This window comes from Capricornis sumatraensis, chromosome 9 (assembly GCF_032405125.1).
Source record: "Capricornis sumatraensis isolate serow.1 chromosome 9, serow.2, whole genome shotgun sequence".
Lineage (NCBI taxonomy): Eukaryota > Metazoa > Chordata > Mammalia > Artiodactyla > Bovidae > Capricornis > Capricornis sumatraensis.
Genome location: NC_091077.1, coordinates 21,179,450 through 21,249,275, shown reverse-complemented (window position 1 = coordinate 21,249,275; position 69,826 = coordinate 21,179,450). Strand labels below are relative to the sequence as shown.

General features: G+C 51.5%; 2 protein-coding genes across 3 annotated transcripts in view; both read left to right on the top strand.

Annotated features, from left to right (window-relative positions):
• SPPL2B (signal peptide peptidase like 2B) overlaps positions 1-4,552 on the top strand; it is a 10,266-nt gene extending 5,714 nt beyond the window's left edge. The window contains exons 9-14 of the mRNA XM_068980326.1: positions 1-54; positions 190-252; positions 333-432; positions 829-906; positions 2,088-2,248; positions 2,988-4,552. The exon at positions 1-54 is cut by the window's left edge and continues 21 nt beyond it. Of these exons, the coding sequence (XP_068836427.1) occupies positions 1-54; positions 190-252; positions 333-432; positions 829-906; positions 2,088-2,248; positions 2,988-3,230 (699 nt within the window). The 3' untranslated portion in view covers positions 3,231-4,552. The remainder of the gene's footprint in view (positions 55-189; positions 253-332; positions 433-828; positions 907-2,087; positions 2,249-2,987) is intronic.
• A 30,625-nt stretch (positions 4,553-35,177) lies between these two features.
• Positions 35,178-67,168, top strand: TMPRSS9 (transmembrane serine protease 9). Of its 2 annotated transcripts, XM_068981188.1 has the most exons (18): positions 35,178-35,319; positions 40,332-40,459; positions 42,446-42,513; positions 42,622-42,797; positions 43,643-43,684; positions 48,762-48,875; positions 50,599-50,770; positions 55,104-55,378; positions 56,936-57,072; positions 57,806-58,124; positions 59,068-59,239; positions 59,706-59,977; positions 60,533-60,669; positions 62,823-63,216; positions 65,189-65,360; positions 66,018-66,283; positions 66,420-66,556; positions 67,007-67,168. In XM_068981188.1, exons 1-18 carry the CDS (start codon positions 35,178-35,180, stop codon positions 67,166-67,168), a joined length of 3,285 nt encoding a protein of 1,094 aa, XP_068837289.1. The 2 variants fall into 2 exon arrangements, with proteins under 2 accessions (XP_068837289.1, XP_068837292.1); XM_068981191.1 differs by lacking the exon at positions 42,446-42,513 and having other exon boundaries at positions 40,332-40,458; positions 42,655-42,797.
• The last annotated feature ends 2,658 nt before the right edge of the window (positions 67,169-69,826 follow it).

The following is a 69,826-nucleotide window of genomic DNA, read 5'->3' as shown; positions in this document are numbered from 1 at the left end:
GTGCTGTTCATCTATGACGTCTTCTTCGTGTTCATCACGCCCTTCCTGACCAAGGTGGGCCCTGCCGCAGCCCATGCCCCACCCTTGCCTGCCCACACCCCACGGCCCTGCCCCAGCCTGCCCACGCCCTGCCCCCTGGTCGGGCTGCTGCATTCAGCCCTTCCTGACATGGCACCCCCCTTCTCTTAGAGCGGGAACAGCATTATGGTGGAGGTGGCAACCGGGCCTTCGGACTCAGCCACCCACGAGAAGGTAGGAGTGTCCTGCGGCGAGGTGCTGAGTGTGCAGGGAGCAGGGCTGGCGGGTGCTGGAGACACTGCCCCTCTCTGCAGCTGCCCATGGTGCTGAAGGTACCCAGACTCAACGCCTCACCGCTGGCTCTGTGTGACCGCCCCTTCTCCCTCCTGGGCTTCGGGGACATCCTGGTCCCAGGTACTGGGGCTGGGCTTGGGTGGCCTGGGGGTGCTGGACCAGAGGGGCTGGTGGGTCAGTGAGCAGAGGTGGAGCTTGCCCAGATGGGCCAGGATGGCAGGGAGGTGACTCCGTGGAGGCATGGTCCCAGTTGCACAGACCTGCCCTCCTCTCCAGCTGCTCTATCCCCAAGGTTCCCCCGCCTCAGGTGGCTCTTCAGCAGGTGGGCGACGAGCTGGGGTTTGCACTGGCCTGAGGTCTCAGTCAGCTGCCAGGAGTCCAGGGCGGCACCAGGCCAGCGCTCTCCTGAGCTGGGGAGGAGCGCTTGGTGCCCCATCCCTCCGTGGGAACACTGTTGCCCAGCTGGGGCGCCGCCAGGCCTCTGCCCACAGCTTCCGCCCACGCTGGTCTCTGCAGGGCTGCTCGTGGCCTACTGCCACCGCTTCGACATCCAGGTGCAGTCCTCCAGGGTCTACTTCGTGGCCTGCACCATCGGTAAGCCCATTGCCCGGTCTTCCCCCCGCGTCACAGCCTCCTCACTTTACACTGTGGCTGCTGTTTCTCTTTTCTTTTTCATCTTTTTTTTTTCCTTTTGTCTTCAGTTTGTTTCGTTTCCAAATTTATTGACACCAATAGGATGCTTCCTCATTTTCTGTCGAGCCTGGTGGTTTCTAAGATGGTCCAGACCACTTCTCTTGTCCCACTGGGTCAGCTCTTCAAGATGAGCTGGGGTGCAGAGAGCACAGGCCCTGCCGCAGCCACCAGGGAGCCTTCCAGGCCGGCGTAGTTTTGAGCCACTGCTGTCCGCCCTCCCCTGGGTTCCTGAGGTTGAGACCTGTCCTCCATGCCGGCCCCCAGGGTCAAAGTCCCCGGGATCAACCTGTCCACATGCACCCACAAGGTCCTTCCCTTTGAACCACAGTATGTCAGATTGTCCTGCAGTTCCTGTCATTGAGATCCCTAGTTTGTTCAGATGGATTACTTCAGGATACGTGGAGAGTCCACAGTCGATAATCTGGACTCTCCCAGGACAATCCTATTGCTCAGTAACATGGAGGTGTGAGGGGCAGGGCAAGCGGCCCCGAGTGGAGGCCTGTGCTGGAGATGGGGCTCTTGGCCTGGAAGAGATGGTCCAGTGAGCCATCTTTCTTGTAACTCTTGACCTGGAAGTAATTGCACTTGTGCAGTTGCAAGGTCAGTACAGCGCCGCATCCTCTGCTGGGCTCAGGCCGACCCTCGCTAACCTCTCATCGCATTTGCCTGTTGTATGTCCATCTTCGCGCGATCCCTGCATGGCTGCATTCACACAGCCCTAAATAACACTGTCTATTCTGGATGACGGCACCAAGTGTAGACGCCATCTGACCCTTCAGGCTTTCATGTGATCACTCAGGAAAGATTTCCTAGTTCTGTACTGATGTTACTTTGGTTCAGATTATTCTTGATTAGAGGTTTATAAAACCGAGATATTGGGACACCTCTGCAGCTCCTTCTCAGCCACCGCAAGGATTCTAGGCCCTTCCATGGCCGCCCCCCTAGTCTGGGGGCTGACCCCTGCGTGGGCTCTTGCCTGCCCCAGCAGGGCGGTGGGGCATGTCCTGGAAGGTGGGGAAGATCGACTCCTGGTGCATCACAGTCACCATACGGTGACATGCTGCCTGTCTCTGTCCCTGCAGCCTACGGCATCGGGCTCCTGGTGACGTTCATGGCGCTGGCCCTCATGCAGCGTGGCCAGCCCGCCCTCCTCTACCTCGTGCCTTGCACGCTCATCACCAGCTGTGCCCTGGCGCTCTGGCGCAGGGAGCTGGGCGTGTTCTGGACGGGCAGCGGCTTTGCGGTGAATACCAGTTTGCTATGACTGTCTGCGAGCAGTAATAGCCTAATAAGCCCTAACTAGAGTTAAAGTTGAGTAAGACCTCCTAGCGTTACACCTAAACCCCGCAGCGCCCCGCTCCGCTCAGGGTGCTGTGTTTCCTCCCCTCCTGCCACCGCCGGAGGTGGGGAGGGATGCGGGGAGGGGTACCTGTGCGGGTGTCGCTGGGAAGCCGGTTTCCACTTGGGCTTCTCGCTGCTTTGGGGTGGGCGAGGCGCAGGCTGGACCCTGTTCTTGTCTGAATCCATAGAGGAGTGGGACCGAGGCCGCGCCCTGTGCAGGACTGGTCAACCGTTGTAGTTCTGGAACTCTGGGATGGATTGCTGTCCCCTTGGGAAACCACCTCCATCCCCAGGGCCTGTCTCCAGGGCCTCCCAGCTCCCCCTTCAGTCCACCTACAATTGGACCCTCCCCCAGGCTCTCGGGAAGGCCTCTGGGGCTCAGTGCCCACCATCCTCAGAGTTCTCTCCCTAGGGCTTTGCCTGGCCCAGAGCGGGTGGGTGGGTTCTGGAAAGTTCCCGAGGTCGAACAAGCCAGAGCAGTCAGGTCGCGGCCTCCCAGGGTCCCTGTGGTGGTGGCGGTGGTGGTGGCGGTGGTGCAGTTACTAGCGCAGCCCCTCTCCAGGTCCGAGCCCACCCTCGGGGGCTCCCCTGCCCTCCCCTCCACCCCACGGCCCCGCCAACCCGAGGCCTCTCCTTCGCAGAAGGACCTACCTCAGTCGCCCTGGGCACCCGCCCCCACCGACGGCCCGCAGCAGCCTCATGCGGACCCCGACGCCGCCCCTGCCCCCGTCCCAGGCCGGCAAACTCCTGGCGAAGACGCGGTCCCAACCCCTCTGCCGGTGGAGCAGACTCCAGAACAGTCTGCGCCCGAGGAGAAGCTCGGGGCAGATGCGCCCCCCCAGGAACCCGAACGCCTCGCTGCCCCACCCGGCCCCTCGGCCTAGGGGAGGGCGCAGACTCGGCGCCGCGCCCCGGACTGGACCCGCGCGGCCCCCAACTTGGTGCTCTGGTCTGGCCGATGCGCACGTCCTCCTCCAGCCCTCCGGCCGCACCCTGGCCCCCAGCCCTGCTCCAAGCTCGCGTAGCCGCGAAGGCCCCGGCCGGTAGAGGCCACCCCCGCGCGCGGTCCGCTTCCTGCGCGGTGGTGTCCTGGGGAGGGCAGAGCGGCACCTCCGCCGGTGGCCTCGGACACGCCCAGTTTGGTGCTTACCCTGCTGCTGCTTCCCCGGGGGCGGGGGCGGGGCGGGAGAGAGAGAGGGAGGGCCTCTTGTCCGCAGGGCCTCTGGGGCTTGGACTGGAGCTGTCACCGGTTCGGTGGGGTTGGGGCCCCGCGGTGAGCGCCCAGCGCCTGTGCTCCAGCTCCTCCATATTTTAATAAATGGCCACGACTTTTTGAGATCTTGGTAGTGTTGCCTCTTGGGGTGCGAGCCCCTCGGAGTGCTCCTCCGGAGCACGGGGGTGGCTGGCGCCAGGCCGGTGGCTCCATTTTGCCTTTCCGCTTGGAGGAACTCGGTCCCCACCTTCGCCGCGGTCATCTGCACGCTCAGCACCCCATCAGTGCACGCACCTGGGCTTCCAGCTACCGCGGGCGGGCGAAGAGCTTCCGGAATGTGGGAGGGGGGGCTCTGGAACTGGCTTACGTCTTCTACCTCACAGACAGGGTTCTCTGAACCTCAGGACAGAGATGCCGCCGCCCCCATGTCAGGCTGGCAGGGAGCCACCGCCCGGACAGGCCCCGGGGGCTGTGACCGCCAGGGCCCCGGCCTACTCCTCCACGTCCACGACGAGAGGCGAGGCCCAGACCCTTGGACCCCACGCCGGCTCCGCGTCCCTCCCGTCCCGCCGCTCTGCTGCAGACCGGCGGGGGCCAAACCATGATCCATTCCAAACGATACCAGCGCCAGACTCATGTCTCAGCCACGCCTCCGAGGAAGAAACCATGTTTGTTTATGAAAACAAAACATAAAACCCAGAAGACGTCTTCCACCTGTTTCTGTGTTTCCTAAAAAGAACAGGTGACCCCGCGGTTGGGTGGGGGTGGCGCAGCTGGACCTGACCGGCCCCACCCCTCGGGAGCCCCTGGCCTTGTACGCGGGACGGGGAGGCAGCCAAGGGACGGAGGGGAGGGGAGGGAGGGTCCGAGGGGACCCCGTCCTTCCCCGGAGGACCACGCCTTCCTGTAAGCCATTTTGTATGTCGTCAATGTTCGAACGCGGGTGGAATTTCTCTTTTTCTGTTTTTGTTTCTGAAGTTTGACAAATGTCAAGGAATTCAAAGCGGGATATTAGTTCCTGAAGTTTCCGTTTGCAGTTTCTGCCTTGCTTCTGTTTGAATCTTGTAATTAAACACAGCTTTTGATATTTACGCCAGGGCCTTTGACTTTTCTGTGGTTCAGTGGGTTGGGAGTAAATGGGCGGGGTGGGGCGGGGCGGGGGTGGGGGTAGGGAAGCTGTGAGGGGAAGCCTGTGGTGTGCCGGGCCCAGGAGGCTTTGGTCCTGCAGTAATTCCTGTGTGGAGGGACAGGTCCTGAGCAAACCCGCAGCCTATGTGGGTAGTGCCATCCAAGCCAGGTTTCAGCTTTGCCGCTGGATAGCCACTTGTTCTGATGAGCGGGGGCCCTCATGTGGGGAGGGGCGAGTAGTAGGGTCTGTTGCCTGCGTTTGATGCTGTCAGCTTGCCGTGCTGATCTAAGAAGCAGGGACGGAATCACCCATGGCAGGAACCTCAGACTACTGAGTAAAGAACCAGGAGATCATTGTTGGAGCCTTTTAGAGCCACATAGTCTCTGTCACGACCGGCAAAGTCATCAACCCAGCGATGTAACCAGAAACATCAGACAACAGTTAAGCAGACAGGTGTGATTGTGGCCAAAAAGTTGGTGGACACCAAAGCGTGTGTTCCTGTCATTTTTACAGGTCATGACATACTCATTCACAATCAAAGGAGAGGGTGGGATGAATTGCGAGAGCAGCATTGAAACATATACATTACCATATGTAAAACAGCTAGTGGGAATTTGCTGTATGATGCTGGGAGCTCAGCCTGGTGCTCTGTGACCACCTAAACGGGTGGGATAGGGTAGGAGGTGGGAGAGGACATCTATATACCTATGGCTGATTCACATTTGATGTATGGCAGAAACTAACACAACATTGTAAATCATCCTCCAATTACAAATAGAAGGTTGTTCAGTCATTAAGTTATATCTGATTCTGCGACTGCATGGACTGCAGCACGCCAGGCTTCCCTGTCCTTCATCATCTCCCAGACTTTGCTCAAACTCACGTCCATTGAGTTGGTGATGCCATCCAATCATCTCATCCTCTGTCCTCCTCTTCTCCTGCCCTCAATCTTTCCCAGCATCAGGGTCTTTTCCAATGAGTGGACTCTTCACATCAGGGGTCCCAAATATTGGAGCTTCAGCTTCAAACCTTCGAATGAATATTCAGGGTTGATTTCCATTAGGATTGACTGATTTGTTCTCTTTGCAGTCCAAGGGACTCTCAAGAGTCTTCTCCAGCACCGCAATTTCAAAGCATCAATAAAATAAAATATAAGTAAATAATAATGCAAATCCTTTGCTTAGCAAGAAGCTGGGCAAAGACAGGCAGCAGCCCCAGCCATTAGACCCCTGCCTGTCCATGGGAACACTGGGCTTCCCTTGTGGCTCAGCTGGTAAAGAATCCATCTGCAATAATGCAGGAGACCTGGGTTCAATCCCTGGGTTGGGAAAATCCCCTGGAGAAGGGAAAGGCTACCCTCTCCAGTATTCTGGCCTGGAGAATTCCATGGGGTCGCAAGAGTCAGACACAACTGAGCGACTTCTACTTCACTCACTGCCCGTGGGAGCACTGGAGTATGTCAGCTGATGCCAGACACTCCTTCAGGCTGCAGGCCAAGCTCCTCCAGGCTCCCACCAAGCTGTACCTCTCACCACATTGACAGCAGCATCTAGTGTTTGAGCTGCGAAGCAGACCTGAGCATAGCAATTCTCTCCCACTAAGCAGACCAGATCTTATGCGTTTCTCATCCATCCACCTGCTCATTCATTTACTGGTTCACTGCAAGTCCGCTTTGTGCCAAGCTCTCTGCTCAGACCTGGGACATGTCTGTCTATGAAGGCAGTGGATCTGAGAGTCAGCAAGGGAGTGGCCCCCAGCTCTATCTTGTGGGGGGCAGGTGGCAGGGAAAGCTTCCTGAGGAGGTGACCATCCAGCCTGAGAGACACCGGACAGTCTGTGTGGGGCTCTGATGGGGAGGTGACAGGAGGCTGGACTCTGGCCTGGAGAGGGGTGGGAGTTTCCAACCAGGTGGGCAAGGTATATCACCTGCAGGTGAGGGGACTAAAGTTATAGAAAGCACTGAGGCTGGAGGGAGTGGAGCCAGGGTCAGGGGCTCCTCCTATAGAGGAGCTCCAAGGGGAATGCAAGCGGCAAACAGCTCCCTGGCCAGCCAGTTGTAGCCTAAGGGATTAGGGAATATGGTTGGTAACTGTGCCCACGAACCAGCATGCTAAAGCAAGCTGTCAGGAACGCAGGGACCTTGGACCAAGTATGTAGGAGCTCTCCATACTATGTTCAGAATCGCAAAACTCTGGAAACCATTTTACAATGTTAAAGTTCATTAAATAAACTACCCTGGATATTCACATACACACCCCTCCCCTCAGCTTTCTGCTCCCCTCCGCTGCCCTCTGTCCCAGGTCACCTGCCCAAATGGGCTCACCTGCCCAGGCCACACCCTCTACCTGGACCGCACTGGCCTCCCCAGCGCCCAGAAAATCCGAGGGGCCAGAACCGGGCGCCCCACGTGGCTCCCGGGGCTCCCGGGGCACGGGCTGCCCACTCCCTCCCTCCCCCGGCCCAGCTCCTTCCTGGGGTCCAACTGGGCTCCTGACCAGGTGCGCAGGACCGCCCACACCCAGCTGTCCTTTCGGAGCCTCGGGGAGCTGGGAGCGGCGCGGGTGGGTCTCAGGTGAACAGGGGAGGGGTGCTGCGTCGGGGGCGGTGATGCGGGGAGGGGTACCTCGGGGGGGCGGTGATGTAGGAGGAGGGCGGGCAGCCCACGAGTTGCCCGGGTCGGGGGAAGGCGGTGCTCTCACCTGGTGCCGCCCTCAGCCCCGCCCCATCCCCGAGGCCCGGTTGACTGTGGAGGGAGCCGGGTCGCGCTCTGCAGCCTCGGGCAGAGAGCGGTGAGTCTGGGGTCTCCCGATATGAGGTGGCCGCCATCTCCACACGCCTGGGTTCAGGCTGTGTAGACGGAGCAGGGGCGGTGCGGATGTGGTCCGGGTTGTTGGACGCGTCGGGCTGTGTAGACGTCCTCGGGGAGTGTGAATGAGGCCTTGCTCCGTAGACCCGGCCGGGGGCCCTGTGTTTTTCCCCATCCTGAGGGCTTCCTGTCCCCAGTGGCCGCTCTTCGGCCTTCCCATCATTAGCTCGACTGAACCCGCACGGGGCAAGGGGTGGATGGGGCGGCGGAAAGCGGGGCTGGGGAGCTGAGAGCGGGTTTCCAGGGCTTTGGGGAGGGCTCCTCTGCTCTCCTCCCTGTGGCTTCTTTCACCAGTCCCTTGCTAGGGCGTGAGAAACCGACCAGGATTTGGGGTAGGGTGCTCAGAAGGTTTCGAATGAGGTCGTAGTCAGCTACCTGCGGCACCTGTGGTACGTGAGCCGATTGTACGTAATTGCGTGGTCTCAAGCGTGGGGTTGCCTGTGGCTGTGTAGGGTGGTGGTATTGCCTGTACGTTGTGTGTCTGTGTGACCGCGGGTGTGCGTGGCCGTGTGTGTGATTGCACTGTGAGATCCTGTATGATTTTGTGGGTGATTGTGTGTGTGGACCCCCTTCCCAGTTTGCTTGTCTGGGAAGTGGGGACGGAGTCCCTGGGACCCCCCCAGGACGCCACATGTAGCCCTCCTGTCCCACCAAATAGCCAGTCAGGTGTTCTGATTCACTGTGATCTGATCAGGTAAAGAGTTTGCCTGCAATACGGGAGACCTAGGTTCGATACCTGGGTTGGGAAGATCCCCTGGAGAAGGAAATGGCAACCTGCTCCAGTATTCTTGCCTGGAAAATCCCATGGACGGATGAACCTGGCGGGCTACAGTTCATGGGGTCGCAAAGTCAGACATGACTGAACGACTTCACTCTCCCGTCTCTCAACTGTTGCTACTGATGCGCCTGCAGTGAGGGACTGCAGGGGTGGACCCCACAAGCCACCAGAGAGGAAATGTTTATGTGTTCAAGGCAGGATTCTCAAAGTTCAGAGTGTAAAGTGTGGAACTGGAAGAGCCTCAGAGGGAGGCGAGCTGGGTTGCCTTTGATTAAGTCTGGGCACCCCATTCAGCACAGGATTCGTGGAGAAAGGTCTGCTCCTGGTACCACAGACGTGAGGGGAGCCCACGGTCACACACAGGGGAGTGTGTCCTTCCTGAAGGGGATGTGAAGGTCTGGGCATCTGCTTCCATCCGTGTAGTCCAGGAAAGAGAGAGAAACCAGCAGCAGGGAGGTGGGAAGCGCCTGTGGGTCTGTGGCTGGCCCCAGGGGAGCTGAGGCCTGGATCCAGTCACTTCCCCATCTCTCTTTCTGCCCTGGGGCACGGTTTAGAGCTCTCGGACCCTGTCCCCATGGCTCACCTGCTCTACCTGACTGCAGGGTCCTGGGGAGCCATGCCCATTTCGTGATGGAGACCCATAGACAGGGTGGGGGACATTGCTGAATTCCGAGAACTCTGTGTGTAGGCAGGGTGTGGGGGACGGAGACAGAGATACCTAGAGAGACACAGAGATGCAGAGATAGAGACAGATACAAAGAGGTAGAGAAAGAGGGAGAGAATGACAGAGACAGATAGGAGCTGTCTCTTCAAGCCACAGTGTCCTCATCTGTAAAGTGGGAATAATCCTTCTGGCCCCCTCCCCATGGGGGTGCTGGGAGGCTGAATTAATTGACTTGAGGCTGTGAGCCCCACACAGATCTTAGGCATGGCCTTTCTGCTCCTGGCTGCTTCTCTTTGGTCATAAGCACATTCCCACGGATGTAACAGTGGGACCAGGGAAACAGCTGTTCCCCATTATCTGAATATGCGTGGCTCTCGAGTAAAGCAGAGGATACCATGTTCCAGGTGGCTGGCTCATGTCTACATCGGGCTTTGCTGTTTTCCTCACTTCACCTCTATTAACTAAGAAAGGTGATTTCAGAACCCTGTTCATTGGAAAGATGGCACAGAGTGTCCTGGTACACCCTTCACCCAGTGCCTCCTCGTGTTCAAACCTTGCATTGCCATAGCGTAGTGATCAACACTGAGAAACCTGACATTAGGGGCCATCCTTGAGCTTCCCAGGTGGCGCCAGTGGTAAAATACCTGTCTGCCAAACCAGCAGGTGTGAAAGACATGGGTTCGAGCCCGTGGAGGATAGCATGGCAGTCCATTCCAGTATTCTGGCCTGGAGAATCCCATGGACAGAGGAGCCTGGCTGGCTATATAGTCCATAGGGTTGCAGAGTCAGACACGACTGAAGAGACTTATTATGCATGCCTTGGTGGACCAGGGGGTGAGACTCTGCACTCCCTCTGCAGGGTGCTTGGGTTTGATCCCTGGTTGGGGAGCTAAGATCCTACATGCTGTGCAGTGTGCCCAAAAGGGGGGGAAAAAAAAAAGAAAGAAATTGACGTTAACATGAACATAAACACTCTCAATCAATTTTGCCTAGATTTCCCTGTTTTTTGCACTAATGACCTTTTTCTGTTCTGGTATTTAATCTGAGATTTCCCACTGCACTGAGAACCTGTACTTGTTCTAACTGTACAAGTCACAAGTGATTGGAAGTTTCTTTTTTTCATGTACATGTCTGTATCTGTTTCCCTGGGTATCGCCCATGTTTATCAGCTTCTTGCCTCAACTGCCTCCCTCCACCCACAGGCTCTCTGACTCCTTTCCTCTGTGCACATTAAAAAGCTACAAAAACATGAGATATCATCACTGCAAATAGTTCTCTCACAAACACCTCTTCCTAGGAAAACCTAACAAAAAGTCCACAGACAAAAAGGAAAAAAAAAAAAGACCAAGCTTATTAAATTTCCTAAAGGCTTGCTGAGTGATTGATATCATGAGGTTGGGGCAGTGGGGGAGGGGCAGTGCCCTGGCTGGACGTGAGCCTGATGAGTGGAGCCGGGTGGGGAGAAACAGGAGAGGTCGAAATGCAGATGAGAGAAGCCTGTTGTATAGATCAGCGCTGGCTGCCGTGGAGGCAAAGAGGGAAGACCAATGGGATGGAAGACTGTCTTGGATGAGTGAAAAAAGTTATACAGAGAGGTGGGCAAGGAGTTGAGAGTAAAGAGGGAAAGAAATGTAGGAGCCCGGGAGCAAAGCTGGGGTAAGGTTTGGGTTTTTGCTGAAGTTGGTTTTTTTTTTTTTTTTTTTTAATTTTAATTTTTTGGCTACACCACAAGACATGTGGGATTTTAGTTCCCTGACCAGGGATTGAACCTACACCTCCTGCATTAGAAGGGCAGAGTCCTAACCACTGGACCACCAGGGAAATCCCAAGGCTTTGCTAAGTGGATAGTTGACTCTGCTTGGAAAAAAGTGACCCCAAGCCCCTTATTTCCTCTTAGAGAGGCTGAATTATGGTTTGAACCGACGAGATATAATTGGCTGTTAAAGACAAGCAAGGAGGGACTTCCCTGGTGATCCAGCAGTTAAGACTTTGTGCTCCCAATGCAGGGTGCCCGGGATCCATCCCTGGTCAAGGAACTAGGTCTCACAGGCCAAACTAAAGATCCCGCATACTTTAACTAAGACCTGGTGCAGCCAAATTTAAAAACACTCACAAGATGAAGATTCACGCAGAATGGTGTGGAACACCAAGAATACAATGTGTGCTTCCTGAGAAGGAAAACAAAGCCAGGCAGAAAAGTCCTGGGGCCTGGAGTCTTCTATATCAGTTCTCAGTTGCTGTGTAACAAATTCTCCCCGAAGTTCACACACGAAGGCAAATGTTTATTACTCCAACTTCTCTGGGCAAGAATTAGGGAGTGCTTTGTCTGGGGATTCTGGCTGAGAGTCCCTCATAAGGTTGCTATCTCTGCAGGCCTGACGGGGACAGGGGTGGGCACTTACTTCCAGGAGGCCCCTCACATGACCCCTCCCCAGCAGGACCTCCCATGGTGCTGCTTGAGCCTCCTTACTACATGGTGGCCAACTCCCCCAGGACAGGCAGGGGAGAGCCTCAGTGCCTTTTATGACCTACTCAGAGGTCTCAGGCCATTGCTTTTGGCATTTTTATTCACTAGGCATGAGTCAAGTGTACTCCACACTCTAAGGGAAGAGAATTTTGTTCAGTCACTGGGTCATGTCCGACTCTTTGCAACCCCATGGACTGCAGCACGCCAGGCTTCCCTGTCCTTCACTGTCTCCCAGAGTTTGCTCAAATTCATGTCCATTGAGTCGATAATGGCATCCAACCATCTCATCCTGTGTTGCTCCATTTCCTCCTGCCTTCTGTCTTTTCCAGCATCAAGGTCTTTTATAATGAATCAGCTCTTCACATCAGGTGGTCCAAGTATTGGAGCTTCAGCATCAGTCCTTCCAATGAATCTTCAGGGAAGAGATATAGGCTCCACTAAAGAGAAGAGTGGCAAGAAATCTGTGGACCTCCTTTAGAACCGCCCCCCATGACCTTGGGCACGTGTCCCGGCTCCTGTGCCTCTGTGTCCTCTGCAGAGTACACTGGTCTTGTAGGGCGGTTGTGATCATAGGTTAGGTAACATGTATAAATATCATTTAGTGCAATGCCTGCCACATAGACTTCCCAGGTGGGCTTCCCAGGTACAGCCAGTGGTAAAGAACACACCTGCCAATGCAGGAGACACAGGGATCAACCCCTGGCTTGGGAAGATCCCCTGGAGTAGGAAATGGCAACCCATTCCAGTATTCTCGCCTGGGAGAGAGGAGCATAGCGGGCTGCAGTCCATGGGGCTGCAAAGTTGGACACAGCTGAGCGATTGAACACATACATCTATCTGCCATACCCGCTTGTTGACTTACTGAAGGCATTTCCCCGGTGCACTTCCATTCTCTTGAGAAATGATGTATCACCTGGAGCGATCAAACTAGAACTCCCTGGTGCTCGGGGTCAAGGTGGAGAGTAGGATAACTTGCTTTCTTCCTACATATTGGGCTGTGCTTGTTCTTGTCCTGGCTCCCTTTCCAGTGCTCAGCCACTTCTTCCAAAGGGACTCCAGGTTCCACACCTTGGCAGATACCACCTTACCTTCTACTGTCGCTGGTGCAGTTTGGCACCCTTTGGGAGAAAACCCACCCAGCAGGGGATGCAGAGGGGAAGTGGAGGTAATGGCCTTGAGGGTGTAGACAAGCTCATCGGATAGAAGGCACAGACCGCGCAAAGTCCCTGGGGCAAGGCGTGTCTGGGTGTTTGAGGAACAGCCAAGGGGCTGATGTGGCTGGAACAGGAGGAGGGAGCTCAGGACACACAGCAAAGAGTGGGTGGGGCCGGGTCATGAGGGGTTTATGCCCTGAGTGAGAGCCAGTGGAAGTCTAGGACGAGGCCCGGGTCAGGTTTCAGCAGCCAGCCCTAGGACAAGATCTGGGAGGTCTCTGCTTAGCCCAGGGTAGAGGTGGTGCAGGTGGTGAAGAGTCTGCCTGCCAAAGCAGGAGACATAAGAGGCCTGGGTTCAATCCCTGGGTTAGGAAGAGTCCCTGGAGGAGGAAATGGCAACTCTCTGCAGTATTTTTGCCCAGAGAACCCCATGAACCAAGAAGTCTGGTAGGCTACAGTCCATGGGATCGCAAAGAGTTGAACACAAATGGAGTGGCTTAGCACACCCAGAGGTGGTGCAGGTGGCCTAATCCTAAGTGCACTTCTACAATGTGACTTTTAATGGGTCTTTTAAAAAATGCGGACCAATAACAAAGTATTAATTTCTGGCTGTGCTGGGTCTTTGTTGCTGCGAGGGCTTTTCTCTAGTTGTGATGAGTGGGTGCTACGCTCTAATTGTGGTGCGCGGTCTTCTCATTGCGGTGGCTTCTCGTTGCAGAGCGCAGGCTGTAGGGCACACATGCTTCCGTAGCTGCAGCTCCTGGGCTATCGAGCGCAGGACTGATCGTTGTGGCGCCTGGGCTTAGCAGCTCCAAGGCATGTCGGATCTTCCTGGATCAGGGATCGAACCCGAGTCTCCTGCATTGGCAGGCGGATTCTTTACCACTGAGCCACCAGGGAAGCCCTAACGTGGACCATTTTTAAAGTCTTTGTGGAATTTGTTACAGTGTTGTTTCTGTTCTATGTTTTGTTTTTGGCTGCCAGGCATGTGGCATCTTAGCTCCCCAGCCAGGGATCAGCCCTGAGGCCCCTGCACTGGAAGGGGCAGTCCCAAACACTGCATCGCCAGGGGAATCCCCCACGCGCATTTTCGGAGGAGGCACTGACAGCATTATCAGGCATTATCAGGTTGGAGGTCGCGAGAAAGGCCTCAGGAGGACCTCAGGCGTTGGTGGTCTGAGTGCTGTTGAGCACGGACTTTCTGTCTGAGGCGGGGAAACCTGGGAGGAACAGATATCTTTGGGGCCGAGGAGGGCTATCAGTTGGGCGTGTGTCAGACCCAAGACATTTGTCAGTCACTGGCCTGTGGTAACAAATAGCCATCAGTTGGGCAGCTTGAGACGGCTCACGTCTATCATCTCCTGGTCTCTGGGGGTCAGGAGTCTGGGCATGGCTTAGCTGGGTCCCCTGCTCAGGGTCACACAAGGCTGCAGTCAGAAGGCTGGCTGGGGTGTGTTCTCATCTGAAGGCTGGATAGGGAAGGATCCACTTCCTAACTGGTGCAGGTGACCAAGGGTCTGGCTGGTGGGCACCCTCAGCTCCTAGAGGCACCCAGAGCTCCTCCCCACACAGGCTCTTCCAATAAGCTCACCCTTTCAGCAGGCCAGCCAGGAAGGTCTTCAGTGTGCCAAGCTGGGCATCTTATATAATTTAGTCCTGACAGTGATATCACGTCTGCCATATCCTACTGCCTTTTTTTTTCTTTTGACCATGCAGCTCGTGGGATCTGGGTCCCTGACCAGAGATTGAAACCAGAGAGTGAAGCTCTAACCGTTGGACCACCAGTGAAGTCCCCACTTTGTTGTTGTTCAGTTGCTAAGTCCTGTCTGACTTTCTGTGACCCCATGAACTGCAGCACGCCAGGCTTCCCTGTCTTTCACTATCTCCTGGAGTTTGTTCAAGTTCATATCCATTGAATCGATGGTGCTATTTAGCCATCTCATCCTCTGCCACCCCCTTCTCCTCTAGCATTCAATCTTTCCCAGCATCAGAGTCTTTTCCAATGAATCAGCTGTCTGCATCAGGTGGCCGAAGTATTGGAGCTTCAGCATCAGTCCTACCAGTGAATATTCAGGGTTGATTTCCTTTAGGATTGACTAGTTTAATCTCCTTGCAGTTCAAGGGACTCTCATGAGTCCCCATATCCTACTGCTAAGAAACTTAACACAAGTCCTGACCACACTCAAGGGGAGGTGATCACACAGGTGTGGGGGTCACCTCAGGTCACCTGGAAGGAGGTTCTAGAAGTTAACTCAAGTGGGGCATTCAGAAGATAAATCTGGCCTGGAGCTTGGAGATGTGAGGGTGTTATTAAAACCACAGACTGGATGGGATCACGGGGCAAGGTGCATATCTGCAGGTAGTCCGTGAAAATATTTATTTAATATTCTTTTTTTTTTTTTTTTTATCTGCAGTTTCTTTTATTTATTTATTTATTTTTTTAAGTTATGCTAATGTGTTTTAATACAGTTATAGACCATTGCTACAGTTAATATGGCAGAGAACTTTCTATTTAGTGTAAAAATATTAAGTAGATATTCTTAGGTTTTACATAATGTGATGCTATCTAATATTCTTTAAATGGTCTACCTTTTTCTTTTGATTTTTTAAAATAACAGCTGTATGGAGGTATAATTCACACTTCATAAAGTTCACCAAGGTAAACCAGTTCAGTGGTTTTGGATATCTTCACAAATATATGCAACCATCCCCACAATCAATTTTGGAACATTTTCTTTTTAAAATTTTTAAATTTATTTCTGTTTTCGGCTTTGACTTCATCGCTGTGTGGGCTTTTCTCTAGTTGTGGCGAGCAGGGGCTACACTTTAGCTGTGGCGCGAGGACTTGTCATTGCGATGGCCTCTAGAGCGCAGTCTCTAAGAGGGCATGGGCTCATTGTGGTGCACGGGCTTAGTTGCTCCGAGGCATGTGGGATCTTCCCAGCCCAGGGATGGAGCTTGTGTCTCCTGCGTTGGCAGGCAGATTCTCACCCATTGGACCACCAAGGAAGTCCCTAGAACATTTTCTTTTTTAATCTGTGAATCTACTTTTTAAACCTAAAAGCTTTTTGAAAATGAAAACTTAGTTGCTGACACGCACCAACAGAAAACGAATAAGAGAGTGGAACTAAAAAACAGAATGAGGAAAAAGTCAGACAGTGCTATTGAATTGTGACCGTCCTTAGGGGCCCAGACTGAGGGATGGTAAGCAGGACCCTCACCTTGGGCCCAAAGTTTAAGGGAATGCCAAGAAGCTCAAGATCAAGAGAAATGATATCACAGTGCAATAATGGACACACCCCGTGAATGCAAGAGAAAGCCTAAGAAGCAAAATACCAACATTTGAAGCAAAGATGACACACTGAGGGCTGGGATGGGGAGGAAGAGAGAAAGGTGAGTGAGTGAGTGCAGTGTGGGAGCCTGCCTTTATGTAAAATGTTGCTGTTTGATTGGTCATGGATTTCTTGGTGTTAATTTTGAGTTTTGATTTCAGAAAATACTATTGATCTTTAAGGGCTTCCCAGGTGGTGCTAGTGGTAAAGAACCCACTTGCCATTCCAGGAGATGAAGAGATGTGGGTTTGATCTGTGGTTGGGGAAGAGCCCCTGGAGGAGGGCATGGCAACCCGCTCCAATATTCTTGCCTGGAGAATCCCCATGGACAGAAGAGCCTAGTGGGTATAGTCCCTGTTTGAAGTCACAAAGAGATGGACTTGACTGAGCATACGCGTAGTTGATTTACAATGTTGTGTTAGCTTCACTGTACAGTAGGTCCTTATTAGTTCATCTGTTTTCTGTGTAGTCATGTGTGTATGTCAGTCCCTATCATCTCGTTGACGGAGGAGGTGATTGGTGTCCCCTGAGGCTGTTGTCTCATCACCCCACCCCCGCTCAGCCTGGCTCCTTCCCGGAGGCTCTGAACGTGAGGTTCACTCTTGTTGGAAACAGGCTCTGGCAGGCATTTGAGAGGCAGTGAGAACACACTGGCTTTACACTGAGCCACTTCGCAGCACATCGGGAGGCTGGAAATAGACACTGTTCCTGCCTCATTCACGAGGACAGCTCAGCTCTTGGGGTACGCTGGCTGAGCCCTTCCATGTGTGTGCACGTGTTCAGTTGTGTCTGACTCTTTGTGATCCCATGGACTGTAGTCCACCAGGCTCCTTTATCCATGGGATTCACCAAGCAAAAATACTGGAGTGGGTTGCCGTGCCCTCCTCCAGGGGATCTTCCCAACCCAGAGATCAAACCTGCATCTCCTGCATTACCAAGAGCACCACCTGGAAAGCTCAAGCCCCTCCTTGGGAACCCCTAGATGTCTCCAGACCCTCCTTGGCACATGAAGACAGAGGGGGAGTAGGGTGACCAAATGTCCTGGTTTCCAGGTTCAATCTGGAAGAGCCCCAGGTGACCTGGGGTGATTTATCACCCCATATTGGTCACCCCATCACTGCCTTGGTGGGGCGAGAGCTGGGCTGTGGGATGACAGTGGTGTATGTTCCGGGCAGGGGGCTGATGCAGCTGCGAGCTCAGCTGGGGACCTGGGTGCTGAGCTTCACAGTTTGGATCTGCAGTATCTGTGTTCTGATAGTAGTTCCTTTTTTTAAAAAAATTTCTTTTTTTAACTTTTTTGTTTTATATTGGAGTCTAGATGATTGACAATATTTGGCTCAGTGGTAAAGAATCCACCTGCCAATGCAAGAGACTCAGGAGACTCGGGTTCAGTCTCTGGGTTGGGAAGATCTCCTGGAGGAGGAAATGGCAACCCACTCCAGTATTCTTGCCTAAGAAATCCCATGCACAGAGGAGCCTGGTGGGCTATAGTCCAGGGGGTTGCAAAAAGTCAGACACAACTGAACGACTATCGCTAGTTGATTGAAATATTGTGTTAGTTTCAGGTGTATGGCAAAGTGGTTCAGTTATACACATACATATACCTATTATTTCCTAAACTCTTTTTCCATTTAGGTTATTACATAATACTGAGTACAGTTCCCTGCACTACGCAGGAGGTCTTTGTTGGCTATCCATTCTATTTTTTAAAGTGTGTCGATTTTTAAAATTGTACTAGAATTTATTTTTGGCTGCGCTGGGTCTTCTCCAGTTGCAGCGAGCAGGGGCTACTCTCTAGTTGTGGTGCTTGGGCTTCTCTTTGCAGTGGCTTCTCTTGTTGCGGAGCACAGGCTGTAGGGTTGAAGGCTTCCGCAGCTGTGGCTCAGGGGCTTAGTTGCGGCTCGGCATGTGGGATCTTCCTGGCCCAGGGATTGAACCCGTGTCCCCTGCATTGGCAGGCAGATGTTCATCCACTGTACCACCAGGGGAGTCCACATGTATCTCTTCTTTCGCAAATTCTCTATCCATTTAGGTTGTTATATAATATTGAGCAGAGTTCCCTGTCCTCTACCATAGGTCCTTGTTGGTTATCCATTCTGTTTTTTAAAATATTATTTATTTATTTGGCTGCACAGGGTCTCCGTTGTGGCAGGTGGGATCTAGTTCCTTGACCAGAGATCACACTGGGGCCCCCTGCATTGGGAGCATGGGGTCCCAGCCACTGGACCACCAGGGAAATCCCCTGTGTAGTCCAAATATAGCAGTGTGTACATGGCAGTCCTGAACTCCCTGACTGTCCCTCCTCCCCAGCCCTTTCCTTCTCCGTCCCTGTGTCTGGGCTCATGTTTCGGGTCTCAGAGCCAGTGCGGATCCTTTTGGAAGTTTTCAAGGATCATTCCTGTAACTGGGGATGGCCTCTCCCACCTACTCATTTCTCTTGCTTCACTGCCTCGGAGTCGTTCTTCAGATCTGCCTGGGGTGTTTTCACGTATCTCTCAAGCCCAGGTGGTAACTGATCCTCCAAAGTTGCTTTTAGAAGACTAAATTGGGCTTCATCCTGTCAAGGGTGCTCTCTCAGCCCGAGGTCACCGAGTGGAGCCAGCAGTCTCCTGTTCCCTCTTATCTTCCCTCCTTCTACTCTGCTTTTGTATTCCACCCCTGATCTTTGCAAAAAATAAAAATGAAGCCAATTCTAGAAGATATTTGGCTGTCTGAGATTAGGGGCTCGAAGGATCTTCTTGGATCTTCCACCCCCTTTGCCTCTGTCCCCAGTGAAACACCTGCTTGTCCCAGCCAGGCTGTCTCCATTACATCTGAGTGAAAGGGAGGAGAGACATCCAAACAGCTTTGTTTTTTGGTCTACCCAGCCCCAAATAATTTTTCTTAGCTGACTTTTAAAAAAAATCCTAAATGGACTAAAGTCCATCTTTTTTTTTTGGCTGAACAGCGCAGTATGTGGAATCTTAGTTCCCCAACCAGGATAGAACCCACTCCTCCCTTGCAGTAGAAGCCCAGAGTCCTAACCACTGGACCACCAGGGACGTTCCCTGGACTTTACATCTTGCTCAGAACTTTATTTCATTTAGAAATATGGGTATTTAGGAAAAGCTGGGTTTCAAATGGACTTTACATGATGACTGAAGACAAAATTCACTGGCGATCAATCCCACCTTCAATTTTTATACCTCAACATTATATGGAGTGTGTACATGTATATTGGAGAAGGATATGGCAGCCCACTCCAGTATTCTTGCCTGGAGAATCCCATGGACGGAGGAGCCTGGTGGGCTACAGTCCACAGGGTCGCAAAGAGTCGGACACAACTGAGCAACTTCACTTATTATACAGAGAGGACTTCCTCGTGGTCCAGTGGCTAAGACTCTGTGCTGCAGGTTCAGGGGGCTGGGGTTTGATCCCTGGTCAGGGAACTAGATCCCGCATACTGCAACTAAGACCTGGAGCAGCCAAATAAATAATTTTTAAAAATTATATAGAAGATAAAGCAACCCAGAGATGTTGCAACTCGGAGGGCTTTGGTCCACTTTGCAGAGCTAATCAGTAGCTACCCGTTTCTCCTTTGGTAAAACTGTCAGCTTTTCACTTGAGCAATAAACACATTTTCAGGACTTCCCTGTTGGTCCAGTGGTTAAGACTCCACACTCCCAATTCAGGGGGTCCAGGTATAATCCCTGGTCAGGGTACTAGATCCCAGATGTTGCAACTAAGACTTGGTACAACCAAATAAATAAAAATTAAAAATATTTTTTAAAAGTAAAGAAACAAACACATTTTCTGTGCCAACCATTTGCAAAGACTTGGCAGGGAGATGAGGTAAGGGACAGGTGTGGAGGGCCCAGGTCTGTCCTTGAGTTGATGAGAGTCTGGAAATTTCTCTGAACTGGGAGTACCCACCTGGTTCATCTTCACGTCAGGTGGCCAAAGTATTGGTGCTTCAGTATCAGTCCTTCCAATGACTATTCAGGGTTGATTTCCTTTAGGATTGACTGGTTTGATCTCCTTACTGTCCAGTGGACTCTCAGGGGTCTCCTCCAGCACCACAGTTCAAAAGCATCAATTTTTCTGTGCTCAGCCTTCTTTGTGGTCCAGCTCTCACCTCTGTACATGACTACTGGAAAAATCATAGCTTTGACTAGATGGACCTTTGTCAGCCAAGTGCTGTCTTTGCTTTTTAATATGCTGTCTAGGCTGGTCAAAGCTTTTCTTCCAAGGAGCAAAGCATCTTTTAATTCCATGGCTGCAGTCACCATCTGCAGTGATTTTGGAGCCCAAGAAAATAAGGTCTGTCACTGTTCCCATTTTTTTCCCCATTTATTTGCCAGGAAGTGATGAGACCAGATGCCATGATCTTAGATTTTTGAATGTTGAGTTTTAAGCCAGCTTTTTCATGGTCCTCTTTCACCTTTGTCAAGAGGCTCTTTAGTTCTTCTTCATTTTCTGCCATTAGGGTGGTGTCGTCTGCATATCTGAGGTTGTTGGTATTTCTCCCGGCAATCTTGATTCCAGCTTGTGATTCAGCCAGCCTGGCTTTTCACATGATGTACTCTACAAATCAGATAAATAAGCAGAATGACAATATATAAGCTTGAGGTACTCCTTTCCCAATTTTGGACCAGTCTGTTGTTCCATAACCGGTTCTACCTGTTGCTTCTTGACCTGCATACAGGTTTCTCAAGAGGCAGGTAAGGTGGTCTGGTATTCCCATCTCTTTAAGAATTTTCCACAGTTTATTGTAATCCACACAGTCAAAGGCTTCGGCATAGTCAGTGAAGCAGAAGTAGATTTTTTTTTCTGGAACTCTCTTGCTTTTTCCATGATCCAGCAGATGTTGGCAATTTGATCTCTGGATCTTCTGCCTTTTCTAAATCCAGCTTGAACATCTGAAGTTCGCGGTTCACATACTGTTGAAGCTTAGCTTGAAGGATTTACAGCATTACTTTGCTAGCATGTGAAATGAGTGCAATTGTGTGGTAGTTTGAGCATTCTTTGGCATTGCCCTTCTTTGGGATTGGAATGAAAACTGACCTTTTCCAGTCCTGTGGCCACTGCTGAGTTTTCTAAATTTGCTGGCTTATCGAGTGCAGCATTTTAACAGCATCATCTTTTAGGATTTGAAATAGCTCAGCTGGAATTCCATCAGCTCCACTAGTTTTGTTGGTAGTAATGCTTTGTAAGGCCCATTTGACTTCATACTCCAGGAATCTGGCTCTGGGTGAGTGACCACACCATCGTGGTCAAGTCATTAAGACCTTTTTTGAACAGTTCTTCTGTGTATTCTTGCCATCTCTTCTTAATACCTTCTGCTTCTGTTAGGTCCATACCATTTCTGTCCTTTGTTGTGTCCATCTTTGCATGAAATGTTCCCTTGGTATCTCAGTTTTCTTGATGAGATCTCTAGTCTTTCCCATTCTACTGTTTTTCTCTATTTCTTTGCATTGTTCACTCAAGAAGATGGGTTTCTTATCTCTCCTTGCTATTCTCTGGAACTCTGTTCAGATGGGTATACCTTTCCTTTTCTCCTTTGCCTTTTGCTTCTCTTCTTTTCTCAGCTATTTGTAAAGACTCCTCAGACAACCATTTTGCCTTTTTGGATTTCTTTTTCTTGGGGATAGTTTTGATCACTGCCTCTTGTACAGTGTTAACAAACCTCTGTCCACGAGAGAGGTGGTAGCCTAGAACTCAGGAGAAGAGGGGTAAGAGGTTTGTCGGGGGAGGACCCCCCACCTCGGGGACACATTGAGCTGCAGGGGAAGATGCCCAGGTCCAGGTCAGTCCTGACTGAAGCTCCAGAGCAACTTGAGCTGGAAATTTCTGTTAATACTTGAAGGTTGTCAGTGGATAAGTGATCCTTGCTGCTGTGGGCTCTCCTGGGGAGGAAGAAGAGCTTTTGCACAGACTGTGGAGTGGGTGCCACTTACAAATCATTTGACAGGCTTTATTTTGTGACTGCTTATGCTGTTCATCAGACTTCCCTGGGGGCTCAGACAGTAAAGCCTACAATGCCGGAGACCCAGATTCAAACCCTGGGTCGGGAAGATCTCCTGGAGAAGGAAATGGCAACCCACTCCGGTATGCTTGCCTGGAGAATCCCATGGACAGAGGAGCCTGCTGGGCTAGTCCATGGGGTTGCAAAGAGTTGGACACGACTGAGCGACTTCACTATCTATCTATCTATGCTGTCCATCAAGGTTTTACCCAAAAGGAGGCTAGTGAATGAGAACATGAAGACCTGATGTGAGGCTCCTTTGTCTCCAGGGACCCTTTTCAGACTTGGATGGTGCAGTTAGCAAGGAGGTTCTCTCCTGACCATGGGCTGTGTATGGCTCTGCCTAGGCCTCATGGAAACATGATCCCCATGTATGCAGAGGTGACACCATCTAGAATTTGGATAAATCTGATGTCATGTTGATCAAGTGGTCTCTTTTTTTAGTGATGGGAGAAGTGGTGAAGGGCTGTAGGGTCCCTGTAGAAGTTATGGCTCCCTACTTAGGTTTGTCCAAGATTCATGTAAGAGAGACAACCCCAGCTTGAAACGTTTGAGCCAAGTTTGGCTCCTGTGCCTGGCCAGTCCAGAGAAGACCTGGCCCCAGGCAGGGCTGAGTCACTTTGTCTTGTCCCCTGAGGTCCTTTCTTGGCTGTGCTCCCTACATCCATCTAGCCTCTTCCTTAAGAATTGACCGCATCCTCCTGCCGTTCTTTTGGAGGTCAAGATGGCAGTCGATGGCCTCAAGCCTAGCCATGGCAGCTAAGGAGCCCCACTGGGAAGAAGGCTGCACCCTCCCTTCTGTTGTTAGTTGTGTGAATGTGTTAGTTGCTCAATCAGGTCCAACCTTTTGCGACCCCATGGACTATATAGCCCACCAGGCTTCTGTGTCCATGGAATTCTCCAGGAAAGAATACTGGGGTGGGTAGCCATTCCCTTCTCCAGGGGATCTTCCCCACCCAGGAGTGGAACCCAGATCTCCTGCATTGCAGACAGATTCTTTACTGTCTGAGCCACCAGAGAAGCCCCTACGAAGTTGATCATGTCCTGTTGTTTCTGGCCTACGAAAGTGGCAATTTCATACAATTGAAATTCAGGGAAGAAAGTTGGTTGGCCTGCAACCCTTTGGACCAATCACTGATGTGGGTGAAAGGGTGGTTACTGTGATTGGCGGATCTGTCCAGTGTGGACCAGTTATCAACAGGGATGGAGGGGTGGTTACTGTGATTGGCAGGCCCTGTGGACCAATCACTGGTGGGGGTAGATGGGTGGTTACTGTGATTGGCTGGCTTGCATCCAGTGCCCCAATCAGCAATAGGGATGGAGATATGGGTACTGTGATTGACAGGCCCAGGTCCAGGATGGACCAATCACTGATGGGGGTGGAGGATTGGTTATTGTGATTGGCAGGCCTGGGTCCAGTGTGGACCAGTCACTACTGTGATTAGTGTAGTGGGTGGGCCATATGACTGCAGTGGACTTTCCCCTCGGAAAAAGAATTCTAGGAAGACAAAAAGACATGGTCAGCTGCTTGCTGTCAAAAATTAGAACTGAAGGCACAAAGCCAGTCAACGGCCAGCCAGTAACTGAGGCCTGGAGAGGTTCACTGCCCTGCTGGGGCCATGGAACTAGTTGGGCTGAAGCCAGAATGTGGTCATTGGTCTTCTGGCGACTAGCAGTCCTTGCACCTGACCAGAGAGAGCAGTGGGGAAAGGGCAGTTCCCATTTTCAAGGTGTTCTTCCTACGAAGATGCTCACTGCCCCCGCTCAACACGCAACTCTCTCTTGGCTGAGCACTGTGTGGCATGGCCTGCAAAGAGCCTATATTTGCTTCCTGTTGCTGCTGTAACTTAGGGAGCCTCACGGGGAGCAGGGCCGGTCCCTCCGGAGGCTCCAGGGAGCACCGGCTCCTGCCTTTTCCAGCTTCTAGAGGCTCCGCATCCCTGGACCACGGCCCCTCCCTCCATCCTCACAGCCAGCAGAGCAGCATCTCCCATCTCTCTGCCTTTGACCCCCCCCTCCCTCTTACAGGGGCCCGGTGTCAGGGGCCTTAATCCCACCTGCAGAGTCTCTTCTGCCCTGTGACATGTCCCCATGGTCCCAGGACTAGGACGGGGGCATCTTTGTGGACATTATCTTCTCTGCCACAGTGTCCAGGCAAAATGCTGTTTCTGTGGAAGTGCCTGGAGACACTGTCGGGTATTTTGGACCAAACAGTCATTGTGTTTTCTGAGCTTCGCTTGGTTCCAAGGCAGATTTCAGAGTCTGATTTTTATCTGCCCTACGCCAGACCTGCCAACATCTGGATGCGGTTTCTGCGCCCTTCTAGGAGGCCGCTTCAGGGTCGTGCCGGGGCATGAATGCGCTGGTGCCCATCCAGGTCAGAATTTGTCGGACTCCTAGCTGGGGCAGGGCTGCCAGCGGCCTGTCCTGTCCTGGGTTTCCTCGTTTGCTCACAGATAATCCCTCTTGGCCTGCACATTCTGGGTGTTTCTGTCTGTGAACAGTTTTCCCTTCTCACTTCTCTACTTCTGGCATATGTCAGTTCCTCTCTGAGTTCCTTTCTATTTTTATTGGGGTAGATTATGTATGTGTGCTTAGTGGCCCGATTGTGTTCGACTCTTTGCGACCCCATGGACTGTAGCGTGCCAGGCTGCCCTGTCCATGAAATTCTCCAGGCAAGAATACTGGAGTGGGTTGCCACGCCCTCCTCCAGAGGAACTTCCCAACCTAGGCATTGAATCCAGGTATCCCACATTGTGGACGGATTCTTTACCGTCTGAGCTACCAGGGTAGATTATACATAATGTAGAATTCACCACCATAACTGATTTTAGGGGCACAGCTTCGTGGCACTAAACACATTCACATGGTTGTGCAACCATCCCCACCATCACCTCTAGAACTTTCTCATCTTCCCAAGCTAAACCTGCACTCTCATTAAACACTGACTCCCAGTCCCCTCCACCAGTCCCCGTCCCCATCATCTACTTCCTGTCTCTGTGGGTCTGGCTCCTCCAGGACCTCCTGTGAGTGGAATCAGTATTTGTCCTTCTGTGTCTGCTTCTGTCACTGAGCATCATGTTCTCAAGGCTCATCCAGGTGGTAGCAGGTGTCTGAATCTCCTTCCTTTTTAAGACTGAGTAACATTCCACTGTGTGGATGGACCACATTGTGTTTATCCATCATCCACCAATGGACACTTGGGTTGCTTCTACCTTTGGCCAGTGTGAATATGCTGCTGTGAACATAGGTGTGCAAATATCTGTTTGAGACCCTGCTTTTTGTTCTTTTGGGTGTATGTATACCCAGGAGTCAGCTTACTGCAGCAGATGGTTGTTCTGTGTTTAATGTTTTGAGAACCCTCCAGACTGCTGCTCTGTTGGCTACACCAGTTTGCGTTCCCAGTGACAGTGCATGACGGGGCTAATTGCCCCACATCCTCGCCAGCGCTTGCTATCTTTTAGCTTTTGACGATAAGCATCCTAATGGGCATATACACTCTCTTTTTAACACTTTTCCTTTGTGAGGCTGGTGGGGAGAACTGCACGGTCAGAGGTCACAGTCTCTGTGCAGGAGTGTCCTCGATTCTGAGGTCATTTGCAAGTTGAGGGATGTACTGGGTGAATGTGTCCCCACCATTGCTGTCCTAACCCCCAGCACCTCAGGAGGTGCCCTCTTTTGGATATAGGGTCTTTGTAGATACAGTCAGGTTAAAACGAGGTCATCAGGGTGGGCTTTAATTCAATACAACTGCTGTCCTTATACCAAGGGGATGTTTGGACTCTGGGAGAAGGCGGTGTAGAGATGGAGGCAGCAACAGAGTGATGCTGCCGCAAGCCAAGTGACATCAGAGGCCACCAGCCGCCCCCGGAAGCCCGGAGAGAGCCTGGAACAAGTCCTCCCTTGTGGCTGCAGAGGGAGCGACCCTGCTGACACGCTGACCTCTGATTCTTGACCTCCAGAACTGGGAGTCAACAAGTGTCTCTTATATAAGACCCCGTGCTTGTGGTGCTTTGTTATGGCCACCCCAGGGAGCTAATAAGCAGGGATGGTTCCCAAAACCATCATGAGGTTTGACAGTTCACTAGAAATCAGTAAGTGCTGTCATAGTCACAGTTATGGTTTAAGATTAGCTGTAACAGTTAGAGGGATAAAGATTATGGATTAAGGGATTTCCCTGATGGTTAAAGACCTTGATGCTGGGGAAGACTGAAGGCAGGAGAAGAAAGGGGCAACAAAGGATGAGATGGTTGGATGGCATCAATGGCTCAAAGTTTGAGCAGACTCTGGGAGATGATGAAGGACAGTGAAGTCTGGCATTCTGAAGTCCATGGGGTCGCAGAGAGTCAAATGACTGAGCAACAACTGGTGGTCCAGTGGCTGAAACTCCAGCTTCTAATACAGGGGTCCCGGGTCCATCCCTGCTTGGGGAGCTAGATCCCACAAGCCACAGGTAAGACCTGATGCAGCTAAATAAGTTAATAAAAATATTAACAAAAATAAGATGATAGATTAAGATCAACTAAAGGGAGAGAGACATAGGACTGAGTCTAGCTGTCTGAGTCCCTCTGGGCTGCCATTCCAAAATACCAATACTAGGCAGCTGATACGCAACAGACATTTATGTCTGAGTACTGGGGGCTAGAAATCCAGCATCAAGGCACTGGCAGGTCCAGTGTCTGCTGAGGCCCTGCTTCTTGGCTCATCGATGGCCATCTCTTTGCTGTGTCTTCTCATGGCAGAAGGTCCAGGGAGGTCTCTGGGGTACAATGCCATATTAGTTTCTGCTGTACAGCAAAGTGAATCAGCTGTGTGTATATACATACTGGTGGTGCTGGTGGTAAACAACCCATCTGCCAATGCAGGGGACATTAGAGATGAAGCTTTGATCCCTGGGTCAGGAAGACCCCCGGAGGAGGAAATGGCAACCCACTTCAGTATTCTTGCTGGAGAATCTCATGGACAGAGGAATCTGGTGGGCTGCAGTCCATAGGGTTGCAAAGAGTCGGACACAACTGAAGCGACTTAGCATGCTGCTGCTGCTGCTGCTAAGTCGCTTCAGTTGTGTCCGACTCTGTGCGACCCCATAGATGGCAGCCCACCAGGCTCCCCCGGCCCTGCGATTCTCCAGGCAAGAACATTGGAGTGGGTTGCCATTTCCTTCTCCAATGCATGAAAGTGAAAAGTGAAAGTGAAGTCGCTCAGTCATGTCCGACTCTTAGCGACCTCATGGACTGCAGCCTACCAGGCTCCTCCATCCATAGAATTTTCCAGGCAAGAGTACTGGAGTGGGGTGCCATTGCCTTCTCCAAAGCGACTTAGCATGCATCTTCTCTTTTTTGGATTTCCCTCCCATTTAGGTCACCACTCCAGTACTCTTGCCTGGAAAATCCCATGGACGGAGGAGCCTGGTGGGCTGCAGTCCATGGGATCGCTAAGAGTCGGACACGACTGAGCGACTTCACTTCACTTTTCACTCTCATGCATTGGAGAAGGAAATGGCATCCCACTCCAGTGTTCTTGCCTGGAGAATCGCAGGGCCGGGGGAGCCTGGTGGGCTGCCGTCTATGGGGTCGCACAGAGTCGGACACGACTGAAGTGACTTAGCTTAGCTTAGCTTAGGTCACCACAGAGCACTGAGTTCCCTGTGCCATACAGTAGATTTTCATTAGTTATTCATCTCATTTCTTAAAAAAATATTTTAATAACATTCTATTTAGCCCAATATAGTCTAGATATCTTTTAACATATAGTCAGTATGAAGATTGTGAGGTGTTTTACACTCTTTCTCTCTCTCTCTTTTTTTTCACACTGTCTTAGACTCCAGTGTGCATTTTTTGCTTATAGCATACCTTAACTTGTTTCAAGTGCCCAGTAGTCATATGTGGCTAGGTGTTCACTAAGTTGTGTCTTGACTTTTTGTGACCCCATGGACCGTAGCCCACCAGGCTTCTCTGTCCATGGGATTTCCCAGGCAAGAATGCTGGAGTAGGTTTCCATTTTCTTCTCCTCTGGGTTCCCTTTTTACGGGAGCCCCACCCTCATCACTTCCCAAAGGCCCCCACCTCCAAATATCATCCCGTGGAGGGTTAGGGTTTTAACATACGCATTGGGAGTGGGGGACACAAACAGGAAGTTCCATGTTCTCTCCCTGCACAGTCAGGATGCGATATTCTCCCAGCATTGTTGTGAGACAACACACGTGAAGCATTGCCAGTCAGGGTGGCTCCCCCAAGCTCCAGGGCACAGAGCTTTCACTGGGCACAACCGATTCACTGACTGACTCATCAGTCATCCACATGGGTGACCTCAGTCTCCCAGAGACCACTTCCCAGAACTGGGGGCAAAGGCCAAAGTTTATTTCTGTTTGTTTTTAGAGTGTTCTATTTTATCCACCCCCCTACACTGTTTTGTCATTAAGTCGTAGAATAGGGACTTCCCTAGCAGTCCAGTGGTTAGTACTCCATGCTTCCAAAGTAGGGGATATGGGTTCAATCCTTGGTCAGGAAACTAAGATCCCACATGCCATGTGGCACAACCAGAAAAAAAATAACAGTCATATAGTATGAGGATAGCTTCCCAGATGCTGCTAGTGATAAAGAACCTGCCTGCCAATGTAGGAGACGGAAAAGACAGGTTTGATCCCTGGGTTGGGAAGATCCCCCGAAGGAGGGCACGGCAACCCACTCCAGTATTCTTGCCTGGAGAATCCCATGGACAGACGAGCCTGACGGGCTACAGTCCATGGGGTCGCAAAAAGTCAGACATGACTGAGCAACTAACACTTTCACTTTTTACTTTCATATTCACTATCATTTAGTTCTAAATAATTTTTTAAACCTTCAGTTCAGTTGCTCAGTCATGTCCGACTGTTTGTGATCCCATGGACTGCAGCATGCCAGGCTTCCCTGTCCATCACCAAATCCCAGAGCTTGCTCAAACTCATGTCCATCCAGTCTCTGATCCAGTCTGTTTTCAATTATTTTATGTCTGAATGAGTTTTAAGCATATAAAATATTGTCATATATATTGTTTTATAATCTCAGATGGTTTCACTTTCAGAATGTCTTCAGTATCTAGTACTGTCTTCTTTTTTTCTGCTGACTCTTGCTGATTTTTTTTTTCTTAGTGTGTTTTGCAATTTTGAGAATGAGAACTTATCCTTAGCACGCTTTTATCTGTTGGAATCCTGTAGAATCTAAGATGAGGGTGTGTCTCTCTTAAACAGTTTTGTCTAACTTTGTTTTTTTGCCTTTACCCATTGGCTTTGACCACTTAAAAGCAGAAGAGTAACTGGGTTTTCCTGGTGCAAGATCAGTCTGGCTCTAGTGTGGATAATGAAGTGGAGAGTCCAAGTTGTTGCAATAATTCAGATTTGAGGTGGTGACAACTTGCACTAGGCAGTATGGATGAAGACAAAAGATGAACCCTAGACCAAAGGTCACCATATTATGGCCCTCAGATTAACTCCAGCCAGTTGCCTATTTCATGGGAACATAGCCATACCTGTGTGTTCACATGTGCCAGATGCTGCTTTTTGGAGAAGGCGATGGCACCCCACTCCAGTACTCTTGCCTGGAAAATCCCATGGACGGAGGAGCCTGGTAGGCTGCAGTCCATGGGGTCACTAAGAGTCGGACATGACTGAGCGAATTCACTCTGACTTTTCGCTTTCATGCATTGGAGAAGGAAATGGCAACCCACTCCAGTATTCTTGCCTGGAGAATCCCAGGGATGGGGGAACCTGGTGGGCTGCCGTCTATGGGGTCACACAGAGTCGGACACAACTGAAGCGACTTAGCAGCAGTAGCAGATGCTGCTTTTATGACGTGACAGAGTTGTATTAATAGTAAACTGTGGGACTACAAAGCTGAAAATCTGGGGAGGGAGGTGGGAGGGGCGTTCATGTTTGGGATCGCATGTACACCCATGGTGGATTCATGTCAATGTATGGCAAAACCAATACAGTATTGTAAAATAAAGTAAAAAAAAAAAAAAAAAAGCTGAAAATCATCCTCTGGCTCTCTGCATACGAAGTTTAGTGCCCCCTGTTCTAGAGACGTGTAGGATATTGAATCTGCAGGACTTGGTGATAGACACGGTCTGAAGAGACTAAAAACACTCATCCCTCACTGTCTGAGGGACACTGAAACCCAGAGATGCTCAAATCCCTTATATAAAATGACTTAGTGATTGCATATAGGGGCCTCCCAGGTAGCTCAGTGGAAAAGAATCCACTTGCCAATGCAGGAGACACAAGAGACGCAGGTTTCATCCCTGGGTCAGGAAGATCCCCTGGAGGAGAGCATAGCAACCCACTCTAGTATTCTTGCCTGGAGAATCCCATGGACAGAAGAGCCTGATGGGCTACAGTCCATGAGGTTGCAAAGAGTTGGACAGGACTGAGCAAGTAATACACACACTCTCTCTCTCTCTCTCTCTCTCTCTCTCTCTCTCTCTCTCTCTCTCTCTCTCTCTCTCTCTCTCTCTCTCTCTCTCTCTCTCTCTCTCTCTCTCTCTCTCTCTCTCTCTCTGAGATGTGGGGCTTATGTGGCTAAAACAGAGAAATCCCAGGGAAACTGAGACTGTTGGTCACTGTAGGTGTTGGCAAGATATCTAGAGGGAGAGTCAAGAGGGAGCTGGAAGTGCTTTCTGAATTTGTGTGAAGCTCAACAGCTCTCTGTTGCTGACAGCAGCCCCTGGCTGATAGCCAGCAGAAAGAGGGGGCCTCAGCCCTACAAACACAAGGAACCAGATTCTGGCCACAGCAGGGAGCTCGGGAGTGGATCCTTCCTGGTTGAGCCTCTGGATGAGAATGCTACCCAGCTCACACTTTTTTTTCTGCACTGCACAGCTTGTTGGATCTTAGCTCCTCTAGCAGGAATTGAACCCGTGCGAGGCAATGGCACCCCACTCCAGTACTCTTGCCTGGAAAATCCCGTGGACGGAGGAGCCTGGTGGGCTGCAGTCCATAGGGTCGCTAAGAGTCGGACATGACTGAGCAACTTCACTTTCACTTTTCACTTTCATGCATTGGAGAAGGACTTGGCAACCCACCCCAGTGTTCTTGCCTGGAGAATCCCAGGGACAGAGGAGCCTGGTAGGAGGCTGTCTGTGGGGTCGCACAGAGTCGGACACGACTGAAGCGACTTAGCAGCAGCAGCAGCAGCAGCAGCAGCGGCATAGCAGTGAAAGGTCCTAATCACTGGACCTTCAGGGAACTCCCCCAGCTAATGCTTTGTTTGCAGCTGAGTGAGACCCAGCAGAGGACCCCTAAAACGTGCCAGATTCCTGACCTGCAGAAACCATGAGATAACGAACATGCATTGTTTTAAGCAGCTATGTGTGTGACAACTTGTTACGTGGCAGCAGCTGACTAGCACACCTCCTCTAAGAGGGCCCTGGCTTGCTCCCTCCTGCCGCAGGGCTTTTACATATTTTGTTTTTACTATATGGAGATCTATTGCTTCCACCAGGCACTGGCTGGATTCCTGTTTATCCTTCAGAACTCATGTAACTCAATCCTCCATCAGGAAACCTCCCTTGACCCCTGTCTAGATCAAAGCTTCCTTTTGACAGAGACCCAAAGCCCCATGGAAGCAGCCATTATTGTAGCCACAATTTTAATTTACTTGGGTCTCTGTCACTAAGATTTATGCTCTGTGAGCTGAGAATCACATCTGTCTCATTAAGGGCTGGGTACCCAGCACAGAGCAGCCGGGCCTGGCCAGTCGTAAATATCAGATTGATGGAGACAGTGAATGGAGCTTCTATGTTCAATGCTAAATAGCAGCGGGGCCCCTTTGTGCCCTAATGATGGTGATGACAAGACAATTTGGAGAACACAGGAATCCTTAGAAAACCCAAGGGGTAGGGGGTGACAGGGCCAGCTGGGGTTGAATGAACGTAGTGTGTGTGTTTGTGGGAGGGGCTGTCAATGAGCTCATACACTACATTCGTGTTTCCAGCCCCAATCACAAAATTGAATCTTGGTGTCTTTGTCCTTAAAACATTTCATCAAGTGATTCTTAGAGCTTCTCTGGCTCCTCAGACAGCAATTCAGCTCAAGTGTAAGAATAAAGGGGTGAGCATTGTACGACCTTGCTCCCCACCCCTGCACTACTCCCCTTTCTTACCGACTCTGGATGGGTGGTGAGGTGCAGAGTGGCTGTTCCCAGTCGGACGTGTTACCTTGATGGGATAGGACATTCTGGCTGGGCCCCGGGGTGGGGTTCCAGATTTAACAAGAAACATACAGCACACCCAGATAAATTTGAATTTCAGGCAAACACCAAATACATTTTGGGGAGACTTCCCTGGCAATCCAGTGGCTAAGACTCTGTGCTCCCAATTCAGGGGGCCTGGGTTCGATCCCTGGTCGGGGAACTAGATCCTGCATGCTGCAACTGAGATCCAACATAGCCAAATAAATGACTTGAATACAAAATTTTAAAACGCTTTTTCTTAACACAAGTATGTTCCAAATTTTGCACAAGACATGTTAGGGACTGTGTGTGTCAGGTTCTCTAGAGAAAGAGAACCAGCAGAATGAAGAGGAAGACAGAGAGGCCGGAATTAGCTCAGTCATGGCAGCTGGCAAATGCAGAATCTGCAGGGCCGGCTGGAGACCCTGGGAAAAGTTGATGTTGCAGCTCAAGTACAAAGGCCACCTGGAGGCAGTATTCTCCCTTCTTTGGGGGGAAACCTTGATCTTTTCTCTTAAGGCCTTCAAATGGTTGGATACAGCGCACCTACACTACAGAAGCTCAACTGCCTTACTCAACGTCAACTAGTTAAATGTTAATTATGTCTTCACAGCAATGTCAAGAACCATGTTTGGTCAAAACCCTGCATCATGGCCTAGCCCTATGGACACATAAAGTTAACTGTCACAGGATGTTTTTGTCATGTTTTTTGTTTGCTTGTTTGTTTTGGCTGAGCTGTGTGGCATGTGGGATCTTAGTTCACTGACCGAGGATCAAACCTGTGCCCCTGTACTGGAAGCTTTGAGTCTTAACCACTGGACCACCAGGGAAGTCTATAGGCGCTAGTGGTCAAGAACCCGCCTGCCAATGCAGGAGACATAAGAGATGTGGGTTCGATCCCTGAGTCGGGAAGACCCACTGGAAGAGGGCATGGCAATCCACTCCAGTATTCTTGCCTAGAGAATCTGATGGACAGAGGAACCTGGTAGGCTACAGTGCATGGGGTTGCAAAGAGTTGGATACAACTGAAGTGACTTTGCACGCACACACTGTATTTTATCTGATGCGCAGACCTACCGTCCATCCATACGGGCCTACAGAGCAGCTCCATTCCCCCCAGAGAAGCACCTGGCCAAGTGTGCACCTTCATGGAGCCCTGTCAAGGGAAGCAGAATGGGATTGTCTCCCCACTTCCTTCTGGGTGGTGTTCAAATGGGGAAGAGTGTGTCAGAGGCCAGATATGAGTCATTCTCTGCCCACGCAATGGAGGCAGCATCCATGCGGAGCAGGGGTGGGGGTAGGTAATGAGATCCACCGCTGCAAAGCCATAAAGGTGACTCATCCCTCCTAGACAAAGGCTTCTCTGCAGGCTGGGGGTTTAGAGCAGAGGTTTGCTCAGGTCTCGTGAACGGAAGGGACTTATCCAGCCAGGTCGGGGGCAGGCGTATGCTGTGAATGGGGAGGGCTGAACACATTCAAGGCTCTTGTAGTTGCAAGGAGCAGAAGCCAACTGCCTTAAGTGAATTTGTTGGTGCTTCACACAGAGACACTTAAGAGGCAGAAGTGCCGGAGTTCAGCCTGTCACTACCTCTCAGCTCTGCTCTCTGTGAACTGAGAGTCTGAGATCCTGGATCCTGAGAGACAGGAATTAGCCAGATGGCAGCAGCCATTGTCTTCTGCCCATTTAACAGAGGAGGAAGCTGGAGGCCAGAGCTGTTAGATCTCACAGCTTATTCTTACCCTTTGTTGTCTTAGTCGGTCAGTCATATCTGACTCTTTGCAACCCCATGGACTGTGGCCCAGCAGGCTCCTCTGGCCATGGGATTTCCCAGGCAAGAACACTGGAGTGGGTTGTCATGCCCTCCTCCAGGGGTTCTTTCCAACCCAGGGATCGAACCCTTGTCTCTTGCACTGGCAGGTGGAATTTTTACCACTGAGACGCCATCCTCCCTAATAAGAAATTTAAAAATATATATATCATTAATTGTTATGATGGAGAATCAGCCTAATGCTAAAATTTTGCATACTCATAAAAATGCCATTGTTGTAAAGCAACTATACTCCAATAAAAATTAATACAATTAAAAAACAAAATGGGACTTCCCTGGAGGTCCAGTGGTTGGGACTTGGCCTTCCAAATGCAGGGGGTGTAGGTTCCATCCCTGGTTGGGAAGCTGGGATCCCACATGATTTGAGGCCAAAACAACCAAAGCATAAAACAGAAGCAATGTTGTAACAAATTCAGTAAAGACTTAAAAAACATTTTTTTTAATGGACTTCCCTGGTGGCACAGTGGATAAGACTCCACCTGCCAATGCAGGGGACGCAGGTTTGATCCCTGATCTGGGAAGATCTCTTGTGCCGCAGAGCAGCTAAGCCCGCCTGCCAACTACCGTGCCTGTGATCTAGAGCCGGGGAGCCGCGACTTCTGAAGCCTGCATGCTGTAGAACCTGGGCTCCACAACAGGGGAGAAGCCACTGCAACGAGAAGCCCGAGCACCACAGTGAAGAGGAGCCCCACTCTCTGCAACTGGAGAAAGCCCAGCAATGAAGACCCAGCACAACCAAAAACAGAGTTTAAAAAACTTAAAAGAATGAAGCCATTGGGAATTCTCTGACAGTTCAGTAGTTAGGATTCTGTCTGCACTTTCGCTGCCACGGCTGTGGGTTCAATCCCTGGTTGGGAAACTAAGGTCCCACAAGCTGTGTGGTGCAGCCAGGAAAAAAAAGAACAAAACAAAACCTAAAGCCATTAGTTGACTTTCAAATAGCATTTAATGGATGAAGGAGCATTGTAGTCACTGTTATGCCACACCACAACATCACCTCATGCTCAGTGGTTTAAGTCAACTCACATCTGCTAACAAGAATCCAGGCTCACCTCAGGTGCTATTGATGGCAGCCACGTTTGCACAAGGAAGACCCTTGCTTAGGGGAAGAGAAGTGCCCCCAGCTCTGAGCTCGCTTTTCTGCCTCTCTTCTGCTCTCCTCCAGGTCTCCGTCCCTGTGTCCGGGAGCCATGGAGCCCACTGCCAGTGACTTACGGCTGGTGCCTGGAGCCGCCAAGGACGTCCTGGCTGCAGATGCCATGTGCTGCCGGATGGCCCTCTCCACTGTCGTGGCCACCAGCATCATCCTCGTCACCCTGGGAGTCCTTGTAGGTGAGTAGCCATGGGCTTGCTTGGGTCCACACACCAGGAGACTGGCGGAAAGATGCCTGGGAGTCGCTCAGGGGTGTCCCAGAGCAAAGGGCCGAGCGTACAGGCCACGGAGGCCACCAAGAGCAAGGCAGGGGGGCCCGGCGCTGGATGTTGCTGCTCTTAGCACCAGGCTGGGCACTGGGAGCCTGGGCATCGTGGTAATACCTGCAAATTTCAGGTCTCCCACATGTGGGGTTCTTAATGAAGATTCATGGCCAGGGTGAAATGGAGACCAGTAGGGAAATGAACTTATTTTGAGAAATTTGGAAAGTTCCCAAAAATATAAGAAATGAGTGAGCAGTTGTTAACTTTCCCACCTCCCACAATCAACAGTGGCTCCCACTTTATTATTATTACTTTTTGCCAGGCCACACGGCATGCTGGATCTGAGTTCCCCAACCAGGAACTGAATCCATGCTCCTGCTGTGGAAGCACCGAGTCTTAACCATTGGACCCCCAGGGAAGTCCCTCTCACTTCATACAAAATAAGGCTTCCCAGGTGGCGCTAGTGGTAAAGAACCCACCTGCCAATCCAGGAGGCATAAAAGACATGGATTCAATCCCTAGGACCAAAAGATCCCCTGAAAGAGATGGCATCCCACTCCAATATTCTTGCCTGGACAATTCCATGGACAGAGGAACGTGATGGACTACAGTCCATGGGGTCGAAAAGAGTTGGACACAACTGAGCGGACACCCACACATACAAAATGATGACCTGTTGTGAATGCTGTGGGCTGCAGTTACAGAAATACACAGAGGTCTTTTTATGTCAGTGAAAGGCTCCAGCAGATGCCTGCCAACTGCACAGAGTTCCAGGGCTGCCCCGCACCTCTGCATGGTAGCCCTGAGCCCCAGTGCCATTTAGACTTAATTTAAATGACAGGTAAAATCCAGTTCCTACATCCCTGGCAGCCACATTTCACGGGTGGCTCGTGGTTTCTGCAGGGGATGCTCAAATCTAGGACCTTCAGCCATCACGGGAAGTTCTGCTCTGACCCGAGCTCCTTCTGAGATGAGTTTCTTAGTTCTGTGTGGGGGTGTGAAAGTCACCCTTCGTTCAAAAATGATGATGGTAACTGGCAGTTTTCGGGGGAAATGGTGTGATGTGGCAAAATAATAAGTTGGCAACCCAATGTGGGATGTATATATTTTAATATTACAACGTGTATATTTTTAATAGATATTTAAAATGTATAGATGTATGTTTGTGAATATCTGGAATAGCTGGAAGTCTGGCATGGCTGATAGATGCCCTCTGATGGCTGTGAAGTGAAGTGCAGGAAAACTGGTTTTTGTGTGTGCGTGGGCACATGTGCCCTGCCTACCCCCCAACCCTGTCCCCCAGCAGAAGTCAGTTTCACAACTCAATTCTAGAAGCACAGATACATTCTGGGACAACAGTTAGATCAAATCTCCAGCAGAACCTCTGAAGCCAAGGAAGGCTTTCAGTTCTCTTCAGTTCAGTTGCTCAGTGGTGTCCGACTCTTTGTGACCCCATGAATTGCAGCACGCCAGGCCTCCTTGTCCATCACCAACTCCCGGAGTTCACTCAGATTCACGTCCATCAAGTCAGAGATGCCATCCAGCCATCTCATCCTCTGTTGTCCCCTTCTCCTCTTGCCCCCAATCCCTCCCAGCATCAGAGTCTTTTCCAATGAGTCAACTCTTCGCATGAGGTGGTCAAAGTATTGGAGTTTCAGCTTTAGCATCATTCCTTCCAAAGAAATCCCAGGGCTGATCTCTTTTAGAATGGACTGGTTGGATCTCCTTGCAGTCCAAGGGACTCTCAAGAGTCTTCTCCAACACCACAGTTCAAAAGCATCAATTCTTCGGCACTCAGCTTTCTTCACAGTCCAACTCTCACATCCATACATGACCACTGGAAAAACCATAGCCTTGACTAGACGGACCTTTGTTGGCAAAGTAATGTCTCTGCTTTTGAATATGCTATCTAGGTTGGTCATAACTTTTCTTCCAAGGAAGGCTTTCAGTTCAGTTCAGTTGCTCAGTTGTGTCCGACTCTTTGCAACCCCATGAATCGCAGCACGCCAGGCCTCTCTGTCCATCACCAACTCCCAGAGTTCACTCAGACTCACGTCCATCGAGTCAGTGATGCCATCCAGCCATCTCATCCTCTGTCTTCCCCTTCTCCTCTTGCCCCCAGTCCGTCCCAGCATCAGAGTCTTTTCCAATGAGTCAACTCTTCGCATGAGGGGCCAAAGTACTGGAGTTTCAGCTTTAGCATCATTCCTTCCAAGGAAATCCGAGGGTTGATCTCCTTCAGAATGGACTGGTTGGATCTCCTTGCAGTCCAAGGGACTCTCAAAAGTCTTCTCCAACAACACAGTTCAAAAGTATCAATTCTTTGGCGCTCAGCCTTCTTCACAGTCCAACTATCACATCCATACATGACCACAGGAAAAACCATAGCCTGGACTAGACGGACCTTAGTCAGCAAAGTAATATCTCTGCTTTTGAATATACTATCTAGGTTGGTCATAACTTTTCTTCGAAGGAGTAAGTGTCTTTTAATTTCATGGCTGCAGTCACCATCTGCAGTGATTTTGGAGCCCCCCAAAATTTAAAAACAATTTTAAAATTACAGTTCAAATTTGTCCCCTTCCCAGACAGCTCAGAATTTTACTCAGTGGTGTTACTCCAAGTGCATGGGAGCCGTGGGTATTTCAGAGGAAAAGTGTGGGGCTTATTGGGGGCCCAGAGCATAAGCACTTGCGTCCACATAGCGGGGTTCTTGTTACCTTTCTTTTTAGTTCCTTGCAGGAGAAAACAACCATTTTTAGAATTGTTTTAGTCTGTTCTATCTATTCAATAAATAAGTATCTAAATATCTATCTGGATGAATATTCATTCCAGTAAGTAGAGCTGGGATCTGACTTCCATAGGGTAGATGACAGCTACTTCTATTTTTAAATTTAAAAAAAATTGTTTTCTTTGGCCATGCCAGATGGCTTGTGGGGTGTCTTAGTTCCCCTACCAGGAATTGAACCCAGGGGCACGGTAGTGCAAGTGCTGAGTCCTAACCACTGGGCAAAACCACATGGCATGTGGGATCTTATTTTCCTGAACAGGGATTGAACCCAAGCCCCCTGAATTGGCAGCTCAGAGTTTTGAAAGATTGCTGCTACAAGCCATGAATGATGCTGGGAATCTTGGCCTCCGGAGGAGAAGAATTCCATCTGGGGCCAGTGATGAGGCTTGATTGCTCAGAACTTTTTGTATAATAATGTTTTATTCAAGTATAAAAGAGAGAGAAAGCTTCTGACATAGACATCAGAAGGGGGTAGAAAGAATGTCCCCTTGCTAGTTTATAGTAAGGCATTATATACCTATTAGCAGGGTGCTAATTAGAGAAAGGAAATGCCTCAAAACTGAGAGTTGCACCAGGCCCCTCAATCACAACATGCATTTTGAGATAGCATTGTCACAAGGTGAGTTGTCCTCGGCCATAAAACAATTGACATGAATCTTGAAGATAGGCAGATTTCCAAGTAAATGCATAGTTTCATTAACATAGCTTAAGAGAATATTTCTCTTAAGAAATAAAGTAAGAGTAAAACATACTGGTTTGTTGAGCCATTATCGTTCTGAGTCTTAGGCCAAACCGACTTGAAGAAAGGCAGATTCTAAGATAAATACACAGTTTATTAACATAGCTTAAGAAAAACATCTCCGTAAGAAAAACTGCATTGGGTGGCTCAAGGTTTGAGAAGAGTTCAGGTGGAACCAGGTGTCCTGAAGGCAACACAGAATTTTAAAAGAAATCTCCTTTTAATTTTGCATAGAGAAGGAAGAACAACCTCTGACACCCGTAGTGTGTTCTGATACTTACAGTCTATTTCCTCTGCCTGGGGACCTCTAGCCTTCCTGCCTGTTACCCTCTCAGTTTTAACTATTGGACCACCAGGGAAGTCCCCCTGTTTTTAAAATTTAGCAATTACGATCATTTTTGACTGGGGGCCCCTTTGCCAGTCTTGCGTATTTTTTGACAGAAAGAGCTGTCTTCGTGTGCTCTGTAGGATTATATTCTTTACTTTAAGACACTTAATGTTCTTTGCTGTATGTGGTTCCCATAGTGTTTCCAACAGTTGGAAGTTGTGTTATTCAGGGGCTGGCATCACGGGTGGGGATCTGAGGGTCCTGGTATCCCTGACTGTGGCCATGCCCCTGTCATACTAGGTGCCCTCTTCCAGGGAAAGTGAAAGTGTTAGTCACTCAATTGTGTCCGATTCTTTACGACCCTGTGGACTGTAGCCCACCAGGCTCCTCTGTCCGTGGGATTCTCTAGACAAGAATACTAGAGTGGGTAGCCATTCCCTTTTCCAGGGAATCCTCCTGACCCAGGGATCAAACCCTGGTCTCCTGCTTTGCAGGTGGATTATTTATCATCTGAGCTGCCAGGGAGGAGGTGGGAATTGCCCCAAAGTTGAGGTAAGGTCTTTTAAGGCCATTTCAGCCATTTTTGGCTGAAGTTGACCCGGGGCCCTGGGCCAGGCATTTCTAGGGGGAGTCAGCCTTCCCCTTAAGGGAACCTGGGGACACCTGGGGCTTTTGTGCTGGACCTGGCAGCCTTCAGGTGAGTGATGGATGAGAGTGGATGAGGGGGCACGTAGTGACTTCCCTGATGGTCCATTGGTTAAGGACTTGCAGGGGATACAGGTTTGATCCCTGGTAGGGGAGCTATGATTCCACATGCCTGGTGGTCAGAAACCAAAATCATAAAGCAGAAGCATTGTTGGAACAAATTCAATAAAGACTTAAAAAAAATAGTCCTCTTAAAAAAGAAAAAAAAAGAGCACTGTTAATAGTCACTCAACCCCCAGGGAGTCAGCCCACCCCCATTAGCTGGGATGACCAGCCCTGGGGTGGCGGGGGGCCTTGGAGGCCAGCTTCGCTGACTGAGCCCTGCCCCTGCAGTGGGCGCTCTCACGGGGCCCTGGTCTCGTCCGCAGCCTCCCTCTCCACACAGGGTGTCGACGTAGAGCACACGGCTGAGCTGCGTGGGATCCGGTTTGCCCCCAGCTTGCAGCAGGAGACCTCAGAGTACTACCGCACGCTCACGCCCGCTCTGGAAATGCTGGTGAGGGTCCTGGGAGCCAGGGGTGGGGGCAGCAAGTGGGTGGCCAGGGGCTCTGACTGAGGCAGCAGGGCAGAGGAAGGGAGAGGGGCCATGGGAGGAACAGGGCGCAGCTGGTTCTTTCTGGAAAGCAGGGGATGGCAGCATAGGGTGGGAACCTCCGTGTACAAGACCCATAGGTTTTATTGGAAGGTTGTAAACTGCATTTCAGTAGAGAAATCAGAACTTTCCTATGTGGCTAGTGGGAATCTGAAAAGGAGCAGCCTCTGTGGAAAGCAGTGTGGCAGTTTGACCCTGATGCTGGGAAAGGTTAAGGGCAGGAGGAGAGGGGGCGGCAGAGGATGAGATGGTTGGATGGCATCACCAACTTAATGGACTTGAGTCTGAGGAAACTCCGGGAGTTGGTGATGGACAGGGAGACCTGGCGTGCTGTAGTCCATGGGGTTGCAAAGAACTGGACACGACTAAGCAACTGGATGATGAACAGCAATACCATCTGACCCAGCCATTCCGTTCCTGGGTGTCTGCCCCAGAGAAACAAAAACGTGTGTCCACGCAGAAACCTGCTCCCAAAGGAAACGTGATGCTCCCAGCACATGAGTCATGATAACCCCCAAGTGAGAGCAGCCGGACTGTCCATCAGCAGCTAATGGACAAACAGCTGGGAACCCTCCACGCCCGGGAGCATCACCCAGCCCTGACACCCACTACCACCACCACGTGGGGAGAACACGCCGCTCAGTGAGAGACGCAGACACAGAAGGACACTCAGGCTGTGACTCCGCTGGTGCGGAACGTCCGGAACAGGCCGATCCACAGACACAGAGAGTGGGTTCCTGTGGTCAGGGGCTGGGGGAGGGGCTGGGGGGGTAACTGGTAATGGGCTTCTTTTGGAGCGATGAGAATGTTTTAAAATCGTGGTGAGTTGTACAAATCTGTGAATGTACTAAAAGCCCATCTAACTGTATACTTTTAAAAGATGAGTTTTTATGGTAGGTGACTTACACCTCTTTTTTTGGGCTGCATTGTGTGTCCTGTTGAACTTCCCTGCCCAGGAATTGAACCCACACCCCCTGCAGTAGAAGTACAGAGACTTAACCCCTAGACCACCAGAGAAATCCAACTTATACCTCACTTGGTTTTTTTTTTGGCCATGCCATGTGGCATGTGGGATCTTATTTCCTCTGAAAGTGAAAGTGTTAGTCACTCAGTCATGTCCGACTCTTTGCGACCCCCATGGACTATAGCCCACCAGGCTCCTCTGTCCGTGGGATTCTCCAGGCAAGAATCCTAGAGTGGGTTTCCATTTCCTTCTTCAGGGGATCTTCCCCACCCAGGGATCAAACCCAGGGCTTCCACATTGCAGGCAGATTCCCCTTACCAGGCATGGAACTAATGCCCACTGCAGTGGAAGCTCAGAGTCTTAACAATGGACCTCCAGGGAAGTCCAAATTCATCCATTTTTAAAGTGGCATTTAGTACATTCACAGAGTTGTGCAACTATTACCTCTAATTCCAGGAGCTTTCATCACCCCCAAAGGAAACCCTATCTCCCCATCAGCAGTCACTCCCATCCCCTCCCCAGCCCCTGACCACCAGGAACCCACTCTCTGTGTCTATGGATCGGCCTGTTCTGGACGTTTCCCCTCAGTGGAGTCACACCTTGTGCGTCCCTCTGTGTCTGCTTCTCTCACTGAGCACCATGTTCTCAGGGTCCGTCCACGTGGTTGTGAGTGTCAGGGCTTCACCTCTGCTCATGGCTGAGTGATGCTCCCGTGTGTGGAGGGACCACATGTTTCTCCATCATGTGTTGGTGGAGCTGTGTTTTCATAGGCACAACCTGGGACTGCCCACCCCATCACTCACTCAGCAGTGTGAACTGACTGCACACATGGAGCTGAAGAGGAGGTGCTTTTCTCCTCCTCCCCCACTCTCCCACCCCACGGTCTCCATGGGGTCTCACATTTGTGGCTGTTGTTTCTCTTGCAGTTTGTCAGCAGCTTTCAAGAGACAGAGTTGGAGTCCAGCTGTGTGGGCTGCACGGTGCTGAGTTACTGGTGAGTGAGGGCCTCCTGGGGGTAAAGGATCTTGGGGGACCCCTGGATTTGCAGAGAATTCCAGCTGAGAAGGGCCCTGCCTCTCAAGGCCAATGTCCTCCCCACCAGGGAGGGCAACGCCAGCGTCCTGGTACGTTTCCGGCTGCACTTTCTGCTGCTGGCCCTGTGGACGCCGAGCCCAGGCCTGGAGGAGCAGCTATTGCAGCGGGGACTTCATGCGAGGCTGCAGGGCCTTGGCATCCCCCTGGCCTCCTATGGCACTATTGTGTCTGCCCAGCTCACAGGTGAGTGACCCCAGGGTTGTGGCATCCCCCAGCCCCCTGTGGCACTATCGTGTCTGCCCAGCTCACAGGGGAGTGACCCCAGAGACAAGGAGACTTTGGGAGGGATGTGCTGGGAGAGGGGAGCCAGGTGGAAGTTGCATTAAACTTGACACTTTCCATAATCGACCCTTTCAGTGACAAGGAAACGTATATACATTGCTTTACCTTCAGTGGTAGACACCACAGGGTGGCAACTTGTAATTATTTTCATCTTTGCCACCCACTGGGTCTCTGTCAAGATGACTCAACCTGGCTATCATAGCACAAAAGCAGCAAAGACAATATATAAACAAATGGACACTTATCTGTGTATCAATAAAACTTTATAAATTATAAACAAGTGGTGGGCCAGATTTGGCCCCTGGCCCCCTGGTATAGAACTAAGCATAGATGTTATGCTCTAAAATTCTAAGATTACTATGTGTTGGGATTTGACAGCCAGATGTGATTTTAGAGTGTGCAGATTAAAAGGTTGTTGCCTTGACCTGGCATTGGAGGACATTTACAGTCCCCTTCTACCACCCCTGATACGCTTGGTGTCTGAGTAACCTCACCAGTGCTGAGAGAGATTTCTGCACAGATGAAATTGTTTCAGGTCTACACCATCCACTCTGGCAGCCACCTGCCCCATGTGGCTGTTGTGCTCTTATTATGAGGAACAGAATATTTTATCTGATTTTATCTCAGTTGAGTTAGAATTTAAGGGGCTCCCAGGTAGACAGTGCAGTTCTCTGCTTTGCAATATGATGTTGTCAAAGAAATTCGCCACTCGCTAAATAATCTTTTATCTCTTTGTTTTGTTTCAGGAAGCCAGAAGGGGCCACTGACAGAAAGAGACTTAAAATCAGGTATGTTTTGATGAATGGATAAAGAAAATGTGGTGTTTACACCACACATATACACATATACACAATGGAATACTACTCAGCCATAAAAAAGAATGAAATAATGCCATTTGCAGCAACCTGGATGGACCTAGAGATTCTACTAGAAGTAAGTCAGGCAGAGAAAGACAAATACCATATGACATCACTTATATGTGGAATTTAAAAGATGTTACAACAAACTTATCTACAAAACAGACTCACAATATTGAGAACAGATTTGGGATTGCCAAGGTGGAGGAGGGTCAGGGAGGGAAGGATTATGGGTTGGGGATTAGCAGATACCAACTATTATATACAGGATGGATGAACAATGAAGTCCTACTGTATAGGACAGGGAGCTATTAATATATTCAATGTCCTGAGACAAAACATAAGGGAAAAGAATATGAAAAAGAACGTATACATGTATAATTGAATCGCTTTGCTACACAGCAGGATTAAACACATTATAAACCAACTATTGTTGTTGTTTAGTCGCTCAGTTGTGTCTGACTCTTTGCAACCCCATGGACCGCAACACGCCAGGCTTCCCTGTCCACTATCTCCAGGAGTTTGCTCAAATTCATGTCCATTGAGCCATCCAGCCATCTCATCCTCTGCCATCCCCTTCTCCTCCTGCCTTCAACCTTTCCCAACATTGTGATCTTTTACAGTCAGTCGACTCTCTGCGTCAGGTGGCCAAAGTATTGGAGCTTCAGCATCAGTCCTTCCAATGAGTATTCAGGGTTGATTTCCTTTAGGATTCACGGGGTGGATCTTCTAAACGTCCAAGTGATTCTCAAGAGTCCTCCAGCACCACAGTTCAAAGGCATCAGTTCTTCAGCGCTCAGCCTTTTCTATTTTCCAACTCTCACATCTATTCATGACTACTGGAAAATCCATAGCTTTGACTATATGGACCTTTGTATGCAAAGTAATGTCTCTGCTTTTTAATACGCTGTCTAGGTTTGTCAACGCTTTTCTTCGGAGGAGCAAGCGTCTTTTAATTTCATGGCTGCAGTCACCGTCTACAGTGATTTTGGAGCCAAAGAAAATAGAATCTGTCACTGCTTCTATTGTTTCCCCATCTATTTGCCATGAAGTGATGGAACTGGATGCCATGATCTTTGTTTTTTGAATGTTGAGTTATAAGCCAGCTTTTTCACTCTCCTCTTTCACCTTCATCAAGAAGCTGTTTAATTCTTCTTCACTTTCTGCCATTAGGGTGGTGTCATCTACATATCTGAGGTTATTGATATTTTTCCCAACAGTCTTGATTCCAGCTTGTGATTCATCTAGCCTGGCATTTTACAAGATGTACTCTACGTGTAAGTTAAATAAGCAGAGTGACAATATACAGTCTTGACATACTCCTTGCCCAAGTTTGAACCAGTCTGTTGTTCCATGTCCAGTTCTAACTGCTGCTTCTTGACTTGCATACAGGTTTCTCAGGAGGCAGGTAAAGTGTTCTGGTATTCCCATCTCTTTAAGAATTTCCCAGTTTTTTTGTGATATATACAGCCACAGGCTTTAGCATAGTCAATGAAGCAGAAGTAGATATTTTTCTGGAATTCTCTAGTTTTTTCTATGACCCAGTAGATGTTGGCAATTTGATCTCTGGGTCCTCTGCCTTTTCTAAATCCAGTTTGAACATCTGGAAATTCACAGTTCACATACTGTTGAAGCCTAGCTTGGAGGATTTTGAATATTATTTTGCTAGCATGTGAAATGCGGAGAAGGCAATGGCACCCCACTCCAGTACTCTTGCCTGGAAAATCCCATGGACGGAGGAGCCTGGTAGGCTGCAGTCCATGGGGTCGCTAAGAGTCGGACACAACTGAGCAACTTCACTTTCACTTTTCACTTTCATGCATTGGAGAAGGAAATGGCAACCCACTCCAGTGTTCTTGCCTGGAGAATCCCAGGAACGGGGGAGCCTGATGGGCTGCCGTCTGTGGAGTCGCACAGAGTCGACACGACTGAAGCAACTTAGCAGCAGCAGCATGTGAAATGAGTGCAGTTGTGCAGTAGTTTGAACATTCTTCTTTGGGATTGGAATGAAAACTGCCCTTTTCCAGTCCTTTGGCCACTGCTGAGTTTTCCAAATTTGCTGGCATATTGAGTGCAGCACTTTAACAGCATCATCTTTTAGGATTTGAAATAGCTCAGCTGGAATTCCATCACCTCCACTAGCTTTGATCGTAGTGATGCTTCCTTAAGCCCACTTGACTTCACACTCTGGGATGCTCTAGGTAAGTGACCACGCAATTGTGGTTATCCAGGTCATTAAGATCTTTTGTGAGTAGTTTTTCTGTGTTCTTGCCACCTCTTCTTAATATCTTCTGCTTCTTGTTAGGTCCATACTGTTTCTGTCCTTTACTGTGCCCGTCTTTGCATCAAATGTTCCCTTGGTATCTCTAATTTTCCTGAAGAGATCTCTAGTCTTTCCCATTCTATTATTTTCCTCTGTTTCTTTGCATTGTTCACTCATAAAAGCTTTCTTATCGCCCCTTACTGTTCTCTGGAACTCTGCATTTAAATGGGTATTATCTTTCCCTTTGTCCTTTGCTTTTCGCTTCTCTTATTTTCTCATCTATTTGTAAGTCCTCCTCAGACAACCATTTTTGCCTTTTTGGATTTCTTTTTTTGAAGATGGTTTTGATCACCACCTTCTGAACAACGTTACGAACCTCCATCTATAGTGCTTCAGGCATTCTATCAGATCTAATCCCTTGAATCTATTTGTCACTTCCACTGTATAATCATAAGGGGTTTGATTTAGGTCATACCTGAATGGCCCAGTGGTTTTCCCTACATTCTTCAATTTAAGTCTGAATTTTGCAATAAGGAGTTCATGATCTCAGCCACAGTCAGCTCCTTGTCTCTCTCTCTCTCTCTCTCTCTTTTTTTTTTTTTTTTTTGCTGACTATATAGAGCTTCTCCATCTTTGGCTGCAAAGAATATAATCAATCTGATTTCAGTATTGACCATCTGGTGATGTCCATGTGTGGAATCATCTCTTGTGTTGTTGGAAGAGGTGTTCATTATGATCAGCGCATTCTCTTGGCAAAACCCTGTTAGCCTTTGTCCTGCTTATAAATCAACTGTACTTCAATTTTTAAAAATCAAGTATGTTTTTTCAGCCCCTTGCCCTCTGCCCAGTTTTCTCTGCAAACACCAAGAGAGGTTTCCTGAAGCGTCTTTAAGGCACACAAAGGAAATCCCTCAAACACAGTAAACACTAGTTCTGTGCACCAGCCTTTTATGGGGGAGATGGAGTCATGGTCCTGTGTGAGCAAAGGATCTAACAAATGAGGCACTTTTAATTGTTCAGAGCTAAGCATAATTAGAAGAAGGCATTATATTTTTTTAAGTGATGTAATGCTGGAATCAAGATTGCTGGGAGAAATATCAATAACCTCAGATATGCAGATGACACCACCCTTATGGCAGAAAGTGAAGAGGAACTAAAAAGCCTCTTGATGAAAGTGAAAGAGGAGAGTGAAAAAGTTGGCTTAAAGCTCAACATTCAGAAAACAAAGATCATGGCATCCAGTCCCATCACTTCATGGGAAATAGATGGAGAAACAGTGGAAGCAGTGTCAGACTTTATTTTGGGGGACTCCAAAATCACTGCAGATGGTGACTGCACCCATGAAATTAAAAGACGCTTACTCCTTGGAAGAAAAGTTATGATCAACCTAGATAGCATATTCAAAAGCAGAGACATTACTTTGCCGACTAAGGTCCATCTAGTCAAGGCTATGGTTTTTCCAGTGTTCATGTATGGATGTGAGAGTTGGACTGTGAAGAAGGCTGAGCGCCGAAGAATTGATGCTTTTGAACTGTGGTGTTGGAGAAGACTCTTGAGAGTCCCTTGGACTGCAAGGAGATCCAACCAGTCCATCCTAAAGGAGATTAGCCCTGGGATTTCTTTGGAAGGAATGATGCTAAAGCTGAAACTCCAGTACTTCGGCCACCTCATGAGAAGAGTTGACTCATTGGAAAAGACTCTGATGCTGGGAGGGATTGGGGGCAGGAGAAGAAGAGGACGACCGAGGGTGAGATGGCTGGATGGCATCACTGACTCAATGGACACGAGTCTGAGTGAACTCTGGGAGTTGGTGATGGACAGGGAGGCCTGGCGTGCTGCGATTCATGGGGTTGCAAAGAGTTGGACATGACTGAACTGATCTGAACTGAACTGAAATGTTTTTGTTAAAAGAAAAGACAGAAAGCATACAGTTTTGGGACGGGGAAAGAGTCTGGACCACCTAGAATTTCACTGCTTTAAATATTCTGATGCCCTCCTAGCCGGCTCACAGCATGAATATCACACAATGTCTGCCTCTTCGTGACCCCACGGACTTAGCCCAGCAGCCCCCTCTGTCCTTGGGATATCCCAGGCAAGGATACCTGAGTGTGTTGCCATTTCCTTCTCCAGGGGATCTTCCTGTCCCAGGGATTGAACCCACGTCTCTTGCATCTCCTGCATTGGCAGGTGGATTCTTTTACATTTATCCAGCTCTACCTCAATGGTTCCCAGCTAGGGGTGATCCTTCCCCCAGGGGACACTTGATGATGTCTGGGAACATTTGTAGTCATGACGGCTGGGGGCTCCTGGCATCCAGAGGTGGTGGGCTGGCGATGCTCTCCACCCCACAGTGCCCAGGATGGCCCCCCACCCTGCAGAGAATGATTGACCCTAAATGTGAACCTACACTTCAGTGACAAATTTTATGTAATATGTACTCTACTCCAATTTAAAAATTAATTTCATTTATTTCTTTTTTAAAAAAATGAATGGTAGAAATGTAAAAAGTACACACATGGGACATGTATGCTTGGGTTGCACAGCCCTGGCCCGGGTGCTGACTGGCATTCTTGTGTGTTATGTGTCTGTACTGACTCTGAGAAGATTGTTTCAGAAAGACTCAGTGAAAAGAAAGCAGAGAAGTGACGTTTTTCCTGCTCTGCAGTTTCTGCCTGGAGAGAGAAATCTCTGTGCAGACAGGAGAGGTGGAATGAGGCCAGGCACCTGGTTCTTGTCTGCCCTCAGGCCGCTGTCCAGGGAATGCCTTTTCCTGCGGGAACAGCCAGTGCGTGACCAAGATGAACCCAGAGTGCGATGACACAGCCGACTGCTCCGACGGCTCCGACGAGGCCCACTGCGGTCAGTCTGCCTGTCTGAACTGGCCCACAGGTCACATGGCCTCTCCAGGGTCAGCTGCTGGCTCTGCGCTCTGGCCCACTGCGCCCATCGCATGCAGACATGTGGGTCTGGCATTCACTGGAGCTGGGCAGAGAAAGGGAGGGAGCACCTGTGATATGACAAGAAACATGAGCAGGAAGCAGAGAAGGGAGAGCTCGAGGTGTGGGGTGAGAAGGGAAGATATCAGGCTGATAAGAGGTCCTGGTCAAACCGGGAAGCCTCGAATACCAGGAGCTGGAGGTCTCCTGTACATAGTGGGGAGTCACCAAAAGGATCTGAGCAAGGGAAAATTACAGTTGAAATGTCGTAAGAGTAGTCAACATTTTTCTAATAGTGCTAGCCCATATGCGATAAGGCAGGAACAGTAGTATAAGTATTGGAAAGGAAGAGGGAAAACTATCAAAATTTGCATATGATTATCTAAATGAATCAATAAATTGACTAAAAGGAGATTGGAAAAATAAGACAGTTCAACAATGAGGGGGAGATAAATCCTAGCACATAAAAAAAGTGATTGCTTTTCTTTATACAAGTAATGACAGGTTAGAAGATATGGAAAAAAATCTCACTGTTGATCAAGATGTGCTCAGTCGCTCAGTTCTGTTTGATTTTTTGTGACCCCCACGGACTGCAGCCTGCCAGGCTCCTCTGTCCATGGGATTTCCCAGGCAAGAACACTGGAGTAGGTGGCTGTTTCCTCCTCCAGGGGATCTTCCTGACCCAGGGATTGAACCTGTGCCTCTCATATCTCCTGCACTGGCAGGAAGATTCTTTCCCACTGTGCCACCTGATCAATAGCAACACAAAATTAACATGGGTCATGTCTATAATAACAATTAAATAGAAAATGTTGCTGAAGGACATAAAAGGAGACTAAATAAACAGAGATATGGCATCCTATGAAAAGATGGATGTATAAAGACTTTGAAACTTTCAAAATACATGGTGAGGAACACATTCATGGTGTCTGGTGCCTGGATGTGGAAGATAATATAGAGGTTGATTGAAATTGGCAGGTGTGGTCAGGAGTCCCCGCAACCCCTCAGACTCAGTGATTCACTGGAAGTACGCATAGGACTTGGTAAAGCTGCTGTATGCGTGGTTATACCTTCTTACAGAAAAGGATACGGCTGAAAGTCAGCAAAGAAAAGTGCAGAGTCCAGGAGAGACAAAGCTCAAGCAAGCTTCCATTTAGCTTCTTCCAGTGGAGTCAGGTGGACAGTGCTTAACCAGTTTGCCCAGAAGCATATGTGACATCACACACAAAGTATTTCCAACCCCGGGGAGCTCACCCGAGTCTTGGTGTCCAGGGTTTTGTGTTAGGGGTTGGTCACATAGGTACGTAGCACTCATATAGCTGAGTTTAGTATATGATTGTCTTGGATCTGCCAAAACAAAGGACCTCAGGCTGAGTGGATGAGACAGCAGAAATTTACTCTCTCCCCGCTCTGGAGGCTAGAAGGCTGAGATGAAGGAGTCAGCAGGGCCAGTTCCTTCTGAGGCCGTGAGGGATAATCTGTTCCATGTGGTCTCCCAGAATCTGCTGGTTTGCTGGTTCAGATCTTTGACATCTGAACATGGTGACTGTGGGGATGAGAGACTGGAGACAGACGTGCCAGGATGGCCCCTGGGCAACTGCAATCCTGCCTTCTGGGGGTCCTGGTTGGTGATCTCTGTCTTGCAGACTGTGGCTTGCAGCCTGGCTGGAAGACAGCCGGCAGGATTGTGGGTGGTGTGGAAGCGTCCCCAGGGGAGTTCCCTTGGCAAGTCAGCCTCCGTGAAAACAACGAACACTTCTGTGGGGCCGCCATCATCAGTGCCAGGTGGCTGGTGTCCGCTGCCCACTGCTTCAACGAGTGAGTCCACGTCCCTGCAGGCTCAGAGCCCTCCCTGCACCTGTATCCCATCTTCCTTCCACTCTGGGGACTCCACCACCCTGGGAGTGTCCTTGGAACTCGCTGTTTTCTTTCCTTCTCTTTTCTTTTTGTTAAATCTGAATGTATTTTAATTGTGGCAAAATATCCATAACACAAATTTACCATTTCAAGTGCATAGCTCAGTGGCATTAAGTACATTCACGTTGTCTGTCATGTAATCATCCCCACCATCCATTTCTGAAACTTTCTCATCTTCCCTAATTGAAACTCTGTCCCTTTAAACACTAACCCAGGGACTTCCCTGGGGGTCCAGTGGTTAAGACTCCACGCTTCCAACACTGGGGACACTCAGGTTCAATCTCTGGTCGGGGAACTAGGATCCAGCAGGCCAGGTGGCCAAAAAATAAGAACAAACCACCACCAACAAAAAAATATCCATACTGACTCCCCAGCCCCTCCCCCAGCCCCTGGCCCCGCCATCTACCTCCTGTCTCAATGGATCTGACTCCTCTAGGACCCCCTGTGAGTGGGATCAGTTTTGTCCTTCTGCGTCTGGCTTCTCTCATTGAGCATCGCGTCCTCAAGGTTTATCCAGGTTGCAGCAGGTGTCAGTTCTTTCCTTTTTTGGTTAGATAATATTCCGGTGTGGTGTTGGACATGTCTGTTCATTTATCCATCGATGGACACGTGGGGTTCTCCTGCCTTTTGGCTGTTGTGAATAACGCTGCTACAAACGTGGCTGTGAGAGTATCTGAGTCGCTACTTTCAGTTCCTTTGGGCATAAATCCAGAGGGAGGATTGCAGGCTCATATGCTGGTTCTATGTTCACTCCTTTGAGGAGCCGCCATCCTGTTCTCCACAGCAGCTGCACCGTTTTCCATCCCCACCAGCCCTGCGCAAGGGTTCCAAGGTTTTCACATTCTCGAGAAGTTCCTTTAACATTTATTGTAAAACCGGGTGACTATGTGGGTGGTCTGGAGCGCTTGGCTGGTCACCGGGCATTGCTTTGTGTGCCTGCTGCGGGCTGCTGTTTAGTGGGTCCTGGTCACGAGCTATCTAGTTGTGAGATCCTAGGGAGCCCAGGGCTAGTGCTGACTGCTGAGTGGCGGGTGGAGTCCGGATCCTGAAGACTGAAGTGGGGTTGTTGCCCACCCACTGGCAGGTGAAGCCAGGTCCTGGGGTTGGTGCCAGCCTACTGGCAGGCAGAGCTGGTTCCTGGAGTCTGGCTGCAGGACCCGGGGATCCCAGAGCTGGTGTCAGATCATTGTTGGGGGTGGGGCTGGTTCCATACACAGCCAGGTATGGGTTCCGGAGTGTCCCGGAGGTTGCACTGGCTTGCTCGTGGGCAGGGCTTGGGCCTGGTCCCAGGGCAGGGGCTGGCGTGCCCTGTGGGTCATGGTCTTGCATCTGGTGTCTGCCACCTGAGGGCTTTCCCAGTGGCTCAGGGGTAAAGAACCTGCCTGCAGTGCAGGAGCCACAGGAGACGCGGGTTTGATCCCCGGGTCGGGAGGATCCCCTGGAGGAGGGCATAGCAACCCACCCCAGTATTCTTGCCCGGGACACCGCATGGACAGAGGAGCCTGGTGGGCTACTGTCCATGGGGTTGGACACGACTGGAGCAACTTGGCGCTCACGGTGTCAGCCCCCTAGTGGTGAGGCTGGTCTAGCAGGCTTTCTGTGGTCCTGGTCCTCTGGTGGGTAGGGCTGTGTCTAGGCGTGGCTGTGGGGTTGGGGGCGGGGAGGTCTCAAGGCGGCCTGTCTGCCAATGGGTGGGCTGTGTCCCCCGCTCCCCCCGGCTCAGGTAGCTGCCTGGCTTTGGGTGTCCCACCACCTGGCACCTGCGGGCCGTTGGGCAGGGCCAAGTCTTGGGGCAAACAGCCAAGGTGGCTTCACTAACATCAGTGTTCACGTGGCTGGAGGTTCCCCAGTATGCCCCTCACTGGTGTCTGTGTCCCAAGGGTGATCCCACAGTGCCACCCCCACCTCCCCAGGAGACCCTTGGAGTCCAGCAGGCAGGTCTGGCCCAGGCTTCTATCGAATTACAGCTTCTGCCCTGGGGCCCAGTGCACCTGGGTTCTCTGTGAGCCTTTCAAGGATGAGGCCTCCTTCTCCCCTGTCCTGTGAGGGCTCCTGCAGTTAAGCTCCACCAGCCTCCAAAGGCAGAAGCTCTGGGGACTCCTCTTAAAAGCGTTGGACCCCCAGACCAGGGGGCCTGATGTGCTCAGCCCTCTCGCTCTTGTGGGGGAACCTCTGCAAAGCAGTTATTCTCCAACTTGTGGGCCGCGCGCCTGAGGGCACGGGGTTTGACTGTGTCGTGAAGCTGCCTCTCCTCGTCTCGCTGTGTTTCCTTCTCTGCGTCTTTAGTTGCAGGAGATCTTTGCTGGCAGGTTCCAGTCTTTTCCATCGATGGCTGTTCTGCAGAGAGTTGTCATTTGGGTGTGCTCCTGAGAGGAGATGAGCTCAGGGTCTCTGCTGCGTCATCTTGGCGGAGCTCCCCATTTCTCCACATCCTTGCCATTACTTGTTACTTTTGTTTGCTTGTTTTGTTTTTTATTAGTTTATGTTTTTTGGCCACTTGGCATGCAGGATCTTAGTTCCCCAACCAGGGACCAAACCCATGTCCCCTGCTTTGGAAGTACAGATTCCTAATCACTGAACCACAAGGGAAGTCTCTATTTGTTTAATAATGGCCATCCTAGTGGCTGTGAAGTGGTGTCTTATTGTGGTGTTTTTAATTAATTTGTTTTAAATTGGAAGATAATTGCTTTATGCTATTGTGTTGGTTTCTGCCATACACCAGCGTGAATCAGCCACGGGCATACTTATGTCCCCTCCTTCTTGAACCTTCCTCTCACCTCTCACTGTGGTTGTGATGTGCGTTTCCCTAATGATCAGTGATGCTGAGCATCTTTTCATGTGGTTATTGGCCATTTGTGTATCTTCTTCGGAGCAATGTCTATTGAGGTTCTTTGCCCAGTTTGGAATTGGGTCATTTCTGGTTGTTGTTGAAGATGGTCTGAATCTTTAAAAACCAGAGTAGCCAATCAGAACGGAGCTAGCCTAAGGTAGGAGAAGGTTCTGGAAGGCTCTGGCTGTGCCAGGCATTGCTAGTTGGTTGTTTCCCTCTGAGGAGTCCTTGGGGAGAGGGCAGGGCAACAGGCAACATGGACTTCCTGGGAAACCACTGCCTGAGAACTGCCCTGGGTCAGGGGGTCACTAATTCCCAGGGTAACCTGGTTCTGGTCCCGGGAAGACTATCTGGGGGACACAGGTCACATAAACAATGACATTCAGGTCAAGAAGAGTTGTTTTCTTTTTATCGTTTTAAATTATCCTCTCAGCATTTTATTATGAAAATATTTCAATAGAAAAGATGGAAAAATAGTACAACAAATACCCATATGCCTGTACAGTAAGTCCGCTACGTACAAATGAGTTCCTTTCTGAGAGCGCATTCATTAGTCCAGTTTGTAAGTCTAACAAAGTAAGCCTAGGTACCCAGCTAACACAGTCGGTTATATGCTACTGTACTGTAATAGGTTTATGATATTCTTTACACAAATTATACATAAAAAGCAAACATAAAGCATAAAGAAAACATTTTAATCTTACAGTACAGTCCCTTGAAAAGTACAACGGCTGGCATACGGGGGCATGTTCACACCTTTGAAAGTTCCCAGCTTGAAGATTTGTATGTAGGGGATTTATTGTACCTGATTTCAAAAATTGTTACTATTTCACCATATTCTCTTTCTCTCTCACTCTCTCCATCTGGCTGTATCTACAATCTATACCCCCCCCCACCTCTTCATACATACAAATCCTTGCCAAACAGTTTGAAATTAAGTAGAAATAATGCATCACCTGTGAGGCACCCTAGCACATTTGGACAACTAAAGAACAGTCTCCAAGACACATGTACCATCACACCCGAGAACATGTACCATCACACCCGAGAACATGTACCATCACACCCGAGAACATGTACCATCACACCCGAGAAAACTGAAATGGCTACACGGTATCATCTAGTGCCCAGTCTACGTTCAGTGCCTCCCTCTCCACACCCTAATCCCCGCCCTGTGGATCCTGTCTTGTTTAAAATGTTGATAATTCATGCACCATGTTTTAATTTTTGTGCGTCCGTTCTGATTTTTGCCAATGTTTCATGGAAAACATTCCCATCAGTTTCCATGGCTGAGTTTGGGGGCACCTGCCTCCTGGGTAAGTGCCCCGCTCCCCCTTCCCACCCCCCCCCACCCCCGGCTCCAGCCTTGGTGAGCCTCTAAGCCAGGATCTGTCTGCCCCGCAGATTCCAGGACTCCCCGGAGTGGGTGGCTTACGTGGGCACCACCTACCTCAGCGGCTCAGAGGCCAGCACGGTGCGGGCCCGTGTGGCCCGGATCATCACACACCCATCCTACAACTCGGACACAGCTGACTTCGACGTGGCAGTGCTGGAGCTGGGCAGACCCCTGCCCTTCAGCCGGCACGTGCAGCCCGTGTGCCTGCCAGCCGCCTCGCACGTCTTCCCACCAAGGAAGAAGTGCCTCATCTCAGGCTGGGGCTACCTCAAGGAGGACTTCCGTAAGCACCCACTGCCCGCAGCTAGGCCAGCATGGCACGACCAAGCAAACATCCCACGGTCTGGCCTGGCTAGCCGCGAATTCTGTATTTGCAAATTCACCCACTTGCAAAAATGCATCTGACCCCCCCGGTGGACACTTGTAGGGGGCTCTGGTCATCCACAATGCGGAATATGTTCCCAGTGAGGCGGTGGAGCTTGGTGACACCTGCCTTCTCAGCTCTGCTCAGACTGGAAACTGGCGTCCTTCTTCTGGTCTATTCACCACCATGTTATTTTTTTTTCATTTTCGTGCTTTCTGTGGCAAGTTTGACCAAATCGAAACAGGCCCCAAGCATAGAGCTGACATGCCGACTAGGGTCCTAAGTGCAGGAGGGCTGGGATGTGTCTCACAGGGAAGAAATCCATGGATTCAATGAGCTTTGTTCAGGCGAGGGTTATAGCGCTATGGACTGTGAGCTCCCTGTTAGTGAATCAACAACACAGGATAAGTGAGGTGTCTCTAAACAGAAACACACGCACTGTCGTGAGGTTATGTGTGGAGTGGTTGTGACCAGGGTCTCAGGGGAGCCTGGCCCTGGGAAGGTGATATCAGTGTAGGGGTAACTATGTCAGATCAACTGTGAGTGATGGTGAGAGGTGCTAGGAAGGAAACAAGAAAAAGGAGTTGGGGTCGGGGACATCTTTAGGAAAGGGCCTGAGATGGTAGTGCCTAATATAAGACCAGGCATCCCTATTCCAGGGGTTGGGTAGCAGGCCATTCAGGGAGAAACCCCTGCCCACACGGAGCCCCCAGTCCAGGCTGGCACTGCCTGATAGAACTGTTGGTGGCAGACACCCACCATGTCTGTGCCATCCACTAAGGGAGTCAGCAGCCCCATGACCCGGGTTGGCGTGACTGAGATACTGAATTCTCCGTTTCATTTCATCGTGATGAGCTTCAGTCTGCACTTAAATAGCCTTACGAGGCCAGTGGCTATTGTGTTGGACAGCACAATTTCAGGGGCAATAGATAGTAAACAAGAAAACTGACAGGCGGTGATGTACCAGGTGGAGTAAAATCAGGCAGGGATGCAGGGGCAGGGGGCTGCAATTTAAAACAGGAGATGAAGAAGGCAGATTCCACAGGGACAAGCCTTGTAGGCAGCCGGAATGGCATGTGCAAAGGGCCTGGGGTAGCCAGGATAGCTGGTCCAGGCTTGGGCATTCAGGTTCAGCTGGGGGTAGGGAAATGCCCTGGAGGGTTTGAGGGAAGGCTACCTAATCTGATTTAATGTTTAGTCAAGATGGGGCTACTGCCAGGCTAAGAAACGTTTCCAGCAGGGAAGTGGGGGCTCAGGGTGGGTAGGTTTGGGGAGGGGAGGGAGGAGCCTAGTCTTGAGATGTCCAGGCTGGGAGGGTAGTCAGTGGGCACTGGTGGGCCTGGCTCCTTTCTGAGCTGGGGCTGCAGCAGGTCCACCGCACGGGGTGGGAGAAACTGAAGCTCAGGCTCCCAGCTCGGGGGGGTGGACTGCTGGGGTCCCGGGGTGCTCCCCCTCATCTCTCCCCATCCCAAGCAGTGGTCAAGCCGGAAATGCTGCAGAAGGCCACTGTGGAGCTGCTGGACCAGGCCCTGTGCGCCAGCCTATACGGCCACTCACTCACCGACAGGATGGTGTGTGCTGGCTACCTGGACGGGAAGGTGGATTCCTGCCAGGTGAGCCCAGCACCTGGGAAAGGGGCCAGGGGCCCCAGGGGATGCCCCACCAGCCCCTGAGGTCCTGGTAACAGCCCCCCATCCTCCCACCCAAGGCTCCCCTTCCCCAGAAATGAGGGCGGGGTCTTCTGTCTCTCGTCCACCACCAAGACCCTCTGCTGGGTTGGCCACATGGCTGCGGGTTTCCTTTCTAGTTTGTATCTTTGCTGCCCTTTCTAAGGCCTGGTGGGTGGGGAGCAGCTGCTAATGTGCTCTGGTTGGCACGTGAGAGCTGGAGACTGGAGAAAACGTCAGGAAATAGCAGGAGAGAGCTTGTGTTTAAGGACGTAAGTGTGCACGGTGAGCTGGGTGTGAGGAGGAGGCAAAGGAAAGCAAGACAGGATGCTGTGGCTGCCCATGAGATGACTGGAGGTTCCTAAGCCACTGGTGACATTATCCAAGATCTATGGGGCTAAGGAGAGGAAGGGATATTGTTTATCTGGGCTGGGTTTTTAACTGCCAGTGGTGGAACTGAAAGAGGCCTTAGAGATCCAGAGTCCAAGTGTCCTGTTGTATTTTTCGAGGCGGAGACTGAGGTTCTGAGATGTGAGTTTTCAGCCACGAGTGCTCCGTGGGCTTGTGAGGAAACACATCCCGCAACCAGGGCTCCCCCTATGACCCGTAGCTCTGGATCTGGGGCCAGATGTGGCCAGGGAGCCCCAACCCCTCCTGAGGGTGTGCCTCTGTCTCCCAGGGCGACTCGGGGGGCCCCCTGGTCTGCGAGGAGTCCTCTGGCAGGTTCTTCCTGGCTGGCATCGTGAGCTGGGGAATCGGCTGTGCAGAAGCCCAGCGTCCGGGGGTCTACGCCCGAGTGACCAGTCTGCGGGACTGGATCCTGGAGACCATCGCTGCTGCAAGCAAGCCTCCAGCCCCCACGGTGGCTCTCGCCTCCACCACTCTCAGCACTGCCTGGCCCACCAGCCCCAAGAGCCTGGTGACTGACACCCTCACCAAACCCACACTGGCCCCTAGCGCTGTGCCTCTCGACTTGGCCACTGCTTCTAAGCCACAAGGTATTTTCTGGGGAGACAGCAGCAGTGTGTGTCTGCTCTGCACAGGGTCGGATGGATTTGGTACTGGCTTTCTGAAGCACTCTGGGGAAGAGATGGGTGATTGATTAGTGATGTCTGTCAAGTGCATGGGCAAAGGCATGTGGTCAGCCTTCACATTTCCCTGGTAGCTCAGCAGTAAAGAATCCGCCTGCAATGCAGGAGACCTGGGTTCAATTCCTGGGTTGGGAAGATCCCCTGGAGAAGGAAATGGCAACTCACTCCAGTACTCTTGCCTGGAGAATCCCATGGACGGAGGAGCCTAGTGGGCTACAGTCCATGGGGTTGCAGAGTCAGATGCCACTGAGCATCAGCAAAACTCAGGCCCTCCAGGAGGGTGTACTCAGAATATCCTGAAGGTTCAGCAGGGGGCCAGTGACCAAGGTGGGGGCGGGCAGGGTCAGAGAGAAGCTGAGTTGAGGCTATCACAGACATGGCACCCACGGGCAGCATATGCACTCTCCACCAGTCTTGACCATGTGGTTTCCGAGGACCCATGTCCAGAATCCACTGGCCCATCTGATGCTGACCCCTGTTTATGGTCCCACAGACCTGAGAGGCTGGGAACCAATCCAAACTCTGCCTCATTTAAATGCCGCCTGCACCTGCCCTGCCCCCAGCCCTGTATAACCAGCTCTGTCCATTGAGCCCCCTGGGTTGTGCTGTAGGGGCTGCAGGTGTGTGTCTGCTGCGCTGAGGCTGGTGGGGCCGGGGCCTTTACGACCTTGCCTTCTCCTTTCTCAGCCACATCCCCCGCTGGACGAGCACTTAGGGAGCCTTAAATCTTGGTTTCCTCATCTGTGTGATGTGCCACTTCCCAGCCAGAGACCCAGGGCCCCCCTGGAACCAGGGTGGTCCCGATGCCAGCAGGCTGAGGTGCCCGGACCCTCCTGTCTTGTCCCTGCAGAGTGTGGGGCCAGGCCGGCGCTGGAGAAGCCCACCCGGATCGTGGGGGGGCTTGGGGCCTCCTTGGGGGAGGTGCCCTGGCAGGTCAGCCTGAAGGAGGGCTCGCGGCACTTCTGTGGAGCCACCGTAGTGGGGGACCGCTGGCTGCTGTCTGCCGCCCACTGCTTCAACCAGTAAGGCCCCCTTGACTCCCCCGATATTACCAGGCAGGTCCCCCACCATCAAATCCCCATGTGCTCAGAGACCACTCAGGACCGAGGGCTGGCGGGGGGAGGGGCCTCCCCTCCCCACCAGGCTCACATCTAGATGCAGATGGGGTGAGGTGGTTGGGGGGCAGCATGAAGAAGTAGGGGGCTCTGGGGAGTGGCTTCCGGGAGGAGCCTGGTCTGTAGGGGACACAGGGGCTAAGTAGTTGGGGGGACAGGCCCCTCCCCTTTGCTCAAAGGCGGCAGCATTGACCTCTGATGGTCACAAAGCTGTGCAGCCCACTCACACCTTCTTGTCCCAGAAGGAAATGAGGCCCGGGGTCAAGGGGCTCCCTGCCTCACCCTCCCCGGGGCCTGGGTCCCCCAGCTCTGCCTGGTGCCCTGGGGGCTGCAGAGGTGGGGGCGGGGAGTCTGAGCGGCCCCTTCCTGGCAGCACGAAGGTGGAGCTGGTGCGGGCCCAGCTGGGCACCGCGTCCCTGTCAGGCGTTGGTGGGAGCCCCGTGAAGGTGGGGCTCAGGCGGGTGGTGCTGCACCCCCAGTACAACCCCAGCATCCTGGACTTCGACGTGGCCGTGCTGGAGCTGGCCAGGCCTTTGGTCTTCAACAAGTATGTGCAGCCCGTCTGCCTGCCGCTGGCCATCCAGAAGTTCCCTGTGGGCCGCAAGTGTGTGATCTCCGGGTGGGGCAACACCCAAGAGGGCAACGGTGAGCTCCCCATGCCCCCTGGCCTGGGGCTCTGATCCCCCTGCTTGCAGACCACTCACCTTTCCACTACCTCAGGGTTTCAAACTCCAGCCTAAGGCAGCTGCTTTTTATTTTATAAAGTTTTATTGGCACACAGCCACACCCACTCACTCATAGATGGCCCCCTGGGGCAGCAAAAGCAGAGCTGAGTGGTCTCCATGGAGACTGGCCCATAAAGTGGAATGTATCTACTGTGTGGCTCTTTATGGAAAAAAGTTGGGGGACCCTTGTTATACCATGCATAGGCCCCCACCAAGAGTTAATGCCTCCTTTGAAATCTGAGTAGCCCCCTTGCAGGGCACCCAAGGTGCTAGGGAGCCCGCTTGTGGGCCATGGTGAGGTTCTTGGGCTCTGAGGTCTACGTCTGTCTCACTCTGTGACTTTACACACATCCCTGCGAGGACACGAGCCTCTGTGCCTCCCTCTGGGTGGGGGTGGTTGTGGTCAGAGCGAAGCCCTCGCTTAACAGTGAGCCCTCTGTAAGTGGCCCTGGGTGGATGCTCCTTGTCTTGGCAGCCACCAAGCCTGACCTTCTGCAGCGGGCGTCTGTGGGCATCATAGACCACAAGGCGTGTAGCGCCCTCTACAACTTCTCGCTCACAGACAGGATGATCTGCGCCGGCTTCCTGGAGGGCAAGGTGGACTCCTGCCAGGTGAGTTCAGGAGGGACCTGGCTGAGAGGGACCGTGACAAGTCCTGATTTAAAAGGCTGCCTAGCACATGTTAACTGAGAATACATGGGTATGTAAATGACCACCCTGTCACACCTGACATGTGGCTGACCCATTTTTAAGGGGAAACCAGTTGGATCCAGAATATAAAAAGCTAGCTAGACCACGCAATCAGGGCCAGAGACACTTACAGGGAAAAGAAGTCCAGGGAATGCCCTGGCTTGGGGCTCAATCCCTGGTTAGGGGACTGAGATTCCAGAAACCATGCTATGTGGCAAAATAAATATAAAAAAATATAAAGAAAGAGAAAAAAAAAATCACAGACCAGTGTTACTTAGAAGCATAGACAAAAAAAGCCTAACAAAAAGCAAATTCAATCCACTAGGGTATTATAAGGAAAAACATCACAACCAAGGTGATTTGATCTCAAAAATCTCGGCTCCACACAGGAGACTCCGTTAATGTTATTCAATGCATTTGTACTTTGAAGAAGAGAAATAGGATCATCTTCAAAATCAGAAGAAAAGCATCTGAAATATAACAGAAACCTACAGCAAACATGATGCTTTAAAATCATCTTACTGGAGTATAGTTGATTTACAGTGTGTTGGTTTCTGATATACAACAAAGCGACTCAGTTATATATGCATATACTTTTCATATTCTTTTCCATCATAATTTAAAAATACTGAATATAGTTCCCCACGCTACACAGTAAATCCTTAATCTGTTTTCTGTTTAGTAGTGTGTATCTGTTAATCCCAAACTCCTAGTTTATCCCTCCCTGCCCCTTTCCCCTCTGGCAACCACAAGTATGTTCTCTGTGAGTCTGTTTTCGTAAGCTTACCTGTGTCATATTTTAGATTCCACATATATGTGATACGTGACATTTGTCTTTCTGACTCATCTCACTTAGTATGATCACCTCTGCATCCATGCATGTTGCTGCAAATGGCATGACTTCATTCTTTTTTATGGCCGAGTAATAGTCGATTATATATACGTACCGCATCTTCTTTATCCAGTCCTGCCAGTGGACATTTAGGTTGCTTGCATGTCTTGGCTATTGTGGACCGTGCTGCTGTGAACTTTGGGTGCATGTATCCTTTTCCAATTAGATTTTTCGTCTTTCCTGTATATATTGTCCAGGAATGGGACTGCAACATCATATGGTGACTCTCATTTTTGAAGGACCCTCCCTACTGTTCACAGTGGCTGCATTAATTTACACTCTCAGCAGCAGTGTAAGAGGGTTTCCTTTTCTCCACATCCTTTCCAGCATGTTATTATCTGTAGATTTTTAAAAAAATATGATGGCCATCCTGACTAGTGTGAGGTGATACTTGTTTTGTTTTGTTTTTTTAATTTTTCCATTGTAGTTTTGATTTCCATTTCTCTAGTAATTAGTGATGTTGAACATCTTTTCATGTTCTTATTGGCCATTTGTCTTCTTTGGGCAAATGTCTATTTAGGTGTTCTGCCCATTTTTTGATGGGGTTATTTTGTAGTACTGAGTTTGTGTATTTTGGAGATTAAACCCTTGGCAGTTGCATCGCTTGCAAATATTCTCTCCCATTCTGTAGGTTGTTTTTCATTTTATGCTTCGCTGTGCAAAAGCTTGTTAAGTGTGATTAGATCCCATTTGTTTAATTTTGCTTTTATTTCTCTTGCCTTGGGAGATTGACCTGAGAAAACATTGGAAAGGTTTACATTTTGCCTACGTTAACTCTTCGAGGAGTTTTACGGTGTCATGTCTTACACTTAAGTCTTTAAGCCATTTTCAATTTATTTTCATGTAGGGAGTGAGGAGTGAAATTCTAACTTCATTGATTTACATGTGGTTGTCCAGCTTTCCCAGCACCACTTGCCTCTTTTTCCCACTTTATATTATTCCTTAGGAGGGCTGTTTTTTCTTCAGGGTTTTCTGATGTTTTGTTGCCAAGACAAAAGTAAGAGCCATCTCAGCCCAGAGGGGTGACCTGCTCCAGGTCACACAAGGTCCTGCAGCCCTGTGTGGGTGTGAGGCTGGCTCCACTGAGGAGCCGCTCCCACTCGTGGGCATGTGGGAGGGCCTGGCAGCACCTCCACAGTGAGGATGCTGGGTGCTCAGCCAGCCCTTTGTCCTTCCTTTCCAGGGTGACTCTGGGGGACCCCTGGCCTGTGAGGAGACACCCGGTGTGTTTTATCTGGCTGGGATCGTGAGCTGGGGCATCGGCTGTGCACAGGTCAAGAAGCCCGGCGTGTATACCCGCATTACCAGGCTCAAGGGCTGGATCCTGGCCACCATGTCCTCCCACCCGCTCCCCACAGCCCCGCTGCCCACCACAAGGATGCCCACCAGCAGTCACACCAGGATGACAGCAGGCCCCACAGTCCCGGGAGTCACGGCCAGCACACCCACTCCCCGGGCCACCATCAGGGTGACCAGTCAACCTGCCAACAGGACCACCGCTGCTGTGACCTCCACTCCTAGGGGCCAGACACCACTGCCCCCCACTCCGAAGACCACGGTGGGCGGCCAGCTACCAGGTACCTGGGGAGATGGAGCGGCGCGTGTGGGTGGCGGGTTATTGTGTCTGTCGCGGGGCTGCATCACTGTGGCCCAGTTGGGGGCCTAAAATGCTTGTCATCTCCCCGTGCTGGAAGCTGGAGTCGGAGATGGCAGTGTGGGCAGGTGGCTGCCTTCTCCCCCGTCCTCAGGTGGTCTCCCCTCTGTAGGTGTCTGTGTCCTAATCCCCTATTATAAGGACCCCATTCGTACCAGATTAGAGCCCACCCTATTATTAATAACCTCATTTTAATTTAATCATCTTCGAAGAGTCTTATCCTGGGGGTCAGGGCTTCCACTTCGGAATTTTGGAGGGGAGAGAAGTCAGCCCATCGTGGACCCTGACTCTGCAGGTGCACGTGTTAGCAGTCAGTCCCACAGGCTCCCGGTAGGGTCTAAGTGGGGACAACTTGGCAGTAAGTGGCTGAAGATGTCATGACAGAGAACGTGGCCCTGAGCTTGGGTCTGGGACATTATTAAATATTAATCAGAAACATATGAAACTGCTGTGTTTGTGGGTCAAAAATAAAAGCCCCATCAACCATAGGCAATTTTCTATGGCTGAACCAGATGCCAGCGGCAGTGTCCCAGGCTTCGCGGGAGAATGGGGCCTGTCCCCACCTCTGCCACCCCCCACATTCACAGAGCCCAGGCGGCCTGAGTCCCCAGACACAGACCTGCACCCACAAAGTCAGGTTTATGGACTCACTACAAGGCAGACCACACCCCAGAGAACCATGGGGAGACTCTCCAGAAGAGAGGCCAGCGCTGTGGGGTGTGGGGACAGAGCGGGTGCTGGGCATGCTGGAGTGAGCCCAGAGCCAAGCAGACCACGTGTGTGTGTATGTGGTGGGGGTATCTGCACCCCGTGCCTCCTGGCCCCCACTCAGGGACCACAAGCTTAAGACACAGGTGGGACGTCGAGCCCAGAGCCCCTGCAAATCAGGTCAGAGTCTCTGTGACTGCTCTGGATCCAAGGGGACCTCTGCTGGCTGCGACTCCCGAAGGCTGCTCGGAGGAGGGTGTTGACACTGCAGAGCCGCAGGGTGCCCTCAGAAAAACTATGTGTCCTGTTAACTCTGCGGCTGGGTCTGGTCTCCAGCCCAGTGATGCCTATGAAATTTTCCGATAGCTACAGTTCTTACCATGGGGCCGGGAGGTGGAGGGAGCCCTGAAATGGCACATTTTGTTCCACGTGGGGGTAGTGTTTCCAGGAGAGGAGTGCAGCTTCGGCCGAATTCTCCAGGCCTCCTGGTTCCGGGCAAGCTGCAGATGGGGTCAGGTGGGCCAAGGTGGTGGCCCCCCTCTGTCGCCACCTCCAGGTGTGGGCATTGAGCCCTTCTGCTCCCTGCAGCCTCTCTATCTGCTGAGGGGGCAGGATCAGATATGTATCCTGAGCGTCCCTTCAGCTGGTGATGGGGGCCCTGCAGCACCCCTTGCAACCACCCATTTCTTCCTACTCTCTTGTTCTGAGGGTGCACCTTGTGCTGGGGTGGGGGGTCCACAGGATGGGGGATGCCCTGGGAAGGACACCAGGTCACTGGGACTCGGGTAAACAGCCCATTGCTGGCATCCAGGAAGCCAGGCACGGCCTCCTGGGAAGCCGGTGGGTGTGCGAGGGCTTGGAAGCAGCAGGGAACTGGACTCCTGGGGAATGAAGGCTGCCTGGGAGGAGTCGGGATGGGAGGGGATCCTGGCATGGAGCCCCAGCTGGGGAGGTGCGGCGCCAAGGCTAAGGGTACAGGAAACAAATGCATTTCAAACATCTGAGACCAGAAGAGGCGCTGGTAGGACCAGGCGCAGTGTCCCGTGGGTGGGGCGTTTTCCTGAGGTGGGTCTCCCACCGCACTCCTCCTCCCTAGGACAGCCAGGCAGGGCTCCATGGTGGGACGGGACAGTTGGCATGGAGGAGGCGCGGGCCCTCCGAGCAGCAATCACCTGCCTCTCCCGCAGACTGCGGCCTGGCGCCGGCTGCGGCGCTGACCCGGATCGTGGGCGGCAGCGCTGCGGGCCGCGGGGAGTGGCCGTGGCAGGTGAGCCTGTGGCTGCGGCGGCGGGAGCACCGCTGCGGGGCTGTGCTGGTGGCGGAGAGGTGGCTGCTGTCGGCGGCGCACTGCTTCGACGTGTGAGTCCCGAAGGTCCCGGCCCACGTTGGTAGTTTACCAATCGCAGCCCCTGAAAATTCGGAGCCTGGCGCCTCCGCCTTCGCCCGGAACGCCCTTTCCCCACACCCACAACAACCCCAGGCCCCTCCTTCGCGCAAACCTTCCTGCCTACCCACCACCCCAAACCTGGCTGCAAGGGGTGAGTCCAGCCCCCACCAAATGCGGAGGTGCGGGGGGGCCTCCGGCCAGATCTCTGGGGGCAGTGAGACCCTTTCATCCCCAGCCCAACTGGCTTGGACCGGCACCACCCTAAAGGCCCTCCAAGGTGAGAGGAGGTTCCCCGTCCTGGCAGGGTGCCCAGGAGGAGGGCCTGGCCAGGGTTCCTGCCTTCCATGGAAACACCCATCTCAGGATGCGCCTCACAGTGCCGAGGTCGGAGCGGTCGGGAGGCGGGACAGTGGGTCCTCCAGCCACCAGAGCCCCAACATTGGGTAGAAATGGACACAGCGTGTAGTGTCACCTCAGTGCCTGGCGGCCCCTCTCATCCTCCCCCCCGCCCCATTCTAGGGAAAAGGAATACTCAGCTGAGGTCAGGTGCCGGCCACGGTTGCAGGGGCGCCCCCAGCAGGGCAGGGGCGTGGGGACCCAGGCGGACGCCTAGCCTTCACATCCCACAGCTACGGGGACCCCAAGCAGTGGGCAGCCTTCCTGGGCACGCCGTTCCTGAGTGGCGCTGATGGGCAGCTGGAGCGTGTGGCGCGCATCCACAAGCACCCCTTCTACAACCTCTACACCCTCGATTACGACGTGGCACTGCTCGAGCTAGTGGGGCCAGTACGCCGCAGCCGCCTGGTGCGGCCCATCTGCCTGCCTGAGCCCGCCCCGCGGCCCCTCGACGGCGCGCGCTGCGTCATCACAGGCTGGGGCTCCGTGCGCGAGGGAGGTAGGCGCAGCCGCGCCCCGCCCCCCCACCCCCGCGGGGCGTCGGGAAGGATCCCGCCCAGACCCGCACTGGGGATCCCTGTGGTAGCGAGCGGGCACACAGCCTTACCGAGTCCCGTCCTGCCGCTCGCCTGCAGGCTCGATGGCCAGGCAGCTGCAGAAGGCGGCGGTGCGCCTCCTCAGCGAGCAGACCTGCCGCCGCTTCTACCCGGTACAGATCAGCAGCCGCATGTTGTGCGCCGGGTTCCCGCAGGGAGGCGTGGACAGCTGCTCGGTGAGCGACTGTGCAACTGAACCGGGGCTCCCCGGGGGCCACACCCTCAGGACGCAAAGCCCCTCAGCTGCTCCCCCCCTCCAGTGCACTTCCTCAAACAGAGCACCTTTCGGCTCTCCTGGAGTTTCCACTGAACCCCGCCTTGGTGGACACCTCTAGAGAACCAGGTTCCACCCCCACCACATCTTCCCCCAGCCAGGTAGAGGGGTCAGGAGCAGCGGGGCAGAGGCCGTGTCTTCTCCAGGCCCACCAGGCAGGTGTCCACCAATGTCTGCCAGCCAGATGAAAGCTCACCTGAGCACTGAACCCATTTCTCAGATGGCAGTGAGGCTCTCCCAGGGGTGAACACTACTACTTACCTGGGGTCACGGAGGTCAGGCCAGCCCACCCCTGGCTGCTGGAGGGGAAGTACTGCCCGCTCTGAGTACCTTTCCTGTCTCCCCTCCTCAGGGTGACGCGGGGGGACCCCTGGCCTGCAGGGAGCCCTCCGGCCGCTGGGTGCTAACTGGGGTCACCAGCTGGGGTTACGGCTGTGGGCGGCCCCAGTTCCCGGGCGTGTATACCCGGGTGGCTGCTGTCAGAGGCTGGATCGGGCAAAACATCCAGGAGTGACCACCACGTGGCTGCCCAGACGTGGACCAGAGACAAGGAGGTGGCGGGGGTGGGGTGGGGAGGAGGTGGGCTGTGGGTAACAGGGGGGTGCAGTTGAATTGCATATTTTGTTCCAATAAAAACAGCCCCTCGTCTGTAGCCTGCTGGCTCGGCACCTCCGTGTCACAGCAATGACCAACTGCCCGCCCCTCACACAGGGCTAGAGGGGGAGGGGGGGGGACTTCCAGGGAGAGGGCCACCCTCAGCCTCTAGGCAGCCTTGTCTGCAGGCTCCCCTTTACATGGACACCACTCTCTGTCACCTGGGAGCCCAGGGTCGCTCGGGAAAGAAGGGGAGGGGTGCTGACGCCAGTCGCCACAGAGACCCCAGCAGGGAAGACACACAGGGTCCCCCCACATACCCTCCCTCCCTCCGCGGTCTGTCTGCAGAAGTCAGAGTATAGAAGGAGCCTGGCCACAGCCACAGGTCCAAACCCCGACTCTATGCTCAGGCATGTGGCTGCCTGACCTGGGCGCAGTGCCAGAGCTGCCCTGGGTCTTTGCTCTCACCCCTCCAGCCCCCACCATGAGGAAGGTCCCTGCTCCCAACCCTGATTCCCCCACCTTCAGCAGCAGTGAACACAATGTGTAAGTTAAAGGGTCCCGAGATAAGAAACAAAGCTACACACACACAAATGGTAACAAATGGCACCTCCACCAGACAGAGTCTCACTGTATGTCCACTTTACATCAGCACATTAGATGACACACCCACCAGCAGCCAGGACCAGATATTAGGGACAAAACAGGGCAACCAGGGTGGCCCTCCTCAGAAAAGCCCTGCCTGTCTGGGGAGACTAGTGCACATGCCTCCCCAGTGTCAGCCTCTCTCCCCTTCCCTTTAAAATTAAATCCCTTTGGCCACGTGGGCAAGAAGCTTACAGTGAACTAAGCTCCTGATCCCCTGTTCTCTGGTCACTGAATAAAACTGCTGTGTCCATCTCAGCTTCGGTCTCCTTATTCACCTACTGGAACCTGAAGAGAACCTCCCCTGAAGCAGAGAGGCGCGGTTGGGAGATCAGGGTCCACACCACTTAGTTTGGTTACAAACTGGCACACAACATGGGGTCCATTCCCTCCTGTAACTCAGGGCTTACTCACTGACACAGGGGGGACAAGACCAGCTGAACCACCGGGCAGCTCTGAACCCCTCGGACCAGTGAGGGCTACTGAATTCATCCTGAGATCTAAGAGCAGCCGAGGATCCAGCGGAGCGCTCCCCAGGTGAAGAATGTCTCCACTCCCACCACATCTACAGCAAGGCTGCTGCCTGCTGCAGACTGGGGCCGTGTCCAGTGGGACTGGAAACTTCCAGCCGCTGACATCAGAGGGGACCTTACCACCTCAGCCCTCTCCCACAGCATCTCTGCTCCCAGCCCCACGAGGACTGGGTCAGATTTCAGCCAGAGACCTAGACCACGCGCTCTGTGCTGGACGTGGTGGGTGCCGCATCACCAGCTAGCCAGCAAGGCCCCGGGGAGCTGGAGACAGACTAGAAGCAAGAGCTCCCGGGAGGCTGTGTGTGCATGTGTGCGACCAAGCTGCTGGCCAGGCAGAACTGCCCGTGGGGTGCACCCTCCATAGCTGGACATCACCGCCTCTAACAGAGACCTCATGATCTTTTGAACTGTCACCTGGCCCCAGTATAAACCAGCGGAGGGAGAGAGCTGCCCAACCATGCTCTCTAAATCCTAACACCATTTCCCAACTGCATCTCTACTGCCAGCATCTGAAGAACATGGGCCAAGACCTCATTCCAGTTTCTCACTGTGCTATGCATGAAATGTGGGGTTACTTCTAACCTCCCTCCTGGTATTGGGGCCTGAGCCTGAGGCTCCTCATGGCCTCCTCCCTAACCAAGGGCCGTGTTCCCCTTCCACCGGCTCACCCAGGACTCCTGAGTCATCTATCCCACCTCTTCTGGTTCCCATGCCTTCTACTCTCTCCAACCCCCATCTCTCCACACCTCCTAGGGGAATCAGTCCATGACACACCCACCCTCTGGGCTCAGTAGGCAACTCCCCCCTTGGGAGGTCCTAGGGAGCAGTGTGACCACTGTGTACATAGCCCTCCTCTCCCAGATCTACAGGACTGAAAGGACAGATCCAAGGGTTTGAAGGGGACCCTAAGAGTCCTTCTTAATTTAGTCCAGGGAATATTCCAAACCTGTTTCCCCACTTGATGAACATTTTATTCTCCTGGGGAAGAAAAGGCACTGGTTAATACAAAGGAGGAAGCTGACAAGACCCATCAAAGTCATGCTGGCCATGCTCTGTGGTGTGTTAGTTGCTTAATTGTGGCTGCTCTTTACGACCCCGTGGACTATGGCCTGCCAGGCTCCCCTGTCCATGGGATCTCCCAGGCAAGTATACTGGAGTGGGTTGCCATTTCCTTCTCCAGGGAAATCTTCCCGACCCAGGGATTGAACCCAGGTCTCATGCACTGCAGGTAGATTCTTTACTGTCTGAGCAAACAAGGAAGCCCATACCAGCCTGGAATTCAGGCTGTTTCCAACACAGACCCCAGGTAGGACCATCGAGAGGAAGATGGCCAGCAGCACCTCACTCTCGGGGATGTGATTTGTAGGGTTCCTGGAATGCCTCAGGGAATGCCTTTGTGT

What these genes read in the sequence shown, in the direction of transcription:
- TMPRSS9 (XM_068981188.1), top strand. Translation starts at nt 35,178, where the DNA reads ATGGAGCCCACTGCCAGTGACTTACGGCTGGTGCCTGGAGCCGCCAAG. An exon ending in CAACACCCAAGAGGGCAACG is followed by an intron (nt 59,978 to 60,532) that starts GTGAGCTCCCCA and finishes TTGTCTTGGCAG; the next exon opens with CCACCAAGCCTGACCTTCTG. An exon ending in GCAAGGTGGACTCCTGCCAG is followed by an intron (nt 60,670 to 62,822) that starts GTGAGTTCAGGA and finishes CTTCCTTTCCAG; the next exon opens with GGTGACTCTGGGGGACCCCT.